The following is a 70,203-nucleotide window of genomic DNA, read 5'->3' on the forward strand; positions in this document are numbered from 1 at the left end:
GTCAGTGGAGTAATTGCCTCCAAATCAGTTCCTTGGGTGGGAGGGGTGGGCTGGGTGGCCACAAGTTGGAAGGTGGGGATGGACATTGTGGCAAAGCACAGGGGAAGGCTGGACTGCTCTGCTCACGGGAAATAGCATCCTCACCTGCAGCCCGGGATTTTATGTTCCTCTCAAGTTTGTTTCAACCAGTGCTGCAGTCAGCCAGTCATCCCATGTACCCCTTTAATGAACAGCACTCTTAATGGCCCTATTAATGACTGGAGTGATGAATCACAGCTTGGCTCTGCTGCTGAAGTCTCCATGGGACCCAACACCAGGTAACAACTGCAAGCTTGGAGGCAGATGGCTTAAAGGGTAGACCCCATGAGTATCCAGACAGATCCCAAGACATTACTTTCTCCTCAAGATACATAGGAGTGAGAAACACATCCCAGCCACATCCCTCAGTGTGAAGGATGTCCTGACCTCTCGGGGAACATGGGATTCCCATGGAGTATGGCCACTTTTTCATGGGCATCACTGTCTCCTGGATCACATGTGTCAGATCTTGTGGTGAGGGACCTGAAATTGGAATTTTTGCTGAAGAAAAGTGTGATCAGCTGATGTATGAGGTGAACTATTTGACAAGTCTGTCCTGGATTTGTGATCAGCTCTGGAAGGGGCAGAACTAATATATTGTTAACATTGGGAGCATGTCAGGCTGCCAGAGACTGCAGCCCCCCAGCAGTGTTGGGTGAGGAGAGACCACTTTTCTGCACGACTTTCCTCCCTCCATTTTCCGTCTTTCCAACAAACCAAACTGACCTTCCCTCTCAGCCAGACACCTGAGGATGAGTGAGCAGAGCCCCAAGCTCCTGTTCTGGGGACAGAGTGGGAGATACCAGTGTGAGTGGCCACAGATGCCATGGTCCCGAAGCAGGGTGGGACACAGCATGCCCACGGGGCCAGGTTCATTCCCATATCCCAGGCACTGGCCTGGCACGTGCGGCTGCACATTTCCCCCTGTGGGAGTGCAGCACCCCCTGCAAGCTGAGCTTGTCTGAGCTCCCTCTGCCTTGGCTCCAGGCATGGAACAGGCTTTTCCTGCTGTGCTTCTGGCCCAGAGATCGCAGAGAGAGTTTTTGTCGCGTCATTCCCCCCAAAAAATCTGATACGCCATAGGAGTATCCTCAAGGACGGTTGAGAATTAAACTCCTTTTCACCCTTCCTGGGCACTGTCTGCAGCGAGGCCGGATCCTTTACCCATCCTACTGCTTCAGGGCATTGGGATGGGAGCATGGAATGTATTCATCAGGCTTTCTGCTTGCAAAACACACCAGGACCTTGGCAGGCTGTGAGTCCAGCCCCACTCACCCCATCCTTCCCTGTGTTCCCCAGTGAGGGGTCCGGGTCTGGCCCCTTGCCCTCCTGTCTCCTCCTCCTACTCCAGTCCTCACCAGACAGCTGGGTTTGCAACCTCTTACTTGGATGTGGAATTTCAGGCCTCTCTCCTCTCACAGGGTGTCTTAAGGTATGATTAAGAGCTAAATTACAACTGGGCAGACGTCCCCAGCCGAGAGCCGCAAGATTTGGGGAGGCAGCTTTTAAAGGTGGTAGAGTCCACTGAGTATAACACCTGCATCAACCAGAGGGGATTGTGGGGGTTGAATGGGACCAGGAGGTTTCTCACTGGCACCCCCAGTGACATGCTGCACCACCTCCCCACCACGTGCAAAGCCATCCTTCAGGGCAGGGTTATTTGTGAGGCTGAGGTTAAGCTGCTGCTTAAATAGCAGGTATTTTGCTGGTTTGGCTCTTAAAGAAGGGTGAATGATGGCCTTGTGAAGCATCATTCCTGAACCCCACCACCATTTTCCTCTCAGCTCCTTAATCCATGCAAGTAGAGCTGTTAGCATTAAAAACGTCCAAGTGCTGTGGTTTTTTGCATAATTTTCAACTAAGCTGTTTCCCTCACCCACGTTAATTCGGATGGGGCAGCCTCAGCCCCCCATCCTGGAGAAAGCACAGGTCCCTCCTCTCCTGCAGGGTTTCAGTGGGATGGAAGAAGGTGGCACAGGGCCGGTTGTGCCGGAGGGAGCCAAGGAAAAGGCTTGCTGGGTGCCAGCAAGGCAGCCCAGGCAAAGCTTCCCACTCTTCCCGCACATTCTGCAACATCCCAAGCTGAATCACTTCACAGAACTTACTTTTACCCTGTTAAATGCCACTAAATCTTCAAATTAATCCTCCCATTACAGGACTTCCTTTGATGTCAAAGGGGGAATTTTTTTTGATGGCAGAGGGGGATTTTTCCCCCCAGTATAATTATTCCTATTTTTCTTTCCCCTTTTTTAGGCACAAGAGATTCCTGCCAGATGCATGACTTGTGGAGGCAGCTCCCACACAAGGTATTTATATATTTATATGTATATGATGGGAACGTGGTATTGAATGACCTGAAGTTTCAGGCAGAGGATAAGGGGAATTTCCCATTTCCTGCTCGTTACAGTGGAAGTTGCCTGGGAAGAGTCTGCAGCAGGACTAGGACCAAAAGCCGTGAGATAAAGAACTGCTTTCCAGTGCTGTAAGATAAGCATGTCCAGGGAAAACATCTGCCATTTAACACTATAATTGAGCAAGTTTCAATGCCTGGGAATGATCCCTGCCACTGCCTAAATTACAGGGATGGGTAAAGTGGATTAGCTCTAGTCTTGCATGTGTTTCCCATTGAGCATCTTGGGTGTTACCGGGATCACTGGGCTGAACATCCCAGCACAGAGCCAGAATCACTGGATAATGCTCAAGAAGCAGTGGGTAGTGCTAAGGAATCTTTCTGTAATAGCCAGTAAAGATGGAACAGGCAGGTCAATCCAGAGTTTCAATCAGATTTTATGAATTATTAGGACAAAGGGGATACAATTGCAAAGCTCTTTACTAAAAATGTTATGAAATAGTCCACATACTTCAATGGGGAAGTGCGTTCTTGCTAATAAATCATTGCATGGAAGCTGCTCCCAGTGTAACATGGGGCTTTCCTGGGAACAGAGAATGAGGGAGGCATTGGCCAGCTGTGCCCAGTACCTCAGGTCTGTGTGACTACCTGCCCCCTGATCCCATGCTGCCCCAGGGGTGCAAACTGACACCCCCCCTCTGCCTCCCACTGCTGTGCCACGGCTCCAATCCGCCCCCGGAGCACCTGTGCCCAGTCCTGTCCCCGCTCCAAGGGAGTGGACCTGGTCTCCATCGTTGTCAGGGCAGTGATTTCAGGGGGGATCTGGGGAACCAGGCCAGCTCGGAGCACGGCATCCTGAAATTTGGCTGCGGAGGCTGGAGCTAAGCAACACCGGGGAATACTGCAAAGGGAAGAAAAGCAAGGAAATTTGGGATGTAAGCAAGCCCTGGGCTGGAGATACTGAAGGAACAAGGGGATAGTGATGCTCCAGTCCCCAACACTCCCTCACCTGTCCGGCTGAGAGTAGTGGTAGTGAGCAGCCACGGCAGAGTGGGGGCACAGCAGGTACCGGTTTTCCTCCCAGCAGCGCCGCATGGCTCCAACAATATCCTCATCGGAGGCTGAGCAGGATTGTAGGGTCTCAGAAAGCTGTGGGAATCAGGGAGGTTTGTTCTGTACAGGGCATCAGCCACAAGCATCAGCAAAGCAATTCAAAATAGGGAGGCTGGAGGACGGAGCTCCCCAAGGACTGAAGGAAGAGGGGTTGCTACAGCACTGCTGGAAACAACCATGGAGACGGAGTGTGAGCAAGGGGTTTCCATCCACAGGTGCTGCGAGCATGGGTGGAAAGGAGCCAAGACTCAGCTCCTCAGCTCTTGGCTTCTATTCCCATGCTCTGAGGGACTTGTAAAACCCACCTCAGTGTAAGAGCTCTTCTTGCTTTTAATAAAATCATTACTTAGTATTTATCTTGCTGCGCAAGCAGGAGTAGGCACCAAGCAAAGGATGCTCAGTGAGGGACAGTGAGTGGGAATTTGGATGGGAAGAGGCAGGGTTTTGCATCTGGCCCTCTCATAGTTCATATCTTCGGTTTTCTCTCGTATCTCTCTCTGTGTTGTGCTCCCATTTGCCGTAAGAGTGAGGCTGAATTGCAGCACCCGAGTCACCAGACCCACTGCCAAACACTCAAAATTTGTGCCAGCATCTGCTGCATGATGCCTCGGTGCATGGACAAGGATGGGGTGGTTTCAGATCCTAACTAAATAATTGTAGGCATTTATTAAATTAGTTTTGCAAAGAAGAAAGAGCCTTTTTTAAAAAAAATAAAATTTAAAAGCGGCTTTTAACACCTCAGTGCACACACATTGATATAAAACTTCTGTTCTGGCCTCATGCTTAAATTTTTGGTTGGAAGCTCTCCACTATGATTTTTTTATTCTGTAAATGAGTTGAAAACGGTAGTTCTCCTTACACACACACACACATACATAGTGTTGTGTGTGTCAGGAACTGACCTTTCTGTGCAAATCCTCTGGCAGCGTTAGCCTTTTCGACGCACTGAATCGCTCCATCAGCGTTTTTATCAGGCTGCTGTCACAGCCTGAGAGCAGCCACAGGATCCTCTCCACATTGTAAGGCTCCTGGGAAAACAAAGCAATAGGTGAGCAGTGGAAATTCAAGCATCCATCTCAGGGGAAGAGCACCTGTGTGGATTCTCTGATGTCTCCATAGGGTTGAGGTCCTACTGCTGCATTTTTCTTGGTGGCAGCTGGCATGGGCTTTTTGTCTTCCCTTTGCTCACCTACATCTCAAGACAAGTATTTGGGAACACGATGTCTTTTGGACCTTTGACCTGTTTGACAGTGACCATCAGATTAAAACAGAAAATGCAGGGATGACCGATGAATCAACGGTGTGACCGCATCTGTACAATCACCGTGATGAACCCAGAGTAATAACACACTGTGCACTGGAGAACCAGAAATATCCAGCTGTTTACTCAGTGTTGCAGATGCTGAGTGACTCACAGCAACACTCAGCTCCCTGCAGGGCTGGCTGATAATCTTTGTGAACTTATAGGGCACATATAGGGCCTGACTGGCCTGTATGGCTGCGTAGCAATCAGTGTTGCAACACTGCAGCAGAGCTCTGTGCAAGACCATAGAGGAGGGTCACAAACCAATTTATCTTCTCCCTGTCTCATCCCTGCATGTTTACAAGCACTAAGAAACATTCATCCAGTGGTTTGGATGAGACACCTTGTAGGGACAGACAGGACAAGGGGCACCAACTCACAGAGTACTCATCACATTTCCTGGGTTCAAGTGATGGGTTTGAATGAACTCTTCACATCTTTCTGCCTGCGACCTTTTGTCACTCCATCTTGTTCTACCTTGGAGAGTCATCAGGTCCTACTCAGACTTTTATGTCCTTATCTGGGTGTCTTATGGCCCCAGTTCTGTCCTTCATCTTCCCATCATCACCTACCAGAGCCTCTAATCTTCAGTCTAGTCTGGGTGTTGCCTGCCCTTTGCTTTAGGTTGTCCCCTGTTTCAGGCTGTCCTCTGCTTCCCAACCTGGTTGTCCTGAGAAGCTTCATGTCAGTGTGCCCTGGACTTCAACAACCTGCTCCCAGAAGTTCCTCCAGCACCATGCTCCCAACATCTCTTCTGTCCTTCTTTCTGCTGCTCCCACATCCTTCACACATGCTTCCCCTTCACCCTCCATTCATACCAGCCTTTTGGTTTCCACTACAGATCTCTGTGTCAACACCAGTCAGCCGAACTGGGCCAGGACACTGGTGCAAGTACTGGTCTTACCACCTAAGTAAGGCTTCTGCTTCTGTCCCAGGCCACCAGAACTGTCCAGGAGAACTTGGGGGCCCAATTTGGAGGACAGATCACACTGGGGACAAAGTTTTGGCATGTGGACATGAGCTGTGTGGTGCTTCCTGACCTCAGGGCCAGAGAACATCCCCTGGTTGTCTTTAGGTGCTGCAAAGACATAGGACCTGCTGTGATTCTCCTGGGATTGCTCCTTACAGGGCTCATCCACACCAGACTTCCTGCTTCACCTGTAACTCTTTAGGCAGCATCCAATGGGAAAATTTTCACTGCTATGCTTTAGGCTGCAGAAGAGGCAACCTAAAGTGGCTCTGCACTCTCCATCTTTAAAGGTTTCCAATACCTGAATGGAAAATCCCTGAGCAATCTGGTGTGACCTCAGGGCTGACCCTGCTTTAAACAGGCCCCAACTAGAGACCTCCTGAATTCCCCTCAAGAATGAATGGTTTCTTATGCTGTGGAAAAATTTTCATGGATGCTTCAGATGTGAGCTGAACAATGATGTCCCATGCAGGTGTGGAGAGGGATGTGCAGAGGGATACACCCATCCAGCTGCTCAGCAATCTCAGGATATAACCTTGCCTGACTGCCTGTTGCCATAATCCCAAAGGCTGGCACATGCTTGGGTACCTCAGCAGAGCAGTACTACTGAAGGGACATGGGTCCAGAGAGGATCCCAGATACCCCTGGATCTCTGAGGAGCTCCCCAAGTTCATGGCTTGGGAGGAAAGCCAAGTTGCAGAGCACAGCCTGGTGACAGGGGCACATGGACTTAGTGACTGCAGAGCATAGCAACCCCTCCAGGCTCCCGGGTCCTCCCAAGGTGTTTGAACAGCTTTTGGAAAATCCAGGTAGCTTAAGGCCACAGAGACACAACACCAAGTGTTTCCCTCTTTGATCACTTGTTTGGAAGCAGATCCAATCCCTGGGGATCACAGGGTAGGGATGAAACAGAAGGTATTTGCTTCCAGGTGTTTGGTTTCTGTACCTCCACAACTTTTCTTTCTGAGGCCTTTGCCTGCCTGTTGAGACTTGTTTTGCTCTGAGCAAGCTGCAGACGGCCATAAATGAGGCATTTCTTCTGGACTTCCCTACCTTCTTCCTGGTCTCTCCTCTTGCTCTTGGCGGAGCCTTTCAGAAGCATCAACAAAACCCCTGAGACATGGTGGCATTTATAATTCTGTAGTTGTCACATGTTGTGAAAGTGTCCCTCTCTTGCTAACCTTGCACAGGACAAAACCCCAGAAACACAGCATTTAACAATGAAGATCATAAAGTCAAGCCCTGAAAAGTGAGGAGGAGGGTGTTTGATCTATCTCAGCTCAGCAGTCTGCAGCATAAATGGTTAATAGGAGTCACACCTCCTAAAGCATCACTAAGAGGCACTACTAGTGGCAGAATTATGCAGGTAGATCAGAGTAAAAGCAAAAAAAATTCAATATATGCTATTTCCCCGTTTTGGCCAATTCACTACATACCTGAATATCCATGGCTGATGCTAATGTAGCCTTCACGCTCTCTGCCACTGAGAAATCTCCATGTTGGACAGTCCTATGAATGATGTCATTGCTGTTCACCACGGCAACAACTCGAATTGGGAGACCCATTTTCTGGGCAATACAGCCAGCTGGGAAAAAAACAGTGAAAAATAATAAATTTTCAAAGGAAATTCAACAAAGGAGTCATTGTACAAATTGATTGAGCACCCAGCTCAGAAGCAGACACGAATGATATTCCCTGGTGGGCTCTGAGATATCTGTCTCCAGGGGTTTGGTAGAGCACCAGATTATAAAATCCAGGGATGCAATGCTCCACCTGCCATTGAACACTGACCTTTGGGCATTTCCACATTTGATGATGGATGGTTAGGGAACGAGAGGTCAGGCAGGTGCTGTGCAAGCAAGAGAGATGAAGATTTTGGGCTTGTTAATGCTGCCTCAGATGGGCAGCCTGGAAGAGCAGTGAATATTTCAAATCCTTTGTTGCTGTCATAAGACAGTTCTATGCCTATTTTGGGACAGAGGCAATCAAGGGTTCTCATTTAGAAGGTCAGATTATGCAATTATGAGTGATTGACCACACACTACCATGCAAACCAGAGTAGGACTAGGCAGGACTCCACACCTCTGTTAATGTCTCACTTAAGAAATCAGAGCCACAGTATTTTCCCTCTTTTCTTCATCAAACACATTCTGTCCTCTCCTAATGTTCCCATCCTCAAGATAGCTACAGTCATCATCAAAGGATGGTTTGGGTTTTTCTGCACCTTGTAAATCATCAGTGACACCTAAATTGAGTAATAAGCACACATGAGTAATAAAATAAAAGTGGTTCTGAAGAAATCCTACCAGAGAGTGGGTGTTTTAATAAATAGCAATACCCAGTATCTGTGAAGTGCTTTTGGTCTATAGATCACAGCATTGTCTCTCTTATCTAACCTATCTTTTTCCCTTTACCTGTGATATTTCCTCCTCCTCCTGTTGGCACAACAATTTCCACCACTGGCAACGGGGTGGTATCCAGGGATGGGGCACACTGAAAGTAAGCATAGAAGAAGTGAGCAATCTGCACCATAATCCTAGACCAGTTGATGGAATTCAAGCTCATCAAATTGTATTTTCTGGCAAAATCGTCATCAGCCAACAGTTCCTTGATGGGCTCATCGATTTCATCGCTGTTCCCATGAGCTGTCAAAAGGAGAAAGGAAAGATTAGATCTGCCAACAGCAGTGCATCAGGCACAAGGTATTTCTGCTCAGAAATAGGGGTTGGTCTCAAGCCCTGGGGTTTGCTGTGGCCCATCTGCCTCAGGGGCTGAGTGGCCCCCTGTGGATGTCGGGTGGTTTCTGCAGACGTGGCACTCGGGGTTCCTGCTTATACCAAATATATATTCCCCAAATATGTATTTCCCCTTGTGAGATGCCAAGGTGAGACCTGGCTGAGCAGAAGAGTCCATGGGAACTCAAGCAGCTCAAGCACCCAGTGGGGATGCTGACCCATGGGGATGGCAAAGTGGTAGGGGATGGATCACACATGAAGGTGAGAAGATAGAGGGCAGGGGTGACTCCAAATCCTTTTAGTGTCAAGAAATGGTGCTGAACTCAGTGTAGCCAAACACCAACTGCCTGCATGGATGCAGCTCTGATCTGTGGCCAGGAGACAAAGAAGCCTTGAACCACTTGGTCACCAAACTGGGCATGTCGTCTCCTGTTAGCAAGATGTCGGGGCATGGTGATGGCAATGACCCGGCTGGCTACAGCTGCTAAAGCTGCAAATCCCACTGAGCATCCCCCTGACACTTTAAGGGTCATGGTTTTGACACAGTAGGGCCATAGAGTGGACAGTCCAACAGCAGGACCAACCAGCAAAAACGTGGACATTGTCTTCAATGACGGTGGTCATCTGAAGTTCCTGTATCTGGGTGCAGAGCCCCTTGGGCAGCAGAACAAAGATGTCCATGTTCTTCTGCCCTCTCACACTCTCGATGGCCGAGCTCCCTGTGTCCCCTGAAGTCCCTGTTTCAAAGTAAGGAAGTACCAAGAAAAGAAAAAATTGATGCATCAGTCAAACCTGCATTTCTGCACTTTAAGAAAAGATGCTCCACGAGATGTTTTTGACTAGAGGAGCCACCCTGGCATTGCCTGGAGATCACTCACCAGCCACCCATAAGGCAATATCACCCTGGGGCATCTGTGGGGAGGGCTGTGGGATGGTGGTTCTCAAGGTGAAGGCCTGCCCAGAAATGTTACCCCCCACAAAGAGACATACTCACCCACCAGAATAGTGATGTGCTTCTGCTTTTTCTCCAAGAAATATTGCAAAAACTGCCCTGTGCAGGACAAGGACAGATCCTTAAACGCAAAAGTAACCCCGTGCCACAGCTCCAAAACATTCAGCCCATCTTTCAGCCTGGATAAATGGACAACATCCTTGTGCCTGAACCTGCTGAAGGCCTTGTCGATCAGATCTAGAGGGAAAATGGTTAAAGGAGCTGTTAGATTGTTTTTCTGACCCAGGGCTTCCTGCACCTGTGTTCTTCATGCTCCTGGTACCTTTCTGCACAACCAAAGACTCTGAGTTGTTGGAGCGGTGACAGACATTCAGCAAGTTATTAGTAGTTACTAGGAATAAACCAGCCCAGCTTCATGGTGTTTGATAACTCTATGCCAAGTAACCCCAGGGGATACTCTACACAATCAGAGAAAACTGTGCTAAAACATAAAATACAGGAAACCTGAGTTTTATCACTATGTGCCGTTGAGACAGAGGTTGCAGCTGCCCTCTGGTGGAGGTGACAGCTCTTAAATGTTGTAAAACATTAAAAATGTGTTCTCAAGGAGAGCATGGAGCAGCAGGAAGCCCTGGAGGGAGGGCAAGTCTGGAGCTCAGCAGAGCAGCCGGGTGACCCAGCAGGGAGCAGGGTCACAGCATCAGACATCACTACTGAAGTCACCAGAATCCCTATTTGCACACAGGGAACACCTTTTCCTGCAAGGTGACAGAGGAGATCAGGGTACAGAAAAAAAGCAGGCAATAGTGCAGCAGGCTCCATCCTCTGGGGGCCACAAGAGGGTGGGGTGTAGGCAGGCAGGTGCATCTGAACACCCTAAAGCAGCATCCCCGCAAGCAGCTCCCTGCGTGGCTGCGCTCACCACTGAGTGTGTTCCGTGGGACCAGGTTGGCTGGGATGAAGAGGGAGCACAGCTCCTTGACCAGCCCACGGTAGCAGAGGCTGCTCCAGCGCCGCAGGGTGTCCCTGTCCAGTGAGGGGATGTTCTGGGGCATGAACAGGCCCCCGTCGGGCGCGTAGCCGGAGAAGAGGGTTCCCTCGAAGTCAACGGCCCTCGTGCCGCCCCGTGTGCTGATGTACTTCATGGCTGCTGGGGAGGGACTGCTGTCACTGCCAGGGACCCAGAGTAGCCCCCTCAACTCCCTCAAAAACTTCCCCTATGGACATACAGAGCTCCTCAGGGAACAAACCACCTCCTCTCAGAAAAAGTCACAGAGAGCTGGAGCAGCGGGGGCCAGTGAGTGGCATGTGGCATTTTTCAGGGGATGGAAAGGCCGTCTGGGATTTGTGCCAAGGTGGCTGGAGCCTCCTCATCTCATTTTCCCTTCACCCTTCCCACCCTGCCCCAGAGACACTTCCCGCCTGAGGAAAATCCCTGACGGCGCAGAAGCCGCTGCACAAGCACGTCATGTCCCTTGTGGGCTGTTTGCCAAAGCTGCAGTTTTTTGTGGGTTTTTTTTTAAAAAAAAGGAAATAACTGTTTTTAGAGCAGGCTGATTCTGTTCAAAGGGGTTAAACTAAGGAAAGGATTTGACTCAGTGCAGGAAGGGCTGAGCTAAATCCTCCGTGTTCACGCAAATCCGACCGAGCAGCCACCGGCGCTGCTGGAAGAGGCCATTTCCCATCCAGATCCCGTGAACTCCCACGACTGTTCCCACCTCGGGCACTTGGGCCAATCCTCCAGCCCCTCGGCACGGGATGGGCGGCAGGAGAGTGAACAAACAACCTGCTGCCACCGCTTCCAACCCGGTCACCCTTTGCACTTGTGCTCACGGAAAACTTGTCCCCGTTGCAACATGAAGATGTTCCCTGCGGAGCAACCAGCAGAGACAGCCTCCCTGCACGAGCCTGGGAAAGGGAGTATGCTCCAGCTTGGGAGAAATCTAATTAAATATTAGGAGAGAGCTTTTAACATGAGGGTGATCAAGCACAGGACACAGAAGGCTTGTTGTCTCCAGAGTAACCCCAGCTGAGGAAACACATTGATCTGATGCAACTGTGAGCTTGGATTTCAATTTGAGATTGAACCTGCTTAAAGCAGGTTTTGGGTCAGAAACATCTTTGCAACAAAGATCAGTCTGTAACTCAGCTGTGCAAAGGCAAGTGTTTAGCCTCTTAACAGCCCTGTCCCACTGATGGGGAAACTGAGGCACAGAAAGGACAGGGGACATGTGCGGGACTGTGCAAAAAGAAACCAGTTCTCCTTTGCAGGGAATGGCTGTGCATCCCTTTTCTACTTTTTATTTTAATATAAGTGTTTTTTGAAGAGAAATATTGACACAAGACCAGTGGCTGCACAAACCCAGGATGCAGCTCAATGCGTGCTGCTGGAGCTTGAGTGGAGACTTCAGTTCAGGCAGAAGGTGCAGAGGCACAAGGGATGGCTGATAATAGCCTGCCATGACCCAGAGAGCTCATGTCTGCAGCAGGGAACACATTGCCTGCCAAAACACTGGAGTCTGACACATTATACTGCCTCTCTTAACTCTGGGATGTAAGTGGAGCCACGAGAAAAGTTTCCAGAAGAGGGTGGTCCAGTCCTTGCCCTGAGCACTGACATAGAAACAGGCTTTTCTACACCCAGCATTCCAAAGGGCTGCTTCTGCAAGCTCCTCAGCAGGAGGCAGAAGCAAAACTTCAGGTTGTGGGCAAAGTTGCCCCTGATGGTGTTGTGCAGAGCAGGAAGCAAACAGAAGCTTTTTAATAATTTATCTGAGCTCACACAGTGGGCAGAGCAGAGCAAATCTCTAGGAAATCAGCTAGGCAGGGAGCTACTTATCTATAATTATATACATTATATCACCCAACCAGTCCATATCTCTCCACCATTAGGAGACCTCTGTGCTCAACATTCCTCATGACATTGCAAAAATGAAACCTGCTGTGACCTCCCTGTACCCGCAGACATCACGTCCTCATGCCACACTGGCATGCTGTGGGATGCTGACCTTGCAATGGGGGTCTGTGCCCATCCCAGATGTGCATCCAGGTCCTTTCAGAAGGTGCTAGAAAAAAACAGGTAGGGGGCTGGACCTTGTTCATCAGGGATGGTTCAAGTTTAAATTGATGGTTAAACCTCCCCAGCATCATCCCTGAAGTCATCAAAAGTTCCCAAGGTCATCTGGCCATCTGATGTCTCCAGACCAGAGCCTCAGCTCCTCATCATGCTCCAGTGGTAGCTGACACAAAAACCTGCAAGTAGCACCTCTGGAAAAAAACAGTGAAATATTGGAAATAAAGGAAATATTAAAAGCTGCAGGATACAGGATTTGCCTCCTCTACTCTGACCTCTCCCCTCTCCCACAACAGTGTGCCAAGGTGAATTTAGGATTTTCCTTCCTTGCCCACACAGAGACAGAGTACACTTCGAGCTCAGCTCAGATTTAGGCTAGAACAAGGAAAGAATCAAATCTACAGGAAAAGCTGAACAATCTGATAGTTCTTATTTCCAGTGCAATAATTTAACATCACCAATGTGCATCTGATCATCTCTGCAAGGGTCACCCAGCACATTTCAATGAGACCTCACCTACTCCCACCACTATGTGACATTATGCCCCAGGGCATTTACTTACCATATGTCTAGTTCTTCTAATGTGTGTTTTAGCACAGCTAAAGAGATGACTTCACTGATTCAGCTAATGTTTTTTTTCCAAGTGAAGAGTTTACAATGAGATTGATGATCCCTTCAGCATTACATCCCTCTGAGATGCAGGAACCCTGCAAAAAATGGGTTATACCAGGATACCTGCTGTCTGCATTTGCAGCAGGCTGTTGCCACAAGCCTGTCTATGTCCTGGGCCTATCAGCAGTGATAACCCTCACTAACAGGGTCAGTGGCTCATGCTGGGATGCAGAGACTGCTGATGTGGCAGCCACAGGTGAACACAGAAGAAGTGCCTGGGACACTCACTGGGATGACAGTAGCATTTAGTGGGAGGGCTTTTTCCATGCTCAGCCCTGAAATTTTCATGCATTCAGGTTTAGAGTGGCATTTCATTTTAGAAGGAGCTCTGAGCAACCTGGTCTAGTGAAAGGTATTTGTAACAAGATGATCTTTAAGTTTGCTCCAACCCAGGCCATTCTATGATTCTATGATTCATTCTATGATTCTTTAACATTATTTTGAACTTTAAAAGAAAGGAGGAGAAGAGGGTGCCCATGCACACCAGCCTGTCAGGACTCATCTACCGCAGCAACAGATCAAGGGCTGGAAAATGTAATAGCCTTTAATTAATCCAGTCTTACTCAGTGCCTCCATATTCCTGTTGGTATTAGCACTCCCACTTTGGACCTTGTCTGTTCCTGAGCAGTTCATGCTCTTTGGACTCATATGTCAGGAATTAGCTGTATTTGCAAACCCCAGCTAAGGCTGCTGTCAGACTTTTCCAACCTTTTCTTTTGTAGTGCATCGGTTTTCATCCCTCCAGACAGAATTTTCTCAGCCTCTTCACCTTCCAAAAGTGTGATGAGGACTGAGGAAGCAGAAGGGCACATATAACAGCAAGGAGACAGTTTTTTTCCTGCACAAATTCCCATAAAATTTCAGGTCCCAGGCCCAAGTGTTGCAGCACTCAAAGACAAGCACGGCAACACTCTCAGCTTCGTGTTTGTTGAGCTGCTTTTCCGTCCTCTCCAGCAATGGGCCCCCCTACATGTCCCAAGCACAAGTAGCGCTTTGGGTTGGGGTGCCCTGTCCATTCCCACCGCGGAGCATCCCCAGGAGCTCTCAGGAACACGGGCTGTACCGGTGAATCCCATGTCACTAGATGGCGACAATGCCTTGTGTCCACGGAGGAGATGCAGAACTGCTGCCTCCCGAGTCTTTCCCTGCTCCCCCACCCAACCTTTCCCACCCTCCCACATCTGCCTCCACCTTTCGGGCCACGGACATCCAGCAATCCCAAAAGCAGCTGGGAAACATCTCCCCAAAGAGCCCTATTTTGGAGCTGAAGAAGAGGAGGCAAGGGCAAAGTTCTGGGACAGGAGGTCAGGCTACGAATGGCTTTTATCACCCTCCTTTCAGCAGGATCTCTCCTACCCCCAGGGAGACATTCAGAAAGAGGCACACAGAAAGGACCCCATCTTTCAAGTAGGTCCAGAATGCACCAATTTTTATAAAAAAGCATCTCATAACCCTGAGCAGCACAAAAATCTCCCCATATCTCCCAGTCCTGCCTCTGCCCACACGCTGTTTGGGGCCTGAAAACCACACACAACTAAAAGCCTTCGGACCTATAAGTGACCCAGGTGACACCAGGCAGGTTCAGTAAGGGGGTGATCAGGATATCTGGGGTTTTGCAATGCCATTTACTACCCCATACAGAGTACATCCCAGTGGAAAGTGCATTATGTTGGCTGAGAAAAATATATAAGCTCATTACGGGGACTTGTTGAAGAAGTTAAATGTCCCGTGCTCTCTCAGGCACAGAAGTGCGAACTTTCACAGAGAAAACAGGGAGATTCTAGATTTAAAAAAAAAAAAAAAAAAAAAGTAAGGGTTTGACAGAAATCAAACTATTTCAGTTCTGCCTATTTCAGGAGCAGACTCACACGTTGGTTAGCTTTGGAGATCCATGGCATGAGAAGGGGGGCTAAGAAGGTTTGCAGAGTGTCTGCAGCTGCACAGGCAAATGTGCACCCAGAATCGTTTGTTTGAGCCTCATGTCAAGGAGATATAAGGCAGAAATGCTCAACTGTAGATGAATTAAAGTGTTCAAAGCTGCGCCTGATATAAATTGTCAGCATTTCAGCTGCCATGAAGCAGAACTGCCACGTGGGTCACCTCCTCTCATTACCAATGTAAACATAGAGACTTTTCCACATCCACCTCTGGTGATTTTCCAGGGCAAGGAGCTGCCAGCTCGGCAGCCCTTTCCCCACAGATGGGTGCAACTCTTTCCTCGAAGGGAGGTGTTTCACAACCAGCTCAAGGACATCTGTGTTGTGGCTTGGATCTTGTAGACCAAAGTGTAGGAGCCACTCATAAAGACAGAGCAGAAAGGGAGCACAGGGAATTGTGCAGTGCTGGCTCCTGTGGTGGGGTATTGGAGACGCTGTTACCTGGAAAAGGTTGTGCAATCTGGTCCTACTATACCAAGGTTTACAATATACCCCTGTATCTAATTTTATCTCAAAATCTGCTGTCCCATAGGATATGGGCTCTGTGACAGCCATCTAGGGACTTGACAGAAGAGATGCTGTGGAGGCAGAGCAGTCACAGCATGTTTGTTTTATCAGCTTCTCCAGATGACTTTGGGAAAGTCAGGCAGTCTCTGTGTGCTCTGTAATATGAAAAAAGGGGATATCTATGCTTGGGGCAGCACTTTGATTACAGCAAGCATGACAGGACAAAGTGGGACACGGACAGTGGCAATCCTGGGCTTTGTCCACAGCTCTGGTCTTGCTGGCACTGTGGCTGTTTCCCATGGAGCATCTCTATGGTCCTGAACCTGGTGAAAACTCAGGTGTTCTCAGATCCCACATAACCTTTCTGCCCTCCTCACTGCAGTGTCCTGCCTCAGCGCTAACCCTCTGGCTGGTGCATCACTCTTTGCTTTCCCCAGCCAAGGAACACCATCTGCTAGGGAAGGTCTTGGGGGTTATTGCTTGAACTTTCCTTTATTTTATATATAAACTGTGGTTATATATTTGCCTCAGAGAGAGACAGGAACAGGTTCCTCCTCGTGCCTGTATGGGCCTGAGAAGCTCTCCTTGACTAATTAGCTGCAACCCCCTGTGAGCAGCATTAACTGAGCTACTGAGCTCAACAAATCAGGATGAAGGAGAGCACAGGCCAGCTGGAGAGGTGAGCACTGGCCCACGGCAACAGCCAGGTGTCCCTCCAGGACTGGAATTCATCTGACCACTGGAGGCTGCTGTCCTTTCCATCCTGATATCCCAGTCTCCTCCACTTGTGTAGACGAAGATTTGCTTATCCCCACCATGTCTCAGAGGCTCTTCATGAGCCAAGATCAGATGGGGACATCTGCACTGCAAATGTGGTGGGATGAGATGAATCATCTGCATTGGCTAAAGGTTCACTGGCTCTGCCTTAGGGGACTCTTCCAGACCTTCCTCACTCAAGAACAGTAACTGCTAACGATGGCTCCATTTATTTCCCAACATTTTCTTTTCTTGCCCTGACACGAACAAGCTCCATAAGTAAAGAGCACCATTTTCAGTCCTTATACCCTGACTCTGTGAGCTGGACAGAAGGATGGAGGACAGTCTCATCCCACCAAAGTCCAAGCTCCAAGGACAATACATGGCCTCTGAGGACATAAGCAGAGGGGTCCATATGCCCATATGTGGCTGTGGCACTACGCCACAGATGGTTGAGGCAAGAGAGTGGGAGTGAGTGGCTCAGCCAGCAACTTTATTCCTACTCTAAGGTAAGACCCCAGCAGCAAAAGCAAGGTCTTCTGTAAGCTCTGCTCCCCAGGTGATCATAGGCAAGCAAAGCTAAGGCAGTGATAGGTCTCATGCTATCACTGGTAGACCTCCTGTACCTTTGGAGATGCAATACTAACCCTTTGCTCCCTTTGGTCCCTTTGTAATAAGATGACAAGGGCTGAGGGCTGCCCTTTGCTGAATATCAGCATCGATGGAAAGGTTTATCAAGTAGGAGTTCTCTACAATCTACCGCTTTTGTCAGCCTTATCAGGGCTCTGATAGTGGCATATCTAATCTAAACCAATACAAACTGGCGCTTGCATGTCTGCAGCTTGGAAGTTACAGCTCGGAGGCAGGAGTCTGCAGGAGACTGCCAAGGCTGTTTTTAAAAGAGAAAAATCTAGGAAAGGTGCTGTATTTCATCTCAGTGCTGTGTTGGTAATGCAGCACAAAGAAAACTTGGTGGAAACCAACAGCAACAAAGAGCTCACAGCAGCAGTGGCATCTTTTCCCATCCCATCCCATCCAACCTTTCAAAGCAGTGCAGCCATGTGGCCTGCCAAAGAAACCTTTGTTCCTCAAGGTTTAAAATAATCAGGTCAAAGATGTGACAACTGGGCAGCAGACCAAGTTCCCAGGTTCAAGGGCAGCAGAAACAGGGATTACCTAGGTAATACTATAGGTTGAGACAGAGGGAAGCCCACCTGGGGATCTATGACTGGCAAGCTTGTGACCAAGCTTCCAAAATAAATGGCTTTTGGGGTGTCCAGCTGGACCTGCACTAGAAAAATCCAGGACTGAATCAACAAAAGCCCCAGCTTGTAGCCTTTCACATTTGGACCAAGAAAATACTAGTGAAGAACCCAGCCCCAGCTTCCCAAAGAACTGAGGGGAAACCAAAGGCTTCACAAGGACTGGGGACTCACTGGTGAGATAGACAAGAGGAGCAAGAGAGGTGACAGAGGTGAGGTGCATGACCTCCACAAGGCTGCCAGCTAAGCAAAGTGCCTGTCCCCACACAGTGCTTTGGCTGTAAAGTCATTTTCATAGTTCAGATCTTAAGTAACAGTTTAGTTCAAACTGGAGGAGGTAGAGGGAGATTTTTCCTTTAGGAGACCTAAAACTCAAAATCCAGTTTCCCAGCATAATGTCCAAATCATCAAGAAGCAGTGCACATAAGAGGATGGTTTCCCACTGCCTTGGCAGACACTGGATGAATGAGAGCCAAGATGAGGAATCTCAGGAAGGGTTGGGGGAAGGTGATAAAAGGGTGCAACTGCTCCAAGGGCAGCTACAGAGGCGACAGAGCCAAGCTCTTCTTGATGTTATAACATGAGGCACTGGCCACAAATTGTACCTTGGGAGGTTTGGGCTGAGCAACTCTACTTCAAGAGGTGGGTGTTGCAGGCCCAGGGTGAGTACCCAGAGAGGCAAAGGAGGTGGGTTTTGAGATTTGGCCCAAACCACAGGTGATCCACTGGTGATATTCTTGCTTTAAGCAGGAGGTTGAACCAGAGACCTTCAAAGGTCCTTCCCAATGGGCATTTCTCTGGTTCATCACCTTGGGATGCAGAGCATTTGGGTGTCTAAATCGGAGTTGAGACGTTCTGCATGTCCATATCTTTGATTCAGGTGCAAAAAGCAGAAATGAGACACCTGTGTCCATTTTTCTGACAAGCTTCTGAGATCTATGCTTTATTTTCAAAGCAACTTAAACATAGAAGTACCTGCTGGCTTCCCCCAACATGTAGCTTCCTCAGTAATTTTTGAAAATGATCCATGCATTTTCCCTTTCTACAAACCAGGCTTAGGTTTTAGGGTATGGATTTAGTTTAATCAAATTATCACATACTTGGCCTTGTGTTAATGCAAATCAGGGGCATTTTCTTGGCCCTGGAAAGTTAAAGTGATATCATGTTTTAAAAGACCCCATATTCTGGTGGGGAGATGTACAAGTATTCTGAACTTTGCTATTGAGATTAAGTTTATCTCACCTGCCGTTTGCTCAGCAGGCCTGGCTAGATAATAATTACCTTGGCCAGATTTCATTCAATATGCATTCTTCTTTTTTTATAATAACTTCTGCATTTCTTTGCTAAAAGAAATAAAAGAACCCAAGTCCAACAGAACACAAAGAGGTTTTATTTTTGATCAGTGATCAAAAATCTGTGGGTTGTATTTCCAAACTTTCCAGCAGTGATCATAGTTCAGATTTATCCAATACACCAAGTCTAGGAGCATAATTGTGTTACAGGTATTTACAGTAAGTAGAAGAGGAGAGGATACCTGCAGAAAACAATATGGGTCCCAAATGGGGCAAATTCTCTCATGAGTTTTCCATTTCTCTGAACTACTCAAACAATTTCTGCCCAATTAGCAAGAGAGTCCTGGACAATCATATTCCCCTTTCAACATTTGATGGGCAACATCCAGACCTCAGAAGCTTGGTCTGACAACTCTGCAGTTTTTTCAAGTCTGAATCTCTCTCCCCATCATGCAGAGAGAGGGGACCTGAATTGCCTGGAGGAGCAGACAGAGGTCTAAGACACGAATGTATGGGAGGCACACATGTGCTTCCAGGTGGCCCATTACAGGAGGCAGGGAGATGCCATCTCCAGCTTCTGCCAGGATGTGGCCAGAAAGTTCAGTCACCACTGTCACCATAGAGGAGACACTAAAAAGGGACGTGTGTCAGTGCAGCCCCGTGTGACACTGGGGTATTCACCTGGGCAGGGAAAAAAGTGAAAGGCAATTCCTAAGGTGACATCATTCCCAAGGGGATAAAAGGGAAAAAAGCCAAAAAAAGCTGTTTGGAGAAATTGCTGAATCAACGCACCTGCCATGAGTGCTCTCTGAATCAGCCTGGCCCCCTCCATGGTGCACAGGGATGACATCCCCTACAGATTCCTCCCCCCAGACAACTTCATCCACCGCCCACCCCACCAGCTGAGCTTTTCCCCCTCCTGCCTTGTCCAGCAGACAATACCTATACTAATTAACCAGAAACTGAGGCTGATCTGGCCTGGGCAGTGTCACTGAGCACCACTGCAGCACAGAGAGGCCAAGCTGAGCCGGCAGGAGCAGGACAGGCAGCTGCAGAAGGCTCTGACAACATCTCCAAATTGCAAGGAGACAGGTCTTTTACATTCTTATACATGACTTCACTTCAGAAAAGGACAAAGGTGCTGTGAGAAGGCAAAATGGAAGAATTGCGAAGAGAAGGCATGTGAGTGAAAAGGGGGAAAATCCCTGGGCTGACTTTGGGAGGGAGAAGGAATTCATTGGGACAGTGGATGAAACAGGAGCAAGAAGCTGAGCCTGGGAGTCCAGACCCAGAGAATGGATGCTCAGATGCCATGCAGCAATCTGGGATGCTCAGGCAAAGGGACTGGGCTAGAAGAGGAGCCCAGCTCTGATTCCAACTTTGGAGGGAGGAATGGGGCTCAGGTTGGAGGCTACCACTGGACCTACTTCTGACGTGGCATTTGGGAGAAATGCAGCTTTGAGGGCCACAACACTCCTTCAGTGCAGGAGCGACTGTGGCTCCTCTGGGGAAAGGAGAGGAAAGGGTGTTTTAGCCCTGGTAGATCACTAATGGCACCAGTGTGTCTGTCCATACAAAACCCCTTTCTTGGAGGCAGGGCCATAGTGATGGAGCCTGAATTAAACTGCAGTCTTCAGATGGGCCCATGCAAGCCCAGGAATTGATTTTGAGTTGTGTTTTTTCTTACGGGACAATGATGGTTTTGTTACTACTGATGTATCTGATGTCTGTGTCTGTGAATCTGTGAGCAAGGCAGTCCCTGTCAGTGTGCAGCCCCTCTTCATGCCCGTGCTAAAGACCCTGTGTGCACACACCAGCAAGCAGAAACCCCCCTGGAGTCAGCTCCAGGGAACACACAATCCTTCACCACTTTCTCCTCCTCCAGGTATGTGCTTCCATACTGCAAGCTCTTTAGATGATTTGGCTTGTTCCTCTGATAGTTAATCTCTTTGCACAATTATAATTTTTTTTATCATTTGTTTATCGATGCCACATCACAACCTCCATAAAATTGATTTTATGGGATTTTCCCTGCCCCAACACTGTAAATTGTGGTCCGTAAAATGTAGAGCAATTTATCACTGACCATTGCCCAGTTTTATGTTAATGTTTGAACATGACCATAAAACAATTACATCATCTCACCTCTGGCCAACTTTTAAGGCAAAAGGACCATATAAAACCAGGTTCTGCTTGCAAGCAAGGCACCTTCTCTTGTGTTGGGAGCACAGAGAGCCTTTCCACCATGAGCTTCACTGGAAAATATGAACTCCAGTCCCAGGAAAACTTTGAGCCCTTCATGAAAGCCCTCGGTAAGTGCCTGCATGTGCTATGTGCTGCTTTGCCTCTACAGATCCCACTAATTTTTGGGAGCCAACTATGCTTATGTGCTGATGACATAGACTGAAATCTCTCAGATTTCCTATTTCTGTCTGTCATTTTGGAGCTGTTGGGGTTTTTAAATGTATGTGTGTGGGCATGTGATATCAAAATAGAAGAGGAAGCATCTCCCTGGCTGGGGGCTGGATATCAAGAGATGATGGGTGAAATTTTATGGCCTGCAAGAAAACAATCCTGACAGGCTCTGCAGCCACTGGCCAAGTGCTGCACACACATGACAAACCAGTGGGACCTCGGTGGCTTAGGGGGACTGCACATCTGCTCCATCAGGCTGTGAAATTTGAGGGCAAGCAGGACATGGCTCAACCCCTGTGCTGCTGCTTGGCGATGCTGCAAAGCCCCAAATTCAACCATTGATCAGAAAAATAGCAGGGGTTGTTTAAATGCTTAATGATGAATGAGGCTAGAGAGATTTCCATCAAGGGAATGTGCTCCTGTGGGGATTCAGGAGGACTTGGCACTGTTTCTGCACAGTTATGTGTCAGGGGGGCTCTACCTGCCAGATCAGCTTCAGTTTTTGGGAGAAGATTTTAGTTAACTGGTTCTGAGGAACCCTGAATCTCATAAAAAAACCACTTTGTTCCTTCTTTCTACCTTCATTTATTCCATTTTTGCTTGCCTTTCAGTGACGAAAAGAAAGTAGGATTTTTTTCTTAGTCAGGGAGGTACCTATCGTGCTGCCAGCCAGGTCAGTGAGACAAGGAATATGTCTAGTTCCCACACAAAATCCAGGATGACAGTATTATTCTTCCTCCCCAGCAGACTTAGGGATATGTAGCTCTTGGGGAAGCATCATCACTGAAAGTTTTTTCCACGCTGCAATAGAAATTTCCCAGCTGTAGGTCCCCAAATCCTGCTCCATTCATTCATTCAGCAGCAATCTGCCCACAGTTGGCTCCATGGTTCACCTAATGTCTCTTGTTCCTGGGCAGGGCTTCCTGATGACCAGATCCAGAAGGGCAAGGACATCAAGAGCACCACAGAAATTGTGCAGAATGGGAAAAAGTTCAAGGTCACCACGACCACTGGAGCCAAAGTGCTGACAAATGAGTTCACCATTGGGGAGGAGACTGAGATGGAGCTGCCGACAGGAGAGAAAACAAAGGTGAGTGATCAGCCACTCCTCTGCCACGGCTGTATGGGACAGTGACATTAACTTTCCCTTCCAGCCATTCCCTCCACATTTGAGCAAAGGGACTGAGGTGTTAAAGCACTTCTGCGCTTCTTGCACTTGTAAAAGCTATTTTAATACCTGGTCTGGAAAACACTGGAAGCCAGTGTTTTAATATCCCATTTGGAAAAAGAGGATAGAGATGCTTTGGTAATTTTTTCTGACAGCAAAAGTTCTGAAAGATTTGAGGTGGAAGGGATTGACTTTTTGTCATATTGCAGCACAAAACATACCTCCACCTTCTTTTTATTGACTCAAAGGTAGTGCAGGAAGGTCAGACAATGAATCATAAACCAATAAAACTCTCCTTTAAAGCCCCGGTAGCTGTTAACTTCTCTGCTACCCTTTTCCACTGCTTCTGTTTACACTGGGTGAGATGATTTGGCAAGGTGAGGAGTTATCACCCTTGAAACTGGGTCAGCTCCCGTTCCTGGACGTTAGTTTCTAATGGTTCAGTAAATGTCAAGGCAGCACCACTGGCAAATATTGCCTCTCACCTCTACCTCAGGAGAAGATGATATTTCAGGGACTTTTGAAAGTAAGAGGGATGATCACCAAAAAAATGCCCCGGTGAATCAGGCTCTGGAACTGTACTGGCTATTTCATGATTTCCAGCATCATTGAAGTCCCTTTGGCATAAAGCAGGGGGAAACAGCTATTAGAAGAGTGTTATCCTCCATAAACCAGCAGCTCAAGGACAGATGAACACATCTTATAGCTGGGTAAGACAGATAAACAGAGTTGGTCTTTGCTGGGTTATTTATTTGAGTGATTTCAGTGATCAGTGATAGCTGCCCCAGGGGTGCTGGTGCTGTCTGTAGCCTTTTAAGATGTGCAGCATCTGAGGGGCAGAGACTCAGCAGATGTGCCTGTCCCTTGGAGATCTTTCCAGCTGTGACTGAGTTTCTGAAAGCTCCTTTAATAGTTTCCCACCTTGATTGAGACTTCCCTCAGGCCCCATGCTCTCACCCAGCTCCAGTCACCTCACCCCAAAGGAGGTTTCTGCAGCAGTGTTCAGTAGGTGGGTAGGTGGAGAGGAGATGACACGGCATGCCCTGGCCCAGCCCAGGTGGCTCTGCAGTCCTCTCCTACTACAGAAGGGAGAGGACAAAATGCAGAGGTTGAGGTGGCCTCCAGCAATAACACGAATGCCTCTGTGTCCTCCTACCAGGCTACTGTGCAGCTGGAGGGTAACAAACTGATCACAAACATGAAAGGGATGAAATCCATCACCGAGCTCAATGGAGACACCATCACTCATGTAAGTATGGAAGGGCAATGGCTGGGGTAATGGTGCTTAGAACTGCCTTCAGGGTTTGGCTCTAGAAAGCTACAGAGATGCTGGTGACTTTGGGGAGGTGCTGGAGAAGAGCAAGTGCCTGCATGCAGGCTCTGCAGCGAGGCACTGAGGGCAGATTCTCATTAGAGTCTGACCCAGAAAGTATTTATAAGACCCGAGTTTAGGCACTGCTGGTCAAGGTTTCAGGTAATGAGAGGGCATGTTCTCACCCATCCAGAGGTAAAGGTGTGTGTCTGGTCTTGGCACCCTTAAAGAGGAGAGACACAGCAAACTGATCCCAGCTGGGAGATGCCAGATTAACCCTACCTGCTTTGGGGTATTCATGAAGAAATCCAAAGCTTTAAAAATTCAGTTTATAGGAGATAGAGTGGGAATCAGTCCTGTTTTGATTTGCAAGACCAGATCCTTTTTATGTATGAGTTTGGAGCTAAGCACCATGATGATCCTTATGGGTCTCTTCCAACTTGGGATATCCTATGATTCTACAAATTCATAAAAAGCTAACACTCTCCATTTGTTTTTCAGACGGTGGCATTGGGTGACCTCACCTACAAGAGAATCAGCAAGAGAGTCTAGAAACCTTGCACATACCAATTATTTTACTGTGTAAAATGCATCCATTAAAATAAAATTTTTATGAAAAACTTCTTCATTGTCATCAGTCTCTTCACTGCTACTATAAAGAGACTCTAACCTCCAAAATTCAGGCAAGCACTGGTAGAAATTGGGCAACAGGCTGAGCTAAGGCTGTGCCAATGTTGTGGGATGGAGTTGAGCCAGGGTGCAGGATCAGAGCCATTGAGTGATCCTCTGAGTTGTGCCCCATGCTGATGAGTGCTCTTCCAGCTCCTTCCTGGGGACAGGTGCCAGCATCCTCCTGCTGGGAATGTCCCAGTGGGTCCTGCACCCACGGCTGCCCTGGCTGGGTGGATGCAGGAGGAGGAAAAGGGTTCTGTTCCCTTTCCTTACAAGCACAGCCGAAGTGATCACAAGGTGACCATCAGGGCCAAATGATGAGTGGTTTAGGTGGACTCAAGGAAATGTCAGTGATTCTGCTTGGAAAGCTGCCTTGGAGAAGCAACCCACATGGGAGCAGTTTGTGTGTGTACCAGCTGCCATCTACATCCTCACCCCCCTGCAGTAGGATCCAGCCCTACAGGCTCTGGCCATGCCATCTCCTCCCCAACCTTTCCACTTTAGGAGGGCCCTAAACTGTCTTCAGGTGTCCAGTGTGTGTTTCACCCTAAACTGCACCCAATAAATTGGGTTGAACTGGAACCGAACGCTTCTTCCAGGGTGAAATACAGGTTTTATCTCCTGGCAGGAGATGGGCTGGTTGTTCCCACTGTAGACACAGAGGGAGCCCCAAAGTCATCTCCCATGCTCTTGCTTGGTGCTGCAGGCAGATGGAGATGTGGTTTTCTGATGCACACAGGAAAGGAAACTCTTTACCTTCTTATCTGCCTTTTCCAAGCCCTGTGCTTAGATAATTGGGAACTCCCAATTCCCACTGGGAAATGGGTATGTGGCTGGTGTGATATATCTACCAGGCACGATGTACTTAGAGCCACTCAAAGCTGATCAGGATGTTAGGAAAACACTACAAGTGCTTCTCCACCTCCTTCTGCAACCTCAGCACATCGCTAAAGGACCAATTTGTTCTCATATGCATCTCTCTCAGGACTCCTCCCTCCCCAGGAAAGGTTTTCATATTACAGATCTATAATAATCCTCATGCTAAGAGTTGAACAAATATGGATTGTCACACTGGGAACAGGCAGGCACCTCAAGGACAAGTGGAAGGGCTTAGCTCAACAGTGCCTAAAAAGCAGATGATGGTCTCCAGTGAACTCAGATCTCGAGAAACATCAGCAAAATCACTTAGAAATGCCAAACAGGAAAAGCCCTGATTTTGTTTTCTTGCTCTTCTTCTGAGGAGCAGGCATGGGATTCCTGAAAAACCTTTCCATCTCCTGACTGCCACTGAAGGTCTGGAGCAAACCAGTTGTATTTTGAGACAGATGGGCAGACAACAAAGACCTTTTTTTAAGCTAGAAATCCAACCGTTGCCTTTAGACTTTTCCTTAGCTCTGTTGGATGTCCACTGGCAGCTGATCCATGAGCCATCCCTTTTTTTATCAATGCAAAATTGATTAAGCACCTGTCTAATCAAAAGCCAGGTGCCTAAAGGCATCAGGTAAGCAAAGGTGGATACCCCTTCTTGGAAACTGTTTGTTCAGTTACAACAATCCACACAGCCAGTGCACCACATCAGAGCAACTGGCTTCCGGCAGGGACCCATCTCATGCCCATCTGCTGCCATCACTGCAGACATTTTCTGATTTTTAACTAAGGAGACTAATTTGCCCTAATTAACTTATGTTGATGTAGGAATTCCACTTAATCTCACTTGCAAAGTGCCCACAATTTGATGTTGCACCTGTGCCAGCTGTAGAATCATTTTTCAGCAGTTTTTCGTCAAAAATATACCACTGAACACAAACACCATCTCTGAGTCTTACTGAATTTGCACTCAGTGCTCACAGACATACATGACACCTTTTGGAACCAGCTTCCCACTTCTACCATCCCATGGACATCACTGGAAAGAAATTATGTCATCTCAAGGAAGTAACAGAACCACTTAGGAAAAATCATTTAAAACTTAACAAAGGACTTAATAATCAGGACTTGTGTAGAGAGAAACACATTTCCAATAAAAATGTAAATAATTTTATAACATGTTGTTCTGCTTTGATTTTTAATGCCAGTGGTAGAAAAGGGATGCTGTTTCTGCCAACATTTCTTCTGCTTTAAGCTCTCAGAATATTTTTCAGGATTTCCCCCCAGCAGGTCCATGCTGTCAGACTGGTGCCACTGGAAACAATCCTTATGGATACAGTATATTCCTGTAACACATTCCCAATGTTTGGAAGTGCCACGGGTGATGTAATCCTACAGGAGTGAATTTGTGTCATTATTCCTTTTTGTGGAAGAGGCTTGGTGCATTCTCATTGCTGGGTTCAGGCATGACTTGGATCTTCTGGTTTTTGAGGGCAGCTTCCCTCATCTTGTAATACATGAACTCGTTCTGCTGGAACAGGCGCAGCTCCATCTCCGTCTGGACACGCATGGCCTGAGGGACACAGAGGGTTACAGTGCCTGTGATGCAGGGAATCTCACAGTAAGTGAATAAAACACTGCCAAAAAACAGGCACTGTCCTCCAGGGATGTCCTAGGCCATGTAATGACCTAGGATATATTTTTACACCGGTCTGTGAGTTTATTCAACCCTTGGCTTAGCAGCACAGAGATAAGCATGAGCCATATATCCACTATTTTCCTCCTAAAGTAAGTGTGAAGGGAAACACAGAAATGGAGGTGCTGGGATCTCACCCTTTGCTACATAGAGGGGAAACAGTCAACAGTCAGATTGGTTTTATGTAGAAGATATTAATTTTTCTAAGGATATAAAATTGCATTAATAAAGATTATAGCTCTGCCATATCGGGGACTAAGACATCAATAAAGGATTTCATTTGGTATCCTGTAATTTTTTGGGGACAAAAAAGTAGAATGCTATAAAGCCAACAGGTTACATTAAGTGAGTTAAAGGTTAAATAAATGACAAATTTCCCAGATGAAATTGTAAATAGTTCCTCATATCTGAGCAGATGTAATTCCCTGGGATCTGCAGCTCTTTGAGTCTAAACTAGGAAATACCTATCAGTCACCTGAGGAAAAAATGCACTGTTGCTTAGAAGGAGTGGGGAGTGGTAAACAAAGAAGAATGAACACCAATAAAGAAAATCAGTTGGTAAACAGAGAACAACCAACACAGATAATTTGATGTAGTTAAATTACAATGCCAAGCTCTGTCAGTAAATCTGCATTATATGGGAAAACTGTTGTTTAAACATGTCTTAAAATGGCTTTTGGTGGTCTCTTTGCAAACACATGCTTCTCCTTCCCAGCACCCCCCACTACAAGTGTTATCCCATGCAAGAATGTCCTGAGAAGATATCCTGAGGTGTTCTCATTGGCCCCCTTTTAACCCCTTCCTATTGGTTGTTAACCCCTTCCTGCAACCTGTAATTGGTTACTCTGTGAATCCTCCTAAGCCTATAAATGTAACACCCCCAACAATAAACTCTCTCTTGCCTCCTCTCTGCGCCCGGTGTGCTGTCTCTGTGCCGGCCATGGAACCACGTGGGTTGTGGAAGGAGGGGAGGGCACCTCTCCCCTCCAGGCTCAGGACCTGAAGAAGCCCCTGATGCTGGAGTTCCCTTTCCCTATCCTTCAAGATGTCGGAATGGTTCCTCAGATGGAAATGGAACTAGAACTGGGTCGCCCCACGCCATGGGGGGAAAGGGATCTAGACCAAGCCTCTGAGAGCAGCAAAATCAGACTGTTGGTAGAAAGGGAGGCTCTGTCCTTGGGCACAGCAGTTTCAAAGAAGATTCAGGGGCTCCACTGCCATTTTAAATGTATATTCTGGTGCGGGATAAAAGCTATTTTTCAGGATGAAAATTTACAGTAGGAAGGGAGATGCATTTCCCAGCAGACTGTAACAATCCCCATGAAAGCGCAGCATTAGTAAGAAGCAGTCAGTACTTGATACATCTCTCAGCTCCTACGGATGGGTTGTTTCTACAGCTTGAAATGTAACTTTGCCCAGACAGAGAGCAAAGATGACACAGGATATGACACCTACCTCCAGATCTTTGGTAATTGGGTGGGATGGTCCGTGGGTTATCAGGAGAATGGCGTAGGCTTTACAGATCAAGCCATGCCCAGCTTCAATGAGACCAGCGTGCCAGTGAGTGACTCCTGCCCGCATCACGGCCATCCCCAGCTGCGCGTTGTTGGGATGATATATTTTCCTGGAAGTACATTGAGTAATCAGGTCAGAAAAAAATCTGGCTTCCCAAAAGTTTGTCAGTGATGTGGTATGTTTGCCAAAGAGCAGGTTGTTTACTCAGGTAAAGAGCCTACTGCACCCAGTGCCACCGAAATGTGCAGCCCCGGTTAGAAAGAGCAGGAACAGGTTATGCAAGGACAGAGGTACACAGGGACATGAGTTGTGAAAGATGAACAACCTGTGAACAGGGTTCATTCCACATTATTCTGGCACAAATAAAGCCCAGATCTGACCCTACTACTCAGATGGCACCAACTTGGTGCTTAATGAAATGAGAATGGAACAACTATCAGATTCTCAGTTGAAGTGGGAAGAGAAACAAGTGGTTCCAGAAACTTCAGAAATATTCACATCACCCCCTGCAGATGCACCCCTGCCTCTGGGGACTGTCAGCACCTGAGGTGGGAAAAATGAAACTTCTCCCCTGCATCCAACTTTAGAAGCTGAAGCAAAGTTAAAAATGCTTGGACCTACCTGAAAGCCTGCCTTCAAGGGCTTATTTGGCATATTGAATTGGCAGATCTTAAATCAAGGAAGGAAACTACCATAGTCCTCACTGTGGTCTGAAAAGCTGAGGAACACAGAGGGGAAGGAATTTCCTCTCTATGATTCAACTAGCTCAGTGCCAGGGTTGGGGCAATTAAAATTGCTTGTCAGGCCTGTAAGCCAGGAAAGTGACTCTGTCACCCTACTGCAAAAGAAAAAAATACCATAGGCCTTTTGGGCTAAAACTGATCAAGAAGACAAGTGAAGAGGGTGAATAAGATGATGAACTGGGCTTTTCTCTCTTCTCTATGGTTTCCATTATTTCTTTTCTTTTCTTTTTTTTTTTCTTTTCTCTCTCTCTTTTTTTTTTCTTTTCTCTCTCTTTTTTATTTTTTCCGTTAACTGCTCATCAGTCCTGTCACAAAACCTCAATAACAGTAAAGCACACCATTTTTACTGTGAGATTTACCCTGGATCTATGTGAACTAAGCCTGAATTTCTTTATTCTCACTGAGCATTTACCCCAGGACTAAACTAACTAGCCAAGATAAAATCCACGAACTATTCAACAGTGAAGGGATATCTTGAGTGACAGCCATTTGACACAAGTTCTCCTTCCTGCAGGGTACAGAGGAACAGACAATCACCTGCAGTGACAGCCTCTCTGTCCTGCACCCAGGCTCTGTGTCTTGCTGTCAGGGCAGCCCTGAGATGCTTCTGAGACAAAACAGAAAGGCTAATGAAAGATGTACCCAAACCAGTTGCCAGGTCCAGTTTAGTAAATTAAGGTGTTTGGGAGCTCTTTTGCATTTAAGAAGGGGTCCCTCTCTATCTTGTGATATATTTACAGGTTCCCATCTGAATTCCAGCATCATTGCCCTGATGGGAACAGACTAAGAAAATCATTCCTGTAACATTGCTTAACATTATGTAAGCACAAAGAGCTGCCAAAAGCAGGGCACAGACATACAGGTAGCCATCCACCATCCTCTTGGCATAGTCAGCTGCTTCCTCAAACATCTGGAGGTAGGAGAGCACCTCGGAGGCAATGCTGAGGATCCTCAGGAGGTAGATGTTCGTGTCCCCCAGCACGGGCTCCTGTTTCTTCAGGCAGTCACGGCACAGCTTCACAACCTGCACGTGAGGGAAGCAGGGGGTAGAAGGGTAAGTCTGAGCACCTTTGGTCCTGAAGCTGCCACACCAAAGCACTGTGGGCTGCATGGTCCACACCAGTCCCAGATGCTGAATCAGCCTCTGTGAAGACTGGGGAAGGTAAGACATGCTTTGATTTGCTGACAAACAGCAGCCTAGGAAAGTGACTGGTGCTCAAAGCTTTCTCTCCCAGGGTTACATTCATAAAACTAGTGAGGAAAAAGTGATATCTACTGCTCAGGAGAAGAAGGATTCCAGGAGGTTGGGGTTTGTTAGATACCAAGTGTCCTACAGGACTCTTACACCCCAGTGCCATCCACCCAACCTCCCGCAAGCACTTGATGCAAGGAATACTCTTAATGACCCCATGTGGCTAGAGACATGGAGCTGTACTGCATCCAGCTCTGATCCAGTGTCCAGATTTCTGCTCTGGGGGGGCTTCACCCTTTTCCCAAAGGAATTTAAAACACAGAGGTTGCTACTCAACTGGAGTACTCTCTGAAGAGAGCAATTAAATATTTCCTGGGTGAGCAAAAGAGGGAGAAAGAAAGAAGTGACTTGCACTCTCTCACCCTTTGCCCTTATAGCCCATATTCCAGGTGGGATATGAGTGTCCCACACCACACACCCCTCCTCAGCACCTGACAAATGAGCAGCATGAGGAGTCAGGAGGTGAAGAGAAGATCAACACAGGCAAAGACAGCCCACAGCTTGATGTGCCAAGTCTCCTGACTGTTCTGTCCCTTTCCCAGATCTCATATTTTCCTTTTTATGAGGCCACCTGGCAGAGCTGACTTGTTACACTTGCCCTGTAACTCATGTTTTTCACTCAGGAGGCCCTTGGTTCAACACCTGTGTCAGTCAGAGGTGCTGAAAGTCACCTGAATCTCCTTGTATCATCTTCACAACAGAAACTAGTCTGGGATGTTGTGTGAGACACAGTTGTGAGTTAAAGAGGGCAGAAACCAGTGTCAGCTTTTGCAATTTGAGCTGCCAAGAGGGCAGGAAGCACAAGAGGATATTCAGGTTACAGCAATGGGGAGATTGTTTCATCCTTAAATCATGGAGGTACAGAGGGACAAGGCCTGTTTTCCTGGGCAGAGTGTTTACAGCAAGAGAGCAAAAGTACCAGGACTCACTTCGTGGTAAAGTCCCTCCATGCGGGCCTTGTTGATCTTCTCCAGCGTGTCCTTGGAGAACTGGATGACCTCCTTCACCGTGTCTGCAGAGGGCTGGGAACAATGTTAGGAAAAACCAGTGAGGAAAACGCACAGCCTGACACATGCCAAAGTACATTGGTCGAAAGGATGCTTGGTCCACAGTTTGGGAACCCAAATTAGCTCACTGGGGTGCTTCCCACATCACCCTTACCTTCCTACCACTGACTGTGTGTACCAGAGTGCCCCTCAGACCTGCCCCAGACTGAAACGGGATGAAATGGACCCACTACCAAGTTAAGAGGCGAAGCTCCTGCTGACTTCAGCAAGAGTGATGCTCATGAGGGTAGTGGCCATGTACCTCTGCCATGCACAACTGGATTCCTCGACTCTCCCCACCACTTCTCCCCTCTGGAAAAGGGACACAATTGACCCTGCAACTGAGAGGTCTCACAAGACGTCAAAGAGGCTGTGAAAGCCACCAGCTGGTGTGTATCAGGTGTTCGTAGTGCAGCTGCTTGAGATAAACAAGGCTCTTGAATAAGAGATGGGTGAAATAGGAAAGATCACTGAATTTTACCCACCCTGAGAAATGCTGTCATTACATCCAAACACCTTAAAGTGGTTGAGCTCAGATTTCAGCTGCACCCAAAGAGGCAAATGTGTTTTCCCACGCCTCAAAGAACTTTGCATTTCATTGTGCATTTGGAGACCTGGTGCACATCTAGACACACCTGAAAAACACTAATGAGCTCATAATTAGCTGCCTCCACTTTCTTCATTTGATGCTGAAATACATTATGTTATCCAGCACCACCATTCATCTTCTGCCTTTCTGACCCTTTCAAATTTGCACTTTCCAACTGTTCTAGCTATCATGACCTTTCTTTTCATAAATGGGAAATCTGAAATCAGCCCACAATCACATGACTGCAGGAGTTTGTGAGAAGAGCCTGGTCTGGAGACACACAACAGAGCCAGCAGCCAGAAGGACCTCAGGGTGTGGATTAAAAGCAGAGAAACAACATTGCAAAAAAAGATGCAAGGGCTGGGAGTCAGGACCATATGACTGTCCTGTTGTCTTTTTCCCATACCTGGCCAATCAGATTTTTGAGGAATCTGAAATTCAGCTAGTTGGGAGAAGCTATTGAAAGTTTAAGATGGAAGGAAAACCAGTAGTTTTCAGAGCCATATACCCCTCATCTATTTATGGATACATATGTGTGTGTTATGATTTATTATCCTATATTATTAGACTGAAGCTATCACAGCTCATCAGATTTGGGCAGCTGTCTGAGCAGTACATAGGGTGTCCTGGGGCACAGAGCACATTCAAAGGCCATGCTAATATCAGTGCAAACCACATGGACTTGCTGCCTGAGTAAAGACTCCCAGAATAGGTACTTTAAACAGCATTTCCACAGTGGCTTTGTCTAACAAAAATCCTCCCTTGCCTTTACCAGACTTCTAAGTCTGTTGCCATTATAAACAATGGTAACTTTGCTACTCTTTGGAAGGGGTGAAGGACTGGAGGTCAGAGCAGCTGTTAGGGATGTAAGCTGCCAATCTTGCACATATTCCTAGCGGTTTTTCCAGGCAGCTGTGAGTGCTGTTGCTCTCAGGCAAGTGTGTCCGAATTCAGAAAATGTGATACAGCTGTCGGCAAGCAGCCGAGCTCTGAGGGTGAGGTCAGCCTGGATACCTATTGTCTGTGGACAGAATGTATTTTTAACAGCTGAAATCATGCACCTTGCATACTTAACAGCCTTTTTCTACGCAGGCACTTCAGATTGTGGAGGGCATTCACCCAAAAGTGCATGTTTTCCTGCTCTGTGCTGCACAGTACCTCTAATGTCACAAAAAGGGGATGGTGCATCTCTGGTGGGAGGTGTCCCTTCCCATGGCAGGGAGGTAGGAGTGAGATGCCAACTCAAACCCTTCTGTGATTGATGCTCTCAGTGCTCACTCAAGGTTTGATAGCAGGTATTGAATGACAGTTGAGGGGTTTTTATGCTGTCTACTGGAGAAGGCGTTAAAAAATATTTCTGCAGAAAGCCAGATAAAAATCCTTCTACATCAGAAAACTGAGCTCTGGGGCAGCTTTATATTATAAGTAGGGAAGTACAGTAGTCAGGATTAGCTTTAAGATGAAGCTCAGTAATTTAAAATGGGATTATGGAGTAGGGTGTTTTGCACTAGAGGAGAACTTGACCCAGCAAGCAACGGGTCTCCTCTGGTCAAATGTTCTGGTTCCCATGGGAACTCCCTCGTATCAGTTTCCCATTTCTCTAAACCTTTCTCAAGAAGAGACTTATACTCTGCAATATCCAGCCTTTCGTGATTGCCACCTATACAAGAGTTACAGGGCTGAGCTTGGTTTCCTGGTAACTTCTGAGCTGGAGGCTGAGGGTTCTGTCCTCCTTCTCAGGAAAGTGCATCTTGCTGAGCCTCTCCTGGTGGCACTGTTGGTCTGAAGCCACAGCTCCTCAACCCACCTTTGCCTTTTGGTCCTGCCTTACATCAGTCCCTGATCTGTACTGTCTGATTCATTATGTGACTGCTCAACAGTGCAGATCAATGACACGATGATACATTAAACTGCCCTGCTTTGCCTTGCCTTCCCTTATACACTTTATAGAGCTTGCAGGAGTAGAAACCCCCTAAGCTAACGCTGTCATGGTGGACAAAATCTGTGAGCAATTATATCCTTAGGCAGAGGAACTAAAAAGAAACTCTTAGAGCCGCCAGCACACTCACAAACTGGAGCTGCTGGCCAAACAACACACGCCACCGCCAACAGCAAGACACAGCCTTACACTCTCCCACTCGATGACTTGTGAGACCTCCGAGGAAAACACAGATTACTTAAAAATGAGCAGTCAAACATGTTAATTCTTCACAGTCAGTCTGCCTACAGCAACCACGCACAAATGTCAAGTGACGGTGCAAAATCCATGTGACAGGGCTTTGAAAAGAGGGACTGGAAGTTCAGACTTCCCACATTCCTGGAGCCAGGGTGATGGTACAAACCATACAGCTTCAGCAGCACTGGTTAGTTCTGTCACCACGAATCACCTGCATCACATTTCCATGTCTGCTGCTCAAAATGATGATTCTCCTTCAGTTTCTCAGGAAAAAGCCCCAGTCTAGATGCCAGCATTTTTCTCAGCTCTAGACCTAACTTTCCAATATTTTTGCATTCTGTCTGTTGATGGACTTTTAGGTTAAAGGCAAATTCTATGGGCTTTTTTTTTTAAATTAAAAACTACACTTATACTGCATAATAAGGATTAAACTGGTCTTGCATGGTGGGCTTGAATTGTGTTGTGCCCAGTGTTGTGCCCAGTCAAGGTTCAGTTCTGCTCTCATTTTTTACCTTGGCATTAGTCATGTTTTTGCCAAAATCTGACTCTTTTCTTATTAAGAGTGTCCCCATGCTGAGAAACCACAGTCCTAGAGACACTCAGATGCCTTGGTGGAGGAGACACAGCCACCACCGGGTTTGGACACAGCAGGACCAACCATACCTTGCTTTCCCCCCCCTTCACCGCCAGCATCAGGTCGTCCTTGAGCTGTTTCTTGCAGTGCTCGCAGGCACAGTCGAAGTAGTACTGCTTCTTCAGCTGCTTCCGCCGCTCCTCGCTCAGGTTGAGGAAATCCACGTAGGAAACTGTCAGCTCATCCCCTGGAGAAATCTTGCTCAGAGCCCGCAGCTCAATCCTGATTGCAAAGGAGATGAGATGTGCGCTTGGAGGAGCAGCAGAAGCAAAGGTGGGGCCACAGAGCCACCGGGGACAAATCCTGCGACCTGGCCCTGCCTTGCAGAGCTGAGCCCTCGCCCTAAGGCCCTGCTTTAGGTCTTCAGGGAGCAATGCAGAGATGAACAGCAGTCTGGTTAACTGAATACAGAGCAAGAATATAGTCACACCAGTTTTTCCTGCCCCTCTGCAAGTCCCTGGTGCGGGTATGTGAAGTTCTGATCTACAAACAGATTATGGCTCAATTACTTTATCCAGATGGGAGTTGAACCCAGACATCAACTTTTATGACGTTGCAGGAGATCTCACCAGGAAAAAAAACCCCAAGATCAGAAATACCCAACAAAATGCTGAGTTTGGACTTTAAGTCTTTTTTTTAAATACTGCTTTGCATGCTACCCTGGCTGGACTCCCAGATCCCAAGCTGTGCTGCCTTTAGTATCATTTTCACTTTGAAAAGTTAAGACAAATTCCCTCTGGGTGCTGGGTCAGGGATACCCTCACCCTGTTCATGCATCTTTACATAAAGGCTTAGAATGGTTATCTGCAAAGAGTCTATCTTTTAATAGTTCTTTTGACCTGATGCCTATTGCTATTACAACCACAATTCAACTGCCAGCCTGTGTTAGAGAAATCCATGGAAAGCCCTTGATGACAGGCTTTTGGAAAGCACTTGCCTTTCTCTCATGTCATTCCCTGCAAAACCTCTTAAGATGGACATTTAAAACCACTCCCTTGCTGTTTCACTCTGCACACTGAATCTCCCAGTTACTCTGGGCCATGTCTCAGTTGCAGGGGCTGGACAGGCACAAGTGGCTGAAGAATTTGGGCAGAATGGGGGAAAAAACCCTATCAAATACCAACTGTGAGGTGGTGCTCCTGTATCCATCTCCTCTCCCAACTACTAGTGACCTCAACAGCCTGTTTGATGTACATACCTGTTATGAGCTGGACCTGAGGGGGATGTGCTGCCCCCACCTGAACATGAGGTGCTTTAGGTGGAACCCAGCAAGGGCCTCACCAAAGGCATAGGTGGCAGAGGACTAACAGGTCTCACCAGGTGCATTAAAAGTAAGTCCTTTGGGGAAGACATGACTTATTCTGTGTGATTACATTTTTGCAAATGATGGTAAATCTCCTGCAGTACCCTTTTAATTCCCTTGTAATTCCCATTACAAGCTCTCAGCACCAAGGGCATAGCTCTGAGCCCTTCAGCTGTGCTAAAGCTGCTGTAAAAATTACTCTCCAAGGCTGGTCTTGACCTTCTCTGGCTGTTCAATCATACCAACAGCATATTTCATACAAAATTTGCCACTAAACATGCCATTGTCACAAAGGGCAGGAATTAGTTATGTCTCAACCACAGGAAAATGCCAGCCAGAGAAAAGTGCAACCTGCTACTCCAGGAGAAAGTGCATGAAAAGGAGCAATTCCCATTGGAAAGGTTTACACATATAAACATTCCTGTTCACACCTAACAGGATTCTCATTAAAGTGAGTCATGCAACCAGAGAAGCAAAATCAAGCCTCTGACTTTCACGATGCCCCTGATAGCTCAAGCACTATAGGTATATTTTAAGCAGCCATCCCTTGTGTGGAGGGGACTGATAGCCTTTGGGATAAGCCAGGAAACACATGGCATATTTTAAAAGCTGTAGTTAAAGAGACACTGTCAACCAGGAGCACACCACTGAGCTTGTGCAAAGTTCTTTTCCCCAGTGTCTGCCACGAGCAGCAAGGACCTTGATAGCTGCATGCACAGGCACAGCGAGTGCCTGATAGATCAAAACTCAAATTGCCCCAAAATAGCAACTCTAATCAGAAGTGAAACACATGTGCCCCTTTTTATGGCCCTATCTATAATGTCCTGAGTAAGAATCAATGGTGAAGAAGAGCACTTTCAATGCATTTCACAGCTTGTTTGAGGAAATTGCAGTCTGATTGAAATTAAAGTTTAAAGACAACAGTGGGGACTTAATAGGACTGAATATAATATACCAAGTGCCATGAGCTAAGCAAAGACTTTTTTTTTTTGCACATAGTTTTGTGATTTATTTAGTTGGGATCAGGTAACAGTGGCATCATTGAAAGGTGAAACATTAATCAAGTATTATGATAAAAAAGGATTGAAACCTACATCTCACGGAACTGCTTTTGTAGGCAGAGCATTCATGGGGCACTGTTTGTTGCAGAAGAAACGTGGACCATTTAGTATGTCAGTAACACAATCATTTCTCATCTCCTAATATGCAAGGTTTTATTTTGGGCTGTACAAGATTAGCAAGACCTTGTTCTGACTTTCACGCTCTTGCCATGGTCAGGGGAGGAGAAATGAGAAGTGCAGAGGGGAAATACTGACAGGGAGGAAGCCAAGGGAGAGGGTGGGAAGGCAGAGAGGGAATTCACCCTGGGGGAGATAGTCACAGTATTACCACTATCATTTTAATTTACTACAAAATGCAGAGTTAAGTGAGGTTTGGGTTTAGTGGGCTTTACACAGGGAAGGAAGAGAAGTTTAGAAAACAGGGGAAGTGAAATTTGCTGCAAACAGAGGAAGACCCTTGGGGTGTTTGCATCTTTTCCATTAAATATGGGACATGAGGGGTACAGGGCAACAGAGGGGAACGATGCTTTCAAGACTGACCCACCTCATCTGTGTGTGGAACATTGATCTTACAGCCTCATGACTGAAAGACAAAACAAATATCTGCAGTTTACACACATAAAAGTACAACAAAAAAAAAAAATGGTACATGGCACAGTGCATTGGGACGTTGTACTGACAGGAGACAAGGGGGTTCCCTGTGCCTCACTCCTGATGCACTGCATGAGAGCCTCCCTTTTGCTATGCAGCTGCCAGAACTGAAGTGCCCATCACTAGGCCATGGAGGATTTCATGGAGAACTGCCCTGGCACTCTGATTTTAGCACTGTGATGTGCAAAACCTTCTTCTGACATTTGGCAGGTGCAAGGGGATTAGTTCTCCTGTACAGAAATGTCTCCACTGACATCAGCAGTTGTAGTCCCTAAAACACAGTTTGAAATGGAAACCAGACTGAGATATCAGCCCCAAGGACTGCGCTCTGTATGATGAGTTTGTGGGTCCTCAAGTCTAGTATTGTGCCTTGAGTGCTGATAGAGAGCTCAGTTCTCACGACAGGGACTTATAATCAGGTTTACACATAAAGACAAGAAACCTTCATAATTTACCTGGGAAATAACCAGATGGTCAAGTTTCAAGTCAGTAAAAAGATACATGTGGGAGCTTTGAGAAGCTGTCAGGCAAATAAAATGCCAGTCCTCTACTTACTGCCCAGGGGGTCAGACTTCAGGGCTGCTGTCACTGCTGGTTACCTCCTTCACTGCTGGAAGCTGGTTGGAGAGGCTCTCCATCACCCCACTATGGATCTAATCCAGGACAACTGTATATCATACCATAGACTCCAACCTGACTTTGGATCAGACCCTATTTCCCACCAAGGTAATCATCCTAATGCAGTTTTATTTTCTCTTTGCATGTTTACAAGGTGCTTGATAAATGCTGGTGTAGTTTTATCAGAGAAAACCAGCAGCAATAACTGGAGTGCAAAAGCAACGTGTTAGTTGAAGAAAGGGAGGCTAGGGAGAGGGTTAACTTATAGCACTAAAGTTTGGTGAAGACAGGAAGCTGTAAAATCACAGTGGAAAAGTTTGGAGGAAATACTGTGGCTGTGCAGTTTTTGAGAAGAAATTTCCCACAGTTAATGTCTTGAACACGCTGCAACTTGCTGGATCAGCAGCAGTTTATACCTGTCACGGCTCGAAGGCTGGGAAGGGCAGAGCATCCTTCCTGTGGGCTGTCCCAAGCCTTGAGAGCAGCAGCTTCCTGTCCCAGCTCTGATGAAATGTCCCTGCATTTCCCACTGAATCTCTTCCTGTTTCACTTTTCTCTCAAAAGTTTTCTTACAGGACTTGGGTGGGAATGGGGAATGCTCAGTGGTTTTAGAGCATCCCGCACTCGGACATGACACTTCTTGCAGATAACAGTCACAATTGTCATTAGAGTCCCATTGCTAAAGTGTTAATCAATGACTAATGGAGATGGAACACTCTCACCAGATGAGGGTTGTGTTAGGAATGGTTATAAATACCTCAGCAGACAGTGATACACAGCTGATTACAAGCTTCAGTTATGAGAAACTTGGACTGTGGACTCAGCATAATCCTTAATTACTAACTGGAATTACTCCATAACTATGAAGCCTCAATATAAGGAGGAGCTAAACAGCTACTTACTACTTTATCTACCTATTTTGAGTCTAGTTAAAAAACTCAAAAAAAAAAGAAAAAATTCTTTTCTGGTTGCTGGATTTGGGGTCAAATCTTGTGTTTTAGTGAATCAGATGACAAGTTTTAAAATAACAATTACAGAGAAAACAGTTCCTCTTTAGAAAGAAAATACTGATTTTTTTTTTTTCTGAGCTAGAGAAGGAAATAAGAATTAATAGATTTTCTGAGACAGGGATCTGACACCAGGGTTGGCAGAGTCTGCTGAGTTGCCCCTTAGGATGCATCCCTGTTGTGTCCAAGGAAAGAAATCCACTCACTTGCCATTGTTGAAGACGACCGTACAGTTGGGCCAGCAGTCATGGTTGGCCTGGCAGAGGTTGGGGAAGATTCCCACACCAACAGCCTGCAGTCCTCTTTGGTCACTGAGGGTAAAGCCATTGCAGCTGATCTAATTCCAAAACACAGGTATGAAGAAGCATTAAAGAAGAAAAAGTTGAAAACCTTCCATCTGGGATAAAACATCAAGAGAAGCAGTGCAGAACTCATGCACAGGGACCAACCCAGAGCAGAGCTGAGCAAATGTTGCAGAATATTTGCTGTTAATATTTGGTTGGGCCGCCTAAGATAAACTTGGTTTGACCATGTACTGGTTTCCTTATATATTTGCTTCCTAGAAATAATTCAGAGAAAGGTCAAAGGAAAATTAATTTGAAGCAATAAAAGCAGAAAGCAAAGTTCACACTTATTAAAACAGGTATCAGTTAGAAATTAACCTTGAGAGCTGCGTTCAACCAGGTCATGTGTGCTGGGTTGCCCTCAAAGCTTATAAAAATAAGTTAATTACTACTGTTTATTATGAATTTTCAGAATGGCTTTTCCATGACAAATCTACCAAGGAGAATCATTTTATTGCCTATATGATACATTATTATCACATATGAATAGAACAGTTTATAGTCACAAACATAAAAAAAGGAAATATTTGCAAAGAGAATATGTGGTAGGACTGACCAAAGGAATTCAGCTGCTAATTGTTTTACCTTGTTAATAGTTTTATTTGCTCTCTGAACTGATTCTGTACGTTTTCTGTACTTCCTTACTTCTCCACTGACAAGCTATGCCAGTCATTAGCACATATGTCTCCCTGAGTCCAATGGATTGGATTTTGTTTGTAGGGTGTTACCAAAGGATGCTGTGTCCTCTCCCTATGACAGCACTGGCAAACCCAGCTTCTCTGCCACAACAGTCACTGGCAGAGGTGCAAGCAGAGCATGTCTCCTCCCAGATCACCCTGGCCCCTTTGGCTCTGTTGGGAGCTGAGGGGTTGGTGTATCACTAACCAACTGGTACCAGAGCTGGGGGCAGAGCAGATCAGCCTGAACTGGCTTCTAGGAATTTGCCTGTCTGCTACACTGAGAACAAAAATTTGTAGTTAACAAGGTGGCAATGGATATTATCAAATATAGTTAGTATCTTTTACCAGTTTTATTATATATATTAAATATTTATCATATAAATAATATCTATATATATATTTATTAGATATTATAAATAAATAATCCAATGCATACAATATCAATAGACAGTGATGTATCTACTAAATAGATCTGTTATATTCAAATATATTCTAGGTATATTTACTAAGAATATGTTTAGATTTTCTCAGCTCACCTGGGCGCAGAGAGATGCCCAGTGGGACTTGTGATGACAATGCAGCACCTACCACTGAGCAAACCACTTGTCTGCATGGTTATACAGACAAAATGCTTCAGACCTTGCCCTTGCCATGCCTCAGTTTCCCAGTGTCAGTGCAGAAGAAATGGGGCTGGGGAACAGGCAGTCCACAGAGGAATGAAGTCAGCCATCCTCAACTCAGGCCAGCTGGAGACGTTCTCTGGAAAGCTGGCATTAAAGACACTGCCCCCTTTGCTCTCCCAACCCCTCCAACATACCACTCCAAATATGTGGGAGATGAACTGCATGCCGAACTGCTGGCAGTGGGGCGGCCAGAACTCGAGGAAGCTCTCCACGTCAGTGCGGAGATCCTTCTTCTCCTCCTCCCCAAAGCTGTCCACATGGTTCTGCAGCTCATCAATGGAGACCAGGCAGCCTTCAGACAGCCCACTGCCTTCCCTCTCGATCTTCCACAGGATCCGGGCAGCCAGCCTGGCCGGGACACAGGCAAAGAAGTTAGCAGCACCACCACCACCCCCCACCACAAGGAGAGGGAATGAAGGTCCATCAAAATTCATTTTATAGGTGGGAAATTGTGTGCAGACAGATAGACTGAGACTGGCTCAGCTTCAGATGGCTCATGGCTGGTCACCATCCATGGGCTTTTGAAGGAAAGGAAGAAGCAAGGTTTTGCCCCTGCATTTGTGTTCTCATCTGGAGAAGTGCTAAGGACGCCCAGGTCCCCAACCCTCCACAAGTGCTCCCATTTCCTTGGGGACTCCTCTCATTTTCTTATAACAGAGTAGGGATGTGAAGCCAAATTAATGTATCCTATAGACAAATTTGGGAAGAGCCCATCTCCTATTTCACTTTTCCACCTACTCCCCACTTTCCCACACCTCCTAAACTATCCAGGGTGGGTTTTCCTCACCACACTCAGCTGCAGTAGAATTTTTGGGGCCCAGCACCAAAAAAAACAAAAGCAGGAGCACATCCCTTGCACCCCAGATGCTCTTTCAAGTCCCCATCCTCTCAGCCCAAGGATAGTCTTGGCACTTCCTAAACTTTCTCCCACCTCCACCCTGTCCAAATCAGGCCACCCAGTTCTTCCTTGCCATGGGATGCACTGTCCTCTCCCAGGCTGGCAGCTCCGCCCCTGCGGGTCGGCTCTCACCTGATGTTTTCAGAGGGTGCCTTGCCGTGCCTCTTGATGGCAGAGCACTCGTTTTTGTGGTTGAGCCAAGCCGCCCTCTGGCAGGTCCGGTCGCAGTAATAGGCAAACTTGCACTGGCCACAGCGGTGCAGCCTCTCCTGTCTCTTGAAGCATGTGTGACAGATGACATGTGTAAGGCTGGAAGGACAGAAGGACACATTGGCTCGTACCTCAGTGAGGGCCCCCTCAGCCCAGCTCTGCCAGCTTTGCATCCCTGGGCTCCCCACAGCCGCTAAGGATGGACCCCTCAAGATTTTTTGGGAAGGTGAAGAAACATCCCACCCAGCTTAATCCTTGTGTGCTTGCCTGGTGCTGTTCCTTTTCTGTTTGGCTACTTCAAAGAGACAAAGAGTTTGTTTAAAGGAGGACAGCAATAAAGCATTACCCAGCTCTCAGCCCTCTTGTATTAAGCTCATCTGCTCCTCCTCAGCACTGCTGCCATCAAGAGGATTTTCAGTCTGGTTTTGGTTTCTGTCTGGCCTGTGGTGAAGCACCAGTCACCCACTGCTGAGCAGAAAGCAGATGCCTGATGTGCCTGTGGCTCAGGTGAGCACAAAGAAGAATGTGAAGGCAAAGAACAAGCCCAAGAGCTTTGCCTGCCTGCAAAGCCTCTGAATTTGACTGAAATGAGCACTCCTCCGAACACTAAGGTTTTCCTGGGCCCCACGTGGACCAGGTCACAAAATGGTGCAGTGGCCACCACTGTGCTCAAGAGATTTAGGAAAACCTTGGGTGAGAGGGACCAAGCAGGAACATGGCTCTGAGCTGTCCTAACTACTATCCTAAGCTGTCCTTGGGCACACGCACACCATAAGGATAAAAACATACATCAGCAATGCTCTGCTAGGGAGCAGACCAGAGGAGCACCACAACGAAGACCAACAGAGCGAAGTGGTTACATGGGGAAACCCTGGTTTTGTGCTGCTTGAAACCAAGATGTTTCCAAGGATTAAAAGGCAGCTTTGTTTGACACTTCTTTTTGCCACCAGACCGTAGCTGTTCTGGAGGCACTGCACTTGGTGATTGTGGCCTTGTGTTGGAAATTACATGAGAGAGCCAACAAAACAACCTCCTTGAAGGTAGATCTTCTCACCAGAGTGTTTCATGTCTTCTCCTCCTTCCTTTGGTTGTGTCATGTATGTTCTGGCTGTCCACCCCAGGCTGGGTTGGTTTGGGGCTCTCCTGGTCCCAGTGACTCCAGAGAGATGCTCAGCATGGATTAGTGAAGGTCTGAGGGACTAGGACAGGCTTCCAGCAGATCCCCAGGCATGACTGCCGAAGGATGAGAGGATTTCCAGCTGCTCAGGGATGGACAAAAAACAGCAAGAAGCTGAAGACAGAGGAAAGGTGAGCTCATAGGAGCACTGGGTGGAGTAGGACATGGTTGGCTGTAATGCCAAGTTTAGGGACCAGTATGACTGGCTGCATTTATGATCACGGTGAGATTTTACTAATAAATCCAGGATGTTTTTGTCTTCATGAGGCTGGTATGTTGCTGAGCTGAGATCATCAATGACTGAGTGCTGGTCAGTGGTACAAAATATGCCACTGATGGGGGTGATGTTAAACATTAAACATACTGAGCACAGTGCCCAATGTGAGGATGTGCTCTCCCCTCAGGGTGTGAAGTTCTCCCTGTTTAGTCTGACATTAGCTTTAGCACTGGGCTCTTCAGGCCACTTAAAGCCTTCCTGCAGAGGGGTTAGTGATGCAGATTTCTCCTGCAAATCCAAAGAGCCTGACATGTCTTTCTCTGATGCCAGCAGCAGCAAGTGCTGCTCACCAGCTATTCCTGCCCCTGGCTCTGCTGAGAGGTTGCTGTGAGTCAGATGGTGATGAAATACTCTCCAAAAGGGGTAAATTTCTTCTTTGGGGGGTTCAAAACTAGATTTCCATGAAGCATCCTACAATTGTATGCACATGCCTAAAAACAAGGCTGCAAGAGGAACACATCAGAGGATACAGGTGAAGAAGTCTAACCTCCCATCCTCCCTCAGAGAGTGTCCAGGGTCCCAGACCAAGGGGAAACCTCCACCATGTGCCCCTTCCAAGTGTCCAGCTGCTTGCTCGTAGGACTTAATTCACTGAGAAGGAGGGGGACACACCTTGGTCTCCTGCCCAAACAACTTTGGAACTTTCCCCTTGCTGCTAGAGAAGGCTTTTCACTGCCTGATTTGGTGTCTCCAGCTGTCTGCTTCTCCAGGCAACCACCCACTTTATCTGGGCCTCCAGCCAGGCTCCACAGTACAGGAGAGCTTAAATTCCCATCACTCAGACACTGCTGGTGCCAGAGAAGAGGTTTTCCTCATTGCAGAAAGCTCACAGACCACAGAGGCTTCATGATCAAGGGGAGGTTATCATTGTCCACAGCCCAGAGTGGGGAAACTGAGGCACAAGGAAATAAAAAAAATTCTTGATGATCCATGAGGAGCACAGGCAGGAATCAGACTCACAGCTCCAGAGAGTTCAGCCCAAAGGCCATCCTGCTTCTCCACTATACATACACACATATATATATATATATATGCATATTTATATCCATCACAGTGCATTTAACAATTCTCTTTCCTCTGGCAGTGTTGTGTGAGGGTCTCAAAAAATCAATTTGGTGCCTTGGCTTTTGCAGGATGAAGAGGGCCATTGATTTAAAAGCAGGATGACCCACAGCAGACAAAACCACTGGATTTGCAAAAATGAGGTTTGGAAAAGGAGGTTTTGAAAAATGAGCAGTGCCAGAGAGAGCCCAATGTAAGGCAAGCACCCGGAATGGGGCAGGGGGAAGCATGTCTCTGGGAAGGGGGATAGAACCAGCTCTGCTGTGTCAAGTGGAAGAGCTGGGAGCTGATGAGAAATGTGAGGCTGTGCTCTGTCAGCTGTCAAGTCAGTGGGGCAGAGAGGTGCAAGAGAGATTACACTCCTTGTAAGGCAAAGGAGAGCCAGAGAATTGATAAAACCTGCATGGTTACATTGTGCCCGGAGATACCTCGGGGAATGGGGCTCCCTCCTGCTGCCTGGGTGTTCTGAGGGCAGCCAGAAAGCATAAAACAAGAAGTTTCTTTGTAGAGAGGAATGACAGGTTGGAAGGGAACACACTGCAGCAAACCCCAAGTTCTCAAACAGGTGTTTCTCTCCCCCCAGCTTGCTCCCTCAGAACAGAAAAATACTGAAATGTTGGCTTTGCATTTTGCTGTTTATCACATAGAGTGCCCACACTTTCCAAAGCAAATCCAGCCTGCAGAACTTACCACCAGCTCTAGAAAATCCCCATTTCTGAGGAGATGCAGCAATGCACAAAAAAAGTTATACAAGATTTTCCGAGAAAGCAAAGGAACAGTCCAGCCACAATTACTCACAGGTAATCTGACTGGCAGGCTTAAGAAATACTGCATCTTTCACAAAACCCTTGCAGGATTCTCCATGCCCAGAAATGTTTTAAAAGAAGACTGGGTTTATTGATAATGTGTGCTACCATGTCTCCAGTGGCCTGGGCTCAACTCTTGGCACAGTAAAAAATCGGGAGACACAAGTATTTGAGATCTACTACCTAAATCTTCAGCCAACACTGGTCAAGTACTGCCTGTAAGCACCTAAATCTCCCAGGTGCCCCTTAGCAGTTGTGCAAACTCCTGCTGTCCCAGAGGAGCTCAGAGCTGGGTGCCCCAAAAGGGGTTGCCAAAGTGGGGCTCTCCCTTGGCCCCAGAGCTGGACCTTATGCCAGGCTCTGATACCATATGGAGACAAACAACACCAAGAACACTAAAGGCTTGCAGTGATCCACAAGCTACTCTCTCACTCCTTTTGCAATGATTAAGGTCCCCCAAGGACAGGTGGAGCAGCCCAAGATTCTAGCCTGTGGAAATCACTGGTCTAAAAAACCTTCCCTGTCTGGTCTAGAAAGTGTTTAACTTTCTAGAAATGGCTCCAGGTAGCCCAGACCTCCCCTCTCGGTACAGAGCAGCCCAATCCCATGTGGTCAGGATGCTGCATGGCCAGGCAGCACCAAAAGTTTCTGGAGAGTATCCTGGGTAGGTGAATGCTAGTGTGGTACCTGCCCAGGAGCCCTGAGGGTTTCAGCCCTCAGAGTCTTGGTGCTCAGCTTTCCTTGCTTTAACACATGGACAACACAACTGCTTTCTGCTGTGTCTATGTACACCATGGCCTCTGAGGTGATCTCTGGCCACTCATTCACTGCCATCTTCCACACTGTGAGCCTTTTTCCCACCTTGCCCAAAAGCAGGATCTTCATTAGTACAGTGATACCTCCAGCCTGTCAAACCTTGCCAGGTCAGTGATTTATTGCTGACTCGGAGGGCAGATGCCACTGACTGACTCATTAAATGACTTTCTCAGGTTTCCTTGGCCTCCCATCCAAGAGTCAACCAAGTTGAACTCTGAAGAACTCATGTGCTCTGATGTTACGTAGATGAGACGCACAACTACAAACTACTAATCCTGGATGTAGCTGCCGTGACAAAAGCAATGATTCAATGTGACAGCCAGAGGTGACAGACCACTGACAACTAAACCATGGCTCCTGCAAGCACAGCTCTCAGTGAAAGCAGAAGAAACAAATAACTCTTGTGATTGCTTGGATTGGATTCAGATGGATTAAGAACTATTGGACCTGCCAGGACAGAGGGCTAAGCACTGTCACACAAAATGTATTAACCTCATCTCTAAGACATTCACAACCCAAACATCTGCCATCCAGCACACACAGCACTTCATTCACTGGCCTGGAAAAGCCAGGTGAGATGGCTTTAGTGCAGAGAACAGAGGAGGATTTCATTGAGTAGCTGATGGACATAGTGAGGAGCTCACAAACTGTTCAACGCAGGTTCGTTCTACTCTGTACATCATAGGGGATACACATGGATGAAATAACTTATACCCAAATCCTATTTATTACTGGCTGGTTGTCCTCAAGCTGCTACAGATGACAGCAGAAGAACAGCTTAAAATGTACACAAAGTCTCCTTGGCTTTCAAAGTAAAGTGTGTAACACTTCAACAAAGACAACAGTCTAAGGAAATGCACCTTCTGTTCCAGCACTGAAAGAACAAGGGAGGTGTTCAAAAGCTGGCCTCTACTGAGACTACCTAATGATGAATTATTAGCAAAAGAATGGGTTTTCTCCTTTAAAAAGGGGTTGGAGCTTAGTTGTTTTCATCTTTAAAAATGTCAGGGATGACATATCCCAGTTTGTCTTATTTGAGTGGAGGATTTGTTTTAGACTAATGTTTGACTATTTTATTTTTAGTCTTTCTTTACGAAATTTCCCAGCCTCTTTTTAGAGGTGTGGGTGTGGTTTTCTTTCAAAAAGCTAGGTTTTCTTCCAGGTTTTATCTAAGCTTTTGAACAAATGAGACAATAATAAAAAATCAAACCCCAAAACGTTCTAAGCAGCATGAATTATGAACATTAATGAATGAACATTATCTCACAGTATTTACTGGCATCAACTCAAGGAATTCGTTTCTATAATCTTTTCAGAATCATGCTGTTATGGAAAATTTTGGGTTTCTTATACTCCTAGCTACAATAACAGCTTCAATTCCACATTTCCTTGGAAAAAGTTTCAGGCCTGTTTCATACATCAAAAAGAATGATCTCATTTTTTTTAGCCATTTGTAGATCACTCATCAAGTAGATCCTCAGGTGATCCTGGCTTTCTACCACATGACACTGTTTCCCTTGACTACTGTATCTCAAACCCCACTGGTTAAAGAGCAAACCTTCTCTTGACGAAGGCTGACAGAGACATACGAGGCATCCCCATGCTCGTAGGAAATGTAAACTCTTACAGGCTTGAGAGCCAACTGATGTGCCAGAGGAGAAGGTCACATACAGTACATTGAGCCCAGGCCCTGGGAATGCTGTCGTCCTGAAGGTGTCAGAGGGGAAGGAGACCTGGGATCTTCAACAAGAAAGCGAAGAGGGAGGAAGGATTGAACCCCAGCACGTAAGCAGAGCACTAGAGAAAGCTTCAGTGGGAATGGGAAATGCAGAGGGGCTTTGCAAATTGAAAAATCACCCCAACAAAAGCAATTAATCCCTTGAGAAGAAAAATTTCCAGCCTTCTGCATCTACTATAGGGCAAAGCAGGCCTGACACTGGTATTTTCTGAGAGATATTTAGCTGATAACAGCAGGGCTGAATCAAACACAGATCAAACTGTGCCTGCACTTTATCCAAAGAGCAAAATACTGGAGATCACACTGAGTTCTTACCCTCTTTCAATCCATATTCACCGTCTCTCTAGGCACCCTGTTCTCATTCAGGTAGAAGTAGCAGGCTTAATACAAGAGTCAACACCAGGTAAACACTGTGTTAAGCAAAAAAGTTATAGAATCATAGAATCAGAATGGTTTGGGTTGAAAGGGATCGTTAAAGGTCATCTGATCCAACCCCCCTACCATGAGCAGGGTTAGCCTGCTGAGTCATACCCTGGCCTTAAAATCTAAGAAACTGTGAGCTGGGAAATGTTTATAGGAACCTTCTTTAGCTTTGAGTTTTATGTATTTCTGGACTAAAAGTCTCTGGCACTGTGTAAGAAACTGCTGCTCAGATGACTGGGCTGAAGAGTGCTAGCCCTCACCAGACTGTAGGGGACTGCAGGGCCTTCCAAGGTGGGATGCAGGCTGTAGATTTAGACACCTAGATGTGCTCATCTCTACCCCCTCTGTCTAAGGAGAGATTCAATCATAACACTCACTGGGGTCTGGAAAGTCATTCAGCTCAAGGGTGTCTGTTTTCAGCACACATTATGGTGTTCCTTTGATTACATGGGCACTTAGGGCTGGATTCACTTGTCTGAACACAGGAGTCCAGTGCTATTTTAGGCTCTGCAGGGACACCCAGCCAGCCTGAGAAGAGGCCTGATTCTCAAAAATCCTGGTTTTTACCTGTCACCCTTAAGAGGATGTCTCAGACAGTCTGGGGCATCTCAAATTCTTTAAAAAGGCCTTGGCTTTGGGTGTCTCCATTTGCAAGCTGAGTCTCAAAGCATATTGCTGGACAAGTAGAGATCAGCTCTGCTCTCTAGTGCTTCTGTGTTTGTCTTTATGCACAAAGAAGCTGAGATCTGTGAAAAATTTGGTCCCATGTTTGGTAAGACCTGACCCAAAAAATTAAACCCACCAATCACTCTCATTTCAGTCCCCTTTCCGTAGGACACATACAGAGTGCTTTCAGCAAGAGATTAAGGTGCTGAGTTGAATTAGGATGAGGGACTGTGGACTTTAGGTTTCCCTGTGCAGGCTAAGACCCTTTTTAATAGCATAGACTCAACACCAATTTTAGGACTTATACAGGTGTGTTTGTGGGCAAGGTAAACCATATGCCTCTTCACTGGACTTCTGCATCATCCATGCAGAGGCAACAGCTCTTCTTTCAGGGCAAAATCAGCCACCACGGCCTAGTGTGAATTTACTCTTGCAGGTCCTACAAGGATTCAGACTGCCCTTCTCTGACAGCAATCAATTCAATGGGTTTTGATGCAACTGAATACTCTGGGGTAGCAGTAGAAGATGCCTTCAAAACCAAAGCCTGAGGTGTGTAAGAAAAGCATCAGGGTAATTTCCACAACAAAAATGTGTTTTTCCATTATATCTCAGGCCCAGCTTATCCCCTGTCAAGCACTAACCAACAGGCATTTAGTTGGCACTGCCTGTTTCAAATCTGGGGACTGCATTTCCCCACTGACCTATATGAAGTGCTATGGGATGAAATGTGTCACAGGAGGGTAAGAGTCCATTATTATTTCACGACAGGAAGAAGAAGAAGATCAGAATGCCTTGAAGCCATCTCCATCCTCTCCCCTCACAGAGAAGTGATGCACTTGCCTCCTTGCTGCTCAACTTCTGGACCTGCCCTCTGGAAAATAAACAAACCCAGTGTGGGGAGGGACTGAAGCACATCTCTCCCCATCTGAGGTTTTCTGTTGGAAACCTAAGCCTGAGACACAGTCTGCAGTCTAAGAGCTGATGGAGGGATAGGTTCTCCCCTTATCTCACATTACACAACTGACATTTGAAAATGCAGCAAAGCTGTAGCTCTTCAACATGGGCAGCTCTGCTCTATGCATGATGCTTGCAACATTTCACATATAAGAAAAAAACCTCTCTACCAGCCATCAAAAGCCAAAATGTTTTCAATGGGTTTTAATTCTTTTTTAAAAAATTATTGTTAATAAGGCATATGGGAAAAATAACTGTCCATAGGCACTTCTGAAGCAAAAATAATATCATCAGAAGATTCCAGCTAGTGACACAAGTGAAACTGAAGTAGAAGAGCTAAAAGGACACATCAAGGAGAGATGATTTTGTCCCCAGCTACTGTAATTGAGCTCAGGGTTAAGACTTCAAGAACTCAGCATTTTAAAATGAACAATGACATTTTTAATGTGATCTCTTGCAATGACAGATTAAAATAAAAACTACAGGTGTCATTGCTGCTATTGCAAAGATTCATAATCATGTTCACCCACTGACAGTTAAAGGGCAAGGAAACAGTGAAAAACACACACAAAAAAATTATTTCTTGCCCTGTCCATTTAATCCCCAGTCCTCTGCTACTGCAAGATCACACAGTAGCACTGATCAGCTTCAAGTACAAAATGACTGGGACTAAAACAGCAGCATGACCTCTGCTTGTGCCCCAGACTTCATTAGGAGAGCCTGTTCAATCAGGGAAAGCTCAGCTAGGCTGGGCTGCTCACATACTTGTTTAATGTGCAGAATATTTACTAAAGTCATTGGTTTGGGGCAAAAAAATCAGTCTTGGGACTGACCCTGATGCCCTTGAAGAACACTCACAACTTTCCTAAGCCCAGAATGAAACCTTCAACTGACATCTAACTCTTCAGTTTAAAAATTAGGGCCACATTCTGTTCTCAGTTATTCTCTTTATTATAAGCCTGAACAAGTCCCATTCATGTCTGAGGCTTTGTTCTAGATTTAGCCCCATAGACATTAACACAGAAATTGGTTCTTTACGTCTTTTAGCTTTCACATTATTTAAGTGAATCTTCCTCTGATTCAAAGGGCAGAAGTGGGGACCTACCAGCCACACTGGCAGGGCAAGTTAAGCAAATGTTGTTTATGCTTAAAACAAGCAGCAGAAAAGAAAAACGTCCTTGCACCAGAACTTAATTTCTGGCTATATCAGTGTGGACGTAAATTTAAATCCAGTCTCGTGCAAGAGCAAAAGCAGACACTTGTCTCCAGTTGACTCAGCTATGTGTAAATATAAAATCACTTAAACACAAACAATGTCAGCTGCTGATCCCCACCAGCTCCTAGTCCGAGGGCAGCGGGTGATGAAGCTGCGAGTACAGCTGGAGGTGGTACATGTGAGCAGAGCACAATGGAACTCACTTTTATCGTGCATTACACACCAGCGGCTTCAGCAAAGTCAGTCCAAGATTGCTGTACCTGAATCACACCAACTCCTGGCTGTTCACTGGGGCATAACACTGGGCTGGTTTTGTGAGGCACAGAATATATGCAACTTTCACTGCATTTGTAAAAGCTGATGACACCAAGCACCTTGGAAGGTCACATCCTGGAAATACACTGCACCATATGAAAAGTAAAAAAGATGATCTAAGCCCTGGGAAGCACATGCACTGTAAGCTGTGAATGTATCTACAGAAGTGCTTCTGAATTCCTTTTGCTCTGTTTTCTGACATTGTGCACTTTCAAACTTCTATGCAACCAGGCAGATGAAATTTTGCATCAAGATTACTTTTGGTCTGTGTGTTACAAGTGCTTTCCTCTTTCTTACCTGTCAAAAACCACGGCTGCATAGGCTGGCTCCGCAAAGATGACATCCCCAGGCAAGAATTCCTTCTGGGCTTTCAAGCCCCTGCCTTTGCCTTCAGTTGTGAACACTTCAACTGACTCCATTCCTCCTTTGGTCATCCCAGGGACCCCGAGGCTTGGGAGGTGGGTATCTCAGAGCAAGCCAAATCTCCTGCCACTCCTATCAACTTGGACTTGCTGCAAGGCCACGCTTATAAAAGGGCCGGCCTCCCCCCACCCCTGGCCGCATCGCTTCCCATAGGATGGGAAGGGGGTGGGAGCAGGAGAGGCAGGAGCCGGAGATCCTCTCTCTGCACAATATCGCCGACCTACGCAGGGAAGGGACGGGGGTGGGATTTCTGCTTCATTAGGAAAACCCTCCGCGAAAATGACGTTTGAATTGCTTCTCCCACTCCCAAGAAGTTGTATATGTTACAACTCAGCTTAATTTATACTCTCCCATTGGAAAGAGAATGTATTCTCTTTTCAGGGTATTTTTAGCAACCACATGCTTCTGTCTCTCAGGAAGCAACAGCTGAGACAGTGGGATGGGCAGGGCTGGGATGCCTATTTCTGACCCCTGCACTATCGTCTGGCTTTTTCTAGAAATCAAACAAAGCTGCTTTATTTTTACCCTCAAGGAGATGGACAGCATGTTTAGAGGCAGGGAGAACACTGAAACACGTGCCTGGAAATTCTCGGCATCCTGTCACCACCAGAGCTTGGAAGAGAGGATTCATTTCCCAAATGCCAGTGGCAACATGTGTACAGAGCCGTAAGGAAGGAGCTGGAAGGGCAGCAGCAGTTCAGCATGGGCCGAAGGAATAAGCAGGACATCTCAGATACCCACACAGTTTTGAATGCACTAAAGACAGCGTTGCACCTGAGAGGTCTCCCTATCTCCAATACTTGGTTGTGGATGAGAATCTGAGCCACTTGAGTGGAAAAGAAGTCCACAACTCCTCAAAAACTCACAAACTCGTGAGCAGCCAGGCCCTGGCTTTACTCTCTGCCCCAGTGCAAGTTCAGGGAAACGAAAGGAAAGGCCTCCACATGTAAGAGTGAACCTCTGTGGAAATTGAACCCAGCCCAGATTGCTGTTCAACATTCTTTTATCATTAAATAGCACTTCACAGGGCTGGTTCCTGCTAATCTCACCCTGCCACCCATAGAAAACCCGATGCTGTTTGCTCTCTAAGCACCGTGCTGATAACAATGATTGCGAACCTATTCCCACACCTCTGTGCTGCACAGAAAAATCTGTCTGATTAACAGGGAAAGTGAAATGCAGAGAAATAAAGAGGGTGATTCCTGTGCATCCCGTGGCGGTAAAAGAAACACTTTACATTTCCAAGGCAGTGGAAATTATCACTGGGCTCCCCAAGACACAGAACTGCTCAGCATCTTCTGCTAAAAGATTCTGGCAACGTTCCTTGCCTGTGAATGAAGCCTGGTATCATACCTCAGCACAAACACCCTGTGTTATAGTCTGCCTGAGTGTGCCAAGCACAAGCAATATCAATCCACAGCTCCATAAATCCAGGGTGATCCAGCTGCTCATGTGATTATGAGCTGTATCTTCCCCAAACAACCAGACACCTCCACTCCTCCTGAGGAGAGCCAGACCCGTCCCAGGGCCATCAGCACAAGCTGTTGTAGAAACACTGAGCAGTGCAGAAAAGTCACTGCAGGCAATTAAGCCTTACAAGCAATTACAATTTTAATAGCAATGCTCTGCATGTGTGATAGGTGAAGTCAGGATGCTCTGGTCTCAGGGGTAATTCCCTTGGCTGTACATGTCTTTTGGAAACTGCCAGAAGTAGTTTAGCACCTCAAAATTATGCTGATTTTTTTTTTCCCAAAACTACACAATCTGGAGTGTGGTTATATTGAACCCAGTCATTAATCACCCTAAACACTGTTTCTGATTCCCAGATAACAAATAATACAGAATAGAATAGAACATAATAAGAGAACAAATAATACATTTACAACAACGAATCTACCTTTCTAGAGTAAATACTGGATAATGTGGGTTCCTTCTTTTTAAATATTTATTTGGAGGAGTGAACCTACTTTGATCCCCTTGGAAATACATTGAATTTCAAAGCCAGCTGGAGAGAAACACCAGTTCTGGAGTGCTGAGCAAGGATGACCCTTCAACAGGAGATTATTATTCTATACTGTGGGTCTGTCTGGATTCCGGGCCGGAGGGGTGAGTGGCCCCGTCCTCCTAAGAGAACTAACAGCACCCTCTACTACCCTCTAAAAATTATCCAAAGCACAATTTTATCAAATTTAATCACAGCAGCTTTGGACTGTGATGAGCAAAGCTCAGGCAAGTCATGAATTGGAAAGAAAAAAGGAAGAAAGAGGGGTAAAAATATACCCATGCTAGGCAGATGTTCCTCAGAATCATCTCATCACTGTAATTCAGCTTTAACCATTCCATGTAAACACCTGCTGGGTGAAGGGGGGGGGCTGACCTGGATGAACCCCCTTTGGGGGTGACAGCAGGGAAAACTGAGGGGAAATGAGTCTGCTTATTCTCCCAGGGGTGGGCACAATGGGGACTGTGGGGAATTTGGCCCTGAAGAGGAATGGATCAGGGGGGTGATGAAGGGAGGGCCAGCTGGTGCTTCAGCAGCAATTTGTGGGATTTGGGGGTGTTTTGGGTGCTGGGGGGCAGAGAGGTGAGGGAGGAGGCTTGCAGTTACTAGTAGTCATTAGGCAAGTATTAGGCAGTCCCTAGTATTTACTAGGCAGTTACAAGGCAGTTACTAGTAGTTGTTACGTAGAAATTAGACAGCTGCAAAGCCATTACTAGTAGTTGCTAGGCAGACTCTAAGACATTACTGGTGGTTACCACACAGTTAATGCAACATTAGTAGACTCTTACTAATAGTTGTTGAGAGACTTTTATTGTTGCTATTGAGCAGTTACTAGGGAGTTACTAGGCTCTTACTAGTAGTTACTGGGCAGTTATTAGACAGGTACTAATAGTTCTGAGGCAGCCACTATACTAGCAGTTCTGAGGCAATTAAGAGGCAGGTACTAGTAGTTGTGAGGCAGACACGAAGCTGATACTGACAGTTACTAGAAGCTAATGGGCGGTTCTGAGGCAGTTTCCAGGAGTTAGTAGCGGTCACTAACAGTCACTATACAGTTTCTAGCAGTCACTATACAGTTACTGGGAGTCACTATACATTTACTAGGAGTCGCTAGGCAGTTAGTAGTCACTATACAGTCATTAGCAGGCACTATACAGTTACTGGCAGTCACTATACAGTCAGTAGTAGTCACTATACAGTCACTATACAGTTCCTAGTAGTCACTATACATTCACTATACAGTTCCTAGTGGTCAGTATACAGTCACTATACAGTTCCTAGTGGTCACTGTACAGTCACTAGCAGTCACCATACAGTGACTAGCAATCACTATATAGTCTCTACCAGTCGCTGGCACTCACTTTCTGTCACTAGTAGTCACTACCAGTCACTATACAGTCATAGCAGTCACTATGCCTTCCTAGTAGTCACCATACAGTTCCTAGCAGTCACTATACAGTCACTAGCAATCACTATATAGTTACTGGCAGTCAGTATATAGTGACTACAGGCCCCTGACAGCTGGAAGGCCACAGGCCCTGATAGGGAGATCTGGCTGGGGCATCAAGGTAGGGACCAAAAGGGCCAGCTGGGGGTCATGGCAGCTCGGCGCTATAGGCAGCCAGGAGGGCAGTGAGGGGGTATCTGGCCCACAGGAGGAGCTGGTGGCTGGGCCACATTAAGAGCTCTGGGCTCTGAAGGGGGACTGGCTCCTGTTCCTCATCATGGCCAGAGCGGGTCTGTGGCAGAGGAGGAGGAGCGGGATGGGGAGGCTGTCATCAGAGACCTGACTGCGTTGCATGTGGAAGCAGCAGGCAGGGTTGTCAGCAATAAAAGCAGTGTTGCATTTTATTCTTCAGTGCAAAGAGGTCTTGCTCTTTTGTCATAAACTCATCTCGCGCTTATGGGACAGTAAAATGACAAACAGGTTCCTTTTCTGCATGTGTGATGTAGAGCTCTGTAGCTGCATCTTAAGGCTGTGGCTCAGAAGCTATGGGAGCTTCCTACATCCTCTCCTTCCCAGGCAGTCCCTCCCAAAGGACATCATCCCACTGAAATCTAGCAAATACCACCCCAAAAAACCCCAACTAAGAGACCCAAGACCAGGTTGGATGGGGCTCTGAGCAACCTGCTATAGTGGAAGGTGCCCCTGTCCATGGCCAGGGGTTGGAACTGGATGATCTTCAAGGTCCCCTTCTGACCCAAATCATTTTGTGATTCTGTGGTTCCAGGAATACCAAGTCATTTAAAATACTGCACATAATTTGTAATACTTGCACACATAAAGGGTTTGGTCAGTGGTTTATAAGCATTGACTGATTAGCTGTATAATGAAAATCAAGTCAAAAACTAAAAAAACCACACACAAATGCATATATATGGACTTTCTTTAAAACATGTGAAACATCCATTAACAGCAGCTTTTCCCATTGTCAGTTAAATTTAGTAGTACTCTTGGAACAGAAATAGCTCCAGTGGAATTAATCATTCTCTTTAGAAAGCTGACAGCTATTTTAAGCAGTCAGCTTTCTGGAGGAAAATATGTATGCTCTTCAAAGGAATATACTTGGGGACAGTTGGAATACAGTCTTGCTATGTTTAGGCTTAAATTCTATTTTTCACTCATATTTCTTAAACTGAATTGTCACATTTCTGAATTCAAAAGTGTGCTTTGGTGCATTAGCAACTTCAGAAATACTTTGACCAAGAGATTTTAAGAGTCTGAAGGTTGTGTTTCATAAATCCTCAGTGTTTAGAGGTGGCTCACACCCTTATTTTAATGCAGAGCTGGTACAGATTTTGTCATGAGCCAGTTGCATCAAGGATTACTGGTTGTGCTTGTTAGTTCATACCTGTGCCAAACAGAGCTGTGGAACTGCATGTTATGAGTACATTCTGGTTTGATAGTCTGTGGGGGGAGAGCATCCTTCTTTAAAATGTAAAATCAGCAATAACTTTCAGCTTTGGAAAGACCCTATGGCACAGCTCTTTATAATTTCATCAAACACATGCATGCTTCCCTTGGGGATTTTTGTATGTTTTAGTGTAATGGGTTTCTTTTGACTCACTGGTAACAATCTAAAAGCCCTTGGTACCTGTAGGAATATAGTTAATCTGTAGTTACAGCCATGCGTCCTTTTTCAAGACTCAGTAAATAGTTCTCCTATGTTAGAAATTACTGATTTTCCCCTCTCCCTCCTTGAACACATCTTCTTCACCTACTGGAGAGGAAAAAGAGTCATTTTTCTCACCCAGTATTCCACAAGCCCATCTTAATTACACTGAGAGGAGGATGAGAAATAGCATTGCACAAACTGCTCTCTTACAGTCATATTGGAGCATTTGTATACCAGAAGAGAGCTGGGTAGAAGGGCAAGTAACTTGACTTAACCTTCCTGAGAGAGTCTACAAAGTCAGGACTGGGAGGTGTATTTCTTACTGTGTTCTTGAGACACAAGAGGGTTGAAGTTTCAAGAAGTAAGGTACAGCTGGATCAAACCGTGCTCACAGAAATTGAAACAAAAAATCGAATACTTGTTTTCTGAAATCCTGAGCTATTTATTGCAGTAAAAAAATAATTGATGCTTAAAAGAAATGCAGCTTTTTTTTCTGATAAAAGCAGAATAGCTGATTTCAGTCTGCTCCAGTTGTGACAGGCTGGCCCAGCTCTGGTGGGTGGGATAGGATGGAGGAAGCAGAGGTCAGTGAGATGTTTGGCAGAGACAAAGAGGGATTGGGCCAACAGGAAGAAAAATTAAGAGAATCAAGAAACTGTGTTGCAAGCATTGGAAACCTTAATTTTTTTGGTAGTGATTGGTATATTGCACTTCAGTCAATGTTTTAAAAGATTTCTTGTGTCCTGGCAGAGTTCAGAGCAGTGAAAGAGCAGGTAAAGTGTTTTTTTACTTCCTCATCCTGTGCAAAAGGGGGAACATTGTGTTCCACACCAACTGCAAGCTTCTGTTATGGGCCAGGGTAGATCACAGATATTTCTGGCCATTGAGGCTTTTAGCACTGTTTGATTTGGTTTGTGCCTCTGAGAAGGTTTGGGCAACACATGGGCTTAGCCACGTGTCTTAACCAAATCTGTGATAATGTAGTGTTCAAAGATGAATATAAAAGCTTGTAAGTTAACTTGTTACAATATTCTGTGGGGAAAAAAGTCTTAGAGTGATGAAACTAGTTAATGGAAACATGCAGTGCCAGCGTTAATAGCACTGATTTCCAAATAGAATCCGTTTTGTAGTTTCACTGTGTTTACAATCTCATGAGCTTTGAAAACAAGCCAAAACAAAAATCATTCAAAAAAGGTATTCAGAGAGTAAACTTACTGAGAAAATTAAAATTTAGCGTTACTATAGTATTGTTTCCTTGAAGAAGAGTCTTTCACCGAGCTGCAGATATCAGAATCTCTCTGGTTGAGCCTCCTTTCCTTGTGTAGGAATACAGTGGTGCAATACCACATTCCATCATATTTGATAAGGGTTTTAAAGTCTGTTACCTTTGCCTGCCCTGTTGAAGTTCTGTGGATATCTGAGTGTATTTCTAAGTTTGCTTTCTGACTCCTCTTGTACTTCCACAGCCAAAAGGGACTGGATTTCAGTGCTGCTGTTTCAGAGAGCTGGTACTCTCAGATAACTGAGCGTGCAGGCTCCTGCCTCTCTTGCTTGCAGAGTAAAACAAATTAAAGTGGTGCACGTGATGTAAATTAACCTGTTCTGCCCTGCAGCTGGGACAGGCTGGAGCGTGCACCTGGGTTATGGTGAGGCTGACAGGTGGTACCTGGTGAGGTGCTCTAACCCTTGTGTGGATGTGCCTCGGAGACAGCTCTGGCAAAGGGCTCGTGAAATGAGAAAATATGTGAGTCAGTATTTGCTCTTGTGGAACTGCAGTCATTGGACCTGATTCATGTGTATCCATCTATTTCTCATTAAAATGCTGTGCTTGCCGTTGGCTTTCTGAGGGCACAATTTGCCTGTGTCATTTTGTGGGTTTAGTACCTTGAACCTGAAACTTTATGCCTTTGCCTTAAGGGGTTTGTCTAGCCTAGACTTTTTCTTTGCTACATTGTTCTGTTTTCTGTGTTCCCTACCCTGAAGAATTGGAAGAGAAAAATTAATAATAGGCTAAAGCTGGGAGCATTTCCACTTTAATCAAGTGGTAGAACATCCTGGGTCAAACAGACTTTCTTAAATTACCTGGTTTCTGATATTTTAATTAACGTTAGTATTTTTCCTACCACGTTTATACTGCCTCGAGGGAATGCTTTTTCCCCTGCCTTTCCTATGTGGCATGCCACAAAAATTCCTCTACAATTAACCCAGCAAAAGTAAGAAAGCAGATAACAAAGGTTTAAAGTTGGAAAGGTGTTCTCAAACTTCTCTCAATTAGTATAATATTCAAGTATAATAACGTTAAAATGTCTTTAAGCTTCTCACATTAGAGTTTTAATGACGGTGCTGAATTGCTGTGCCAATGAGGAATATTTAAAAAAAAAAAAGAAAAACAAAGAAAGCAAAGGAAAAAAAGCTGGATATGCTTCTAATATCATAATGGAGAATAGAGAAACAGTAAGCAAATCTTTATCTTTCAATTCAGACACTAAGAATCTGATTTATTATTACTGGGCAACTTATTGGGTTCCAAATTTCCAAAATTCCCCTCTGTTATTTTTATTTTTTTAATTTATTTGAAGTCCTTCAGCTTTTTGGTAAGAGAGCCTGAAGTTCTCATTGCCTTCTCAATGCCCATATTTCAGTGTTTGAACATTAAAACAATGAAGTTGTTCTCTGTCTTCACCAATGTTATTCACTATTATCTCAGCTGCTTTTAATTTCACTTCGTCTGAATTATTAGTTGCTGTGTACTCTGAGCGGTCTCAGAAGATACAAGTGAGAAAATTATGCCAATAAATAGTAAGCTGGGTTTCAAGCATGCATTTATTGTTATGATCTATTCTGCTTTAATAACATTTTTTTTATTTATTGAGACATTTTTATAAGTCACACTGGAGATAAGAATGAGAAATCATTTTTATGAGTTAATGTAGGTGTGTTTCGGAAACTTTTCTTCCACCAATCTTTGTACAGTTTGAGTGGGTTTTGGCAATTAGTAAATCTTCAGCGATTCATGGCTTGTCTTAGTGATGGAGGATTTGTAAGAGTGAGACCAACTCACTAAAACATTACATTTTAATCAAATTGTTAACATACTTCTCAATCTCAAGCGTGGTATCATAAAAAATAAAATTATGAAGCAGAACTCCAAGTGCGGCTTAAGCAGAACATTGACTCAGGAGGAACAGTGATGCAGCAAATGCACCAACTGTATTTCTTCAAAGAAGAGTAGAATACTCTTCCCTAGGTGGGAAGGAGGCATCAAGCCCTTCTCTGATACTTACTGCTTATTTCATACTCAAACAGCAAACTGTTGGTATCTGGAGTCACTTAAAAAAGCACCTGGGTTGAAACACTTGTTTCCTAATAAAACCAACTATTTCAGACAAACATTGTTCATACCTCAACTGAAAGCAGTCATTTTAAAGTGATGCTGTTTATACCAGTTCTGCTGTTTAGGATAATATTGAAAGGTCCCATCAAAATTACATTCATAAGAATTAAGTTTTAACTCTTCCCTTTACAGCAGGTAACTCATTTCTCCCGTGGTACCTTTGCAGGATTCGGAGATGCACAGAAATGAAAACCAGCGCTTTCAAGCTTAAATGCCTAAATACAAATGTTCCTACGTGTGAGAATTTAGGTTTAAGGGTGTTGAACAAGTCTTGTCCCCTGTCTCTGTGCAGAGGCATAGGCCAGCTTTCCAGCCTTCTTCTCTCTCACCTCCTCTCACCTCCGTTTTCCTTCTCTCTTGAGGCTCCATAGTCTCTGCAGCGTGTCTGGAATTTCGGTAAAGCAGCCCTTTATTAAAATGCCCAAGTGTCTTGGATGACTACTATAAATGACTAGAGTTACAAATCCAACAAGGAATACACACTGTGTGTGTGTGTGTGTGTGTGTGTGTGTGTGTGGTTTTTAGCATTTTATAGGCATTTTGACTGATAAAATCTTTTTGGTACCTATTCTGTGTACTGGACTTTAAGTTCTTGAATCATAGTAAGAGCTGAAGTAACCATAAGAAATACTGTATGGCTTCTGAGGATTAATAGTCAAAAAATCAAAAATATTTTATTCCTTTCTTTGAAAGTGAAATGGAAAACTTCACCTGCTTTTCTAGCTTTCCCTTAGGGACTATGTTAATTCTAACATGGATTGTCACTAAGGGTCGCAGTTGTCTCCAGAGTCTACTTTCTTCTCCTTGACAGTCCAACAACAATAATATTTTCTTTTCATTTGTGTGAATATCTGCTTTTTTAAGGACAGTCTATGCTCTTTCACATTCTCTTTCTGGACACACAAAGTGAAGTATGATGGAGCAGGAACTTGTTACTTATTTTATTGCTGGATTTTCCCTTTATGCCTGGATGGTACCTGAACATTTTTTTTCCATTCTGTCTAGTCAGCTTAGTTCCCTCTGAAAAAAAAAGCATTTCCTAAGCATTTAGGAAGGATAACAGAGCAGAGGAAGTGGTGCAGGTGAGGCAAATGGTGTGTTGTGAAACTGAAAAAGGGGCCATTAATGAAGAGAGGTATCAATCTGTTCAGTGGGATTTCTCACCCCAGAAGCCAGAGGGAATTGTTACAGTGCTCCACACTTCCTATGAACATGGAGTTAAATCTTTAAGGGATCTTTCCACTTCTTTTAATGGGGCCCTGTGAGTATCTGAGATGAAATGTCTTGTGCTAAAATCACTTGAAAAATTCTTCTTAACATTTCAGTAGGATCAGATTCGTGCTTTGATTGTCGGAAGCTCCTAATGTGTGGTACTTCATTCGTGCATCCTTTTAGGTACATAAACTGCTGTTTGTTATTGCTATAGTATGTCAGTGGACTTCACAAAACATGAGTTCTCACAGCACATTTGTGGCACTACCACTTACCACAGGTTTCAAAATAAAGCTGGGAAATCTGTGACAAGGACAGACCATCAGGCCTACAAATAATTACGTGAGAAAATACTGCCTTTGGGTCATAGTAAATAGGAGATGTGGGCTGGGTTCACGTCTCCAGTCCAGAGATCTGGTTTTCCTCCAGAATTTGGCTGTTGACAAACATAAACAGGGTTTTTTTGGGGGGAATAGCCTAAAAATAAAGGAAAAACTACGCTGAAAATTACTGGTTGACTTCATCATGTGGCACGAATATGTGGATCTTTTATTAAAAAAACTCTGATGTCTTTTATTTCTAGAATGTTTTTATCCATATCCTTTTATTAAGGAGCAGTCCCTCTGTGACAAACAGTAGTTGGTCTGTTCTGCCATTTCTTAATGGCAGAAACTTGATCCAAACAACTTCAAACTCATGATACCAGCACCTTTATTTAAACATTTTGGAGACATATAAATGACAAGGTCAGTCTGACAGTTCTGCAAGGGTACTGCTTTTGATTGATTCTCTGAAAAGTTTCTGATGGCATGATTGCAAACTCTCAGGTAACCTGTTCTTTTAGAGAAGTTTTTCTTAGTTGCCAGGAAAGATGTCTTGTGAATCTGAAAGCTAAAGGCCTTAAGTTCAGCTTAATATTTACAGAACTGGCTACACACAGGCAGTGGTAGCATAGATCTCCCTGTGCTCTATCATTTCTGTGTGTGGCAAATGGCCTTGAGGCATAGTTAGAAAGAAAAAGGTCAGACTTGTTTGTGACCCTTCTCTGGGAGCGAGCAGAGATGTGTCATTTATCAAGGAGGCTGTGGATGTGCATGGAAGTGGTTGGGAAGGAGCCTGCAGTGTCCCAGACCAAACTGGAGACCATTTACAAACTCACTGCCTGGCTGGGATTTTAAGTGAGAGACATATTTTATTCCTGAACTTGTCTCAATACAGTTTGTCAGAAGACCATGTATAAATACCTTGCCTGATATATATATATTTATATTTGCCTAAAAATCCACTAACTATACAGAAATAAAAAGAAAAAGGCTGCACTTATTTGTACATTTTTTCATGTGGTTTGAGGCTGAAGTTATACCAGCTCAGGGTTTTTAAAAGCAGTTACACAGCACTTCTGAAGGTGCTGTGCTTCCGACCAACTTCAGTAGCAGCTGCTGTATCCATTTGTGGGTCAGGACATTCTGGCCTTGTTTGGGCTAAGAAAGGCAGCTGAGGTTGTGCTGTGCTATACTGGCAAAGCTGGAGCTGAACTCCAGTGCTGTTTGCTAAAGTAACAGCAGGGGAATGCCAAGAGCTGCATTAAAGCAGGTGACATTGCCATGCTCATGATGCTCCTCTGCCTTCCCCAGCCAAATTACTGCTTGGGAACCCTGCCTGTTTCATATCATATATGTTAATCATCATCTTGTGACCATACAGAAAACCTGAGTAGAGTAAATCTTTAAGGTTCCAAAATCGAGGCAAATGTTGGGAACTCTTGTGTCTTTGTTTCTGAAGATATTTCTCTCTTGGGGGAACCCAGTTATTCAGTTTAACAGAACTACATGTGTTAGACTGAGGTAGGAAATTATTGTACCTCTGCATTCATCACTGCTGACTCAGCTCTAGTGCATAACCTTATACTGACAAAGACTGAGCCCAAACAGAGGGACTACAGTGTTCAGAGGTGGGAAATGGACTTAAAGAGAAAGAGAAAAGACAAAGAAAAAAGAAATAACATGTGACAAATATACAAAGAAGAAAGAATCTTAAGTCCTGTCAGCCTTTTCTTATTTTCTATTGAAGAATGAAAATGGCTCTTGTAATAACAAGGAAAAGTAATATTTAAAGCTGTCCCTAGAATATATTTCAGAGCAATTCATCACCTACTGCAAAATGCCATTGAGGACAAGGACACAGCAGGGTTCAGAATGGCTCCAGGATGCACAACAGATGTTATTTGGCCAACCAGACTTCTCCTCCCTACAATTCAATCTTTTCATTACAGTGGTCGCCCAAGGAAAAAAGATGAACAAAACCTCATTTTTAATTTCACATTATAATGCTTTAAGTTTTTGACGTTCTAATGTTTTTAGAGTTTTTTTGTGCCACTTGGTTGGGTTTTGTCAGCCAAGAATGCTGTGCAGTTCAGTGCTAAGTCAAGGAAAATACACATAGAGTACTGTCCTTAACTCATATAAAGAAGTCTCTGAAACAAATACATGTTTTCCAGTGAGAAGCTGTGCAGGTTGAAATAGAGTGAATAATGCCCATAATAGTAGCATTTCATAGACAGTGCAATTAGCTTGTTTTTTTAGTCGGGGTTTGGTTTGGTTTGGTGTTTTCTGTGGGATTTTTTGGCTTTGGGGTTTTTTTCAATAGACAATATTGTTCCACCTATCTTTCTCTAGGTAACTGTTTTTACAGTTCAGTACACTTGAGCAAACTGGTGCAATTTTCTTCTGTAAATGCCTTTTCTGCTACAAACATTGGCCATTCATGTGTTTTGGAGGGCTTTCATCTAACGCCCAGAAGTGCGTCCTTGGATTTTCTTGTGTGAATCAACTCAAGTTATTGTGTCCCTCTTTCACTCCTCTATAAAGGGTTAAACTGTGTGAATCAGTAACAGTAGAATATTGAGTATTTCTGGATGACTTGTACTACAGAATGCAGAAGCTCTAAAGAACAAGCCACCCGGCCACTGTAGATCATGAAATTCATCTATTTTTAAATTCATAAGTTCTAGTGTGACAGTGCAGCAGAGACTCTATCTATAGATAGACACTGTTTGTGTCAGTGTCAGGACTCTTTCATGGGATGGGATCATGGTGTGCTTTGAGTTTTGCCCCTCTTTTGCAGGTCTCTCTAAGCTACAGATTCCTCTTTTTTTTTCAGCAATTGAGGCTGGTTATTACTTGTCCCCAGTATGTAATATCACACTTCCATAGAAATGTACCGGTCTCACATGAAAGGAAATAAGCACTGCATTAAGTTAGTCCAAAAGTCTTTTGTTGCTATTCTTCTGTAGTTTGTACTTTCAGACTTTTTCATGAGCCCCATTGTCTGCTAAGTGACTTTAGCCAGTTTGTGGGGGTTTTTTTGGTTTTGGTTTGGGGTTGGGGTTTTTTTTGTTGTTTGGTTTACTAGTTTTAAGAGGCACTGCCCACTTAAACCTCATGCTGTGACTGAGATTCAGTCCTAGAGTTCCCGTACTTGTATCTTCGATGACAACCCCAGGAAAGGTCCTTAAACCTTTGCAGTTTTCCCACTTATTTTTCTCTCTGGGGGTAGCAGCACCCAGCACATCTTTAGTGCTCAGCCCAGAAGGAAATAGTCTGAACCTAAAGATTTCTATTGACAAGGCAAAGATGACCCTAATCCCAAAAAGTGCCAAGTCTGCATCAATTTTGTTGCTTTCATGATTCATCAGCTTGCATCTTACATTTGGCATAAGATATTTACGGGGTAGGTGATAGCTCTTGTACTTTCCCTTTTACCCAGGAGAGGGCTGCAGATTGTTGGTTGCAGAATGGATTTGGTGGTGATTTCAGGTGTACTTCCCAGAGAGTACTGTGCAAGAAGGCTAAACATCAAATTTGCCCACAAGTTAAGCATTTTCATAAGACATTTTATAGAATTATTTAGGTTGGAAAAAACCTCTAAGATCAAGTCTGACCATTGAAAAATTTTAAGAGAATCCACAGTAATAATATAACCACAAGAGTGATGTAGAATTGATATGGTTTTAAATGTTTGTTTAGTGAACAGAATTAGAATTCCCCAAAACAGGAGTGCAGGAAACGTCTATGGGCCTATCTACAGTTTAACAAAATAAATGTATAAAGGTGATGAATTAAGGAAGAACAAGATACATTTAAAGGATGGGTCTTTGGAGCTGACCTTTCTACAGGGGATATCTTTGCCTTCTAAACACTTTATCTTTCAGCCTGAAGAAATGAGAGTAGAATCAAAACTGACAGGGAGTTTTGCTTTGGAAGCACATTTATCTTGTTTGGGTTTTTTTGCAATCCAGGTTGTTTGCTTCTGTTCTGTTTTGTTTCTGCTGTGGAGTCACACAGTTTTTCTGAAGTTACTGTGCTGCAGCTGTTCAGTAGAATGAATCTCAAAGAAATTAGTAATTGTATTACTTGATACTCAGTACGTAATGTAATTGCTTCTTATCTGCAGCTAATTGGAGACCAGTTAATCAGTGTTTTCTCAAAGAGTGGATTCTGTGCCCTATAACTGCAGCTTTACAGATATAATCATGTGTAACAGGGTCCGTGTAGTTACATGGAACAACACACCTGGAATGTGCTTTTTCCTAATTCTGGAAATACTACTTTTTTTTTTTTTAACTCAAGAGATGCTAAGCAAATTGTTCAGTGTTAGTGACTAACTTTCTACCCAATTTATGCAGACAAACAGCACTTGTCAATCTCACAGAGAAATCAAAGAAAACACGTTGCTCCTTTTAAGATGAATTAACAGATTGTGTTGAAATTCAGAAAAGGACAGACCTAGAGCCAAGAAGGGATTTAGGAAAAGAAAAAGAGGAAGAGTTCCAGATAAAAACATTGAAGGCAGAAGTGACCTTGGTGAGGTTGTATCTTCAAACTTGAGGTGTGAACAAGGCAAGCATTCCAGCCTTTTCTCAAAAAAACAGTCTCCTACAAATACCAGAAAAAGAGATTTCCTAGCTGGCCATCAGCTTGTGAGCACGCACTAGAAAAGATACCTGATTGTCTCTCTAACAAGGGATACTGTAAAGAAGAGCAAATATCTGAGGTGGCCACTATCAGAGATAAGAGCTCCAGCCATTCAGAATCTAAAGGCAACTACAGACTTGTGCTTGCTGAAACTTCTGCCAGCTCCTACAGAAACGAACAGGAATCTCAGATAAAACATTTCAAAGAAGAACACATCAATGAAGAGCCAGAGTACAAAAAAGAAGCCACAAAGCAGGAAAGAAAGAAAAATAACTGAAGGTGCAGATTGTGGAAAAGAAAACGAGACGAAAAAGAGAATTAAATTTAAGCTAGACTCGGTAAATGAAAAGAAGTCAAGAACTTCTAAAGGCAAAACACTTAAGGAAAACCCCCCAGAGAAAGAAAGCAAAAAGGATAATAAGAAGCCTCAGGCAAATATCAAAACAGAAGAGGAGCTACCCTGAGTCTGTCTTTGAATATTGATAAAGGTTTTACTTAGCTTTAAGAAATTGATTCTGTTTGTAGACTCACCTCACTGGTTTGTACCATACTGTGACTTCTTCTGTTTTAAGCGAAAGTTTTGTTCCAATCTGGAAGCAAGAAAAGGCCTTTCTGCAGAAATTTTTTAGCAGTAGGTTGGCAACACTTTTCAATCATCTTTCCTACACATGCAGCAGCCATTGCAGTAAGTCTGAAAGTGTGTGATATAGACTGAAATATTCCCTTCTGGAACATACCACAAATATGGGTCAGTAGCTTATAGAGTACTAATAAAATTTCACCAAAATTCACAACTTCTTTCTAATATCAATGATGCCCAATGATCAACGTTTCTGTTATTCTTCTGGGGAAATACATAAACACTACAGTGTTCCCAGACTTGTCGGATTTAAATGGAGAATGTAAAAGGCTTTTGATTCCAGATGTTATTTGCTGTTGGGGGTTTGGGGCTTTGTTTTGTTTTGTTTATCTGGTTGTAAGTGGAAAATGAGTCCATTAAATGGACCAATTAAGTGGAAATGATTGTAAGATAGCCACTGTCTAGTAGATTTTTTCTCATGGCAATCCTGATTTTTAATTTCATTCAGGAATCACAGAGAAGGTGCAATATACAAAATTAATTATTAACATGAGACTACATGCTGCTTCATTCCCTCAAAGTAATGTACAGGAGGAATGCTGGAATTAAGCTAGATTTGTGATTCAAACAATACCCTGAAAGATCCAGGCAGGGGAATGAAAGGAATGAGAGCAGCCCAGCCAAGAAGGACTTAGTGCTGGGGGATGAGATGCTGAACATCAGCCAGCAATGTGCACTTGCAGCCCAGAAAGACAACTGTGTCCTGGGCTGCATCCAAAGCAGTGTGGGCAGAGGGTTAAGGGAGGTGATTCTGCCCCTCTGCTCTGCTCTGGTGAGACCTCACCTTCTGTGCTGCCTCCAGCTCTGGGATCCCCAACATCAGAAGGACATGGACCTGTTGGAACAAGTCCAGAGGAGGCCACAAAGACACTCAGAGGGCTGGAGCCCCTCTGCTCTGGAGTCAGGCTGAGAGAGCTGGGGTTGTTCAGCCTGGAAAAGACTCCAGGTGGACCTTTTAGCACCTTCCAGTACCCACAGGGACTACAAGACAGCTGGAGAGGGACTTCTGACAAGGTCACGGAGTGATAGGACAAGTGGCAATGGCTTTAAACAAGAGGGCAGATTTAGATTAGATATTAGGAAGAAATTATTCGGTGTGAACCTGGTGAGACACTGGCAGAGGTTGCCCAGAGAAGCTGTGGGTGCCCCCACTCTGAAAGTGTTCAAGGCCAGGTTGGATGGAGCTTTGAGCAACCTGATCTACTGTAGGGGGTTGAACTAGATAATCTTTAAAATTCCCTTCCAACTCAAAGCATTCTATAATTCCATAATGGATTCAAGCTCCTGTGCTGCTCCCAGGACTCGAGGGTGAGACCTTCAATAAGCCATGGACATGGGAAACACATCAGTCTCTACAGGGCCTGTGGTAGGCAGGGAAAGGCAAAAGAAAGGAGAATTGCTTTGTCAGCCTGCACTGTGCAGAGCTGGGGTTGTGAGAGGATCTGAAGCCTGTGTGATATTGTACTGAAAACTGCTGGACTGAGTAAATGCATTAAAGTTCTGAAAAGTGATAATTTAAAAGCAATTTCATGAGATCCTGTTTAGTGTCTCTCTTCTTGCCTTTAGGTTGCAAGAAAGCTCCTCTGAGTCTTGATGTGGGATCTGAAAGCCATCACACTGTTGGTTTGCCCCACTGTGACTGTGCTTTCCCCAGGGTTATTCTGTTTGTAGAGGCACCTGTGCTGAGCTGCTGCACTCAGTAAATCCTCCCAACTGAAACTTTCTGTTGTGGGCTGTTGTGGTGTGGGATGGAGTAGAGACCAGGCTCCTCAAAACCTTGAATTTTCTCTGATTTGTCTTAGATTTAGTTTTGTAATTATAAGAAGTAGGTTGAAAAACCCTGAAAAATAATGTTATCTGCCTTTTTTTTTTTTTTTTTAAAGAATTTGTATTTTGTTGTGATTGATTGCAATTTTGGATTTAGATTTTCCCTGCTGCTGCTAAATTATACATCTGAGTAGTCAGCATCTGAGCTGTTAAGTAACTTAGTCCATCCTCTAGCAGACAAACTTAACAACTAAACAAAGCTTAGCAGGGATATGTAAGTGCCACTAACAGTTCATTGGATGGGAACCCTGGGAACCTGAACCCTGAGGGCCACGGGGATTCAGTTTTAAGTTCAAAGTATACACGGAGTTCTTGTTCTGGTCACCTTTCCTAATCTCTCCTGGTCTTTGTTTGAGGCTGAAAATGCCTCTGCTTTCTTCAGTGGCTCTTGTTCCTCGCTAAGATCTGATCTTTCCAAAGACACTTTCCCTGGCTTTCCTTAGCTCTTGCTTGTCTGTCGAGGGAGTCTAAAGTCACAAGATAATAACTGGTTTTCTCATTATTTATTTGTGCAGAGAGTGAGTTCAATCATAATTTACTTACACTGACTGTTGGTGACAGTTGTGAGCTGTTGTAAGCTGCCTGTATTGTCCTGTGGTGTTACTGAGGAGGTTTTCAAGTGCTCT

The 70,203-nt window shown here is 45.3% G+C and overlaps 3 protein-coding genes across 6 annotated transcripts; 1 reads left to right on the top strand and 2 right to left on the bottom strand.

The window, feature by feature from the left end:
- Positions 1-2,847: 2,847 nt before the first annotated feature.
- Positions 2,848-11,351, bottom strand: THNSL2 (threonine synthase like 2). 3 transcript variants are annotated; one of them, XM_027667189.1, is made up of 9 exons: positions 11,220-11,351; positions 10,424-10,648; positions 9,544-9,738; positions 9,134-9,286; positions 8,229-8,459; positions 7,251-7,399; positions 4,444-4,569; positions 3,438-3,577; positions 2,848-3,329 (listed from the first exon to the last, which is right to left on the bottom strand). In XM_027667189.1, exons 2-9 carry the CDS (start codon positions 10,644-10,646, stop codon positions 3,059-3,061), a joined length of 1,488 nt encoding a protein of 495 aa, XP_027522990.1. In that variant the 5' UTR covers positions 10,647-10,648; positions 11,220-11,351; the 3' UTR covers positions 2,848-3,058. The 3 variants fall into 3 exon arrangements, with proteins under 3 accessions (XP_027522990.1, XP_027522989.1, XP_027522991.1); XM_027667188.1 differs by having other exon boundaries at positions 10,424-10,651; positions 11,220-11,343; XM_027667190.1 differs by lacking the exon at positions 9,544-9,738 and having other exon boundaries at positions 10,424-10,651; positions 11,220-11,343.
- Positions 11,352-21,164: 9,813 nt separating this feature from the next.
- FABP1 (fatty acid binding protein 1) lies at positions 21,165-24,518 on the top strand. The gene is made up of 4 exons (XM_027667171.1): positions 21,165-21,312; positions 22,333-22,505; positions 23,743-23,832; positions 24,397-24,518. The coding sequence occupies exons 1-4, from the start codon at positions 21,246-21,248 to the stop codon at positions 24,445-24,447; spliced, it is 381 nt and encodes a 126-aa protein (XP_027522972.1). The 5' UTR covers positions 21,165-21,245; the 3' UTR covers positions 24,448-24,518.
- Positions 24,519-26,381: 1,863 nt separating this feature from the next.
- On the bottom strand, positions 26,382-52,505 carry SMYD1 (SET and MYND domain containing 1). 2 transcript variants are annotated; one of them, XM_027667169.1, is made up of 10 exons: positions 52,288-52,505; positions 42,463-42,639; positions 41,567-41,780; positions 39,932-40,062; positions 37,994-38,032; positions 35,115-35,307; positions 31,570-31,662; positions 30,249-30,412; positions 28,586-28,754; positions 26,382-27,007 (listed from the first exon to the last, which is right to left on the bottom strand). In XM_027667169.1, exons 1-10 carry the CDS (start codon positions 52,422-52,424, stop codon positions 26,849-26,851), a joined length of 1,476 nt encoding a protein of 491 aa, XP_027522970.1. In that variant the 5' UTR covers positions 52,425-52,505; the 3' UTR covers positions 26,382-26,848. The 2 variants fall into 2 exon arrangements, with proteins under 2 accessions (XP_027522970.1, XP_027522971.1); XM_027667170.1 differs by lacking the exon at positions 37,994-38,032 and having other exon boundaries at positions 52,288-52,504.
- Between the last annotated feature and the right edge of the window lie 17,698 nt (positions 52,506-70,203).

The sequence above is a fragment of the Corapipo altera genome, unplaced genomic scaffold, assembly GCF_003945725.1.
Source record: "Corapipo altera isolate COAL_440 unplaced genomic scaffold, ASM394572v1 230, whole genome shotgun sequence".
NCBI classification, from domain to species: Eukaryota; Metazoa; Chordata; class Aves; order Passeriformes; family Pipridae; genus Corapipo; species Corapipo altera.

Excerpts from the sequence above, each read along its gene's own strand:
- THNSL2 (XM_027667189.1), bottom strand. The coding sequence starts at position 10,646 with ATGAAGTACATCAGCACACGGGGCGGCACGAGGGCCGTTGACTTCGAG. Across the intron at positions 4,570-7,250 it reads CATCAGCCATGGATATTCAG|GAGCCTTACAATGTGGAGAG; the intron begins GTATGTAGTGAA and ends TTGTTTTCCCAG. Across the intron at positions 3,578-4,443 it reads CAGAGGATTTGCACAGAAAG|CTTTCTGAGACCCTACAATC; the intron begins GTCAGTTCCTGA and ends TGATTCCCACAG.
- FABP1 (XM_027667171.1), top strand. The coding sequence starts at position 21,246 with ATGAGCTTCACTGGAAAATATGAACTCCAGTCCCAGGAAAACTTTGAG. Across the intron at positions 22,506-23,742 it reads CGACAGGAGAGAAAACAAAG|GCTACTGTGCAGCTGGAGGG; the intron begins GTGAGTGATCAG and ends TCCTCCTACCAG. Across the intron at positions 23,833-24,396 it reads ATGGAGACACCATCACTCAT|ACGGTGGCATTGGGTGACCT; the intron begins GTAAGTATGGAA and ends TTTGTTTTTCAG.
- SMYD1 (XM_027667169.1), bottom strand. The coding sequence starts at position 52,424 with ATGACCAAAGGAGGAATGGAGTCAGTTGAAGTGTTCACAACTGAAGGC. Across the intron at positions 42,640-52,287 it reads GCAGCCGTGGTTTTTGACAG|CCTTACACATGTCATCTGTC; the intron begins GTAAGAAAGAGG and ends CTGTCCTTCCAG. Across the intron at positions 27,008-28,585 it reads CAATTACCAAAGATCTGGAG|GCCATGCGTGTCCAGACGGA; the intron begins GTAGGTGTCATA and ends TGTGTCCCTCAG.